A 72089-nucleotide genomic window follows, 5' to 3' on the forward strand; every position below is an offset into this window, starting at 1 on the left:
ACAAATACATGGCTTTCCATTTCAGTGCGGTGACGCTGAGCACTAAGAGCACTCTGGATTGATACTGAGGCCCTACAAATACATGGCTTTCCATTTCAGTGCGGTGACGCAGAGCACTAATAGCACTCTGGATTGATACTGAGGCCCTACAAATACATGGCTTTCCATTTCAGTGCGGTGACACTGAGCACTAAGAGCACTCTGGATTGATACTGAGGCCCTACAAATACATGGCTTTCCATTTCAGTGCGGTGACGCAGAGCACTAATAGCACTCTGGATTGATACTGAGGCCCTACAAATACATGGCTTTCCATTTCAGTGCGGTGATGCGGAGCACTAAGAGCACTCTGGATCGATACTGAGGCCCTACAAATACATGGCTTTCCATTTCAGTGCGGTGACGCAGAGCACTAAGAGCACTCTGGATTGATACTGAGGCCCTACAAATACATGGCTTTCCATTTCAGTGCGGTGACGCAGAGCACTAAGAGCACTCTGGATTGATACCGAGGCCCTACAAATACATGGCTTTCCATTTCAGTGCGGTGATGCAGAGCACTAAGAGCACTCTGGATTGATACTGAGGCCCTACAAATACATGGCTTTCCATTTCAGTGCGGTGACGCAGAGCACTAAGAGCACCCTGGATCGATACCGAGGCCCTACAAATACATGGCTTTCCATTTCAGTGCGGTGACGCAGAGCACTAAGAGCACTCTGGATCGATACTGAGGCCCTACAAATACATGGCTTTCCATTTCAGTGCGGTGACGCAGAGCACTAAGAGCACTCTGGATTGATACCGAGGCCCTACAAATACATGGCTTTCCATTTCAGTGCGGTGATGCGGAGCACTAATAGCACTCTGGATTGATACTGAGGCCCTACAAATACATGGCTTTCCATTTCAGTGCGGTGACGCTGAGCACTAAGAGCACTCTGGATTGATACTGAGGCCCTACAAATACATGGCTTTCCATTTCAGTGCGGTGACGCAGAGCACTAATAGCACTCTGGATCGATACTGAGGCCCTACAAATACATGGCTTTCCATTTCTGTGCGGTGATGCAGAGCACTAAGAGCACTCTGGATCGATACCGAGGCCCTACAAATACATGGCTTTCCATTTCAGTGCGGTGATGCAGAGCACTAAGAGCACTCTGGATTGATACTGAGGCGCTACAAATACATGGCTTTCCATTTCAGTGCGGAGACGCAGAGCACTAAGAGCACTCTGGATTGATACTGAGGCGCTACAAATACATGGCTTTCCATTTCAGTGCGGTGATGCAGAGCACTAAGAGCACTCTGGATTGATACCGAGGCCCTACAAATACATGGCTTTCCATTTCAGTGCGGTGACGCAGAGCACTAATAGCACTCTGGATTGATACTGAGGCCCTACAAATACATGGCTTTCCATTTCAGTGCGGTGACGCAGAGCACTAAGAGCACTCTGGATTGATACTGAGGCCCTACAAATACATGGCTTTCCATTTCAGTGCGGTGATGCGGAGCACTAAGAGCACTCTGGATTGATACTGAGGCCCTACAAATACATGGCTTTCCATTTCAGTGCGGAGACGCAGAGCACTAAGAGCACTCTGGATTGATACTGAGGCCCTACAAATACATGGCTTTCCATTTCAGTGCGGAGATGCGGAGCACTAAGAGCACTCTGGATTGATACTAAGGCCCTACAAATACATGGCTTTCCATTTCAGTGCGGAGATGCAGAGCACTAATAGCACTCTGGATTGATACTGAGGCCCTACAAATACATGGCTTTCCATTTCAGTGCGGTGATGCGGAGCACTAAGAGCACCCTGGATTGATACTGAGGCCCTACAAATACATGGCTTTCCATTTCAGTGCGGTGACGCAGAGCACTAAGAGCACCCTGGATTGATACTGAGGCCCTACAAATACATGGCTTTCCATTTCAGTGCGATGAGGCAGAGCACTAAGAGCACTCTGGATTGATACTGAGGCCCTACAAATACATGGCTTTCCATTTCAGTGCGGTGATGCAGAGCACTAAGAGCACCCTGGATCGATACTGAGGCCCTACAAATACATGGCTTTCCATTTCAGTGCGGTGATGCGGAGCACTAAGAGCACTCTGGATTGATACTGAGGCCCTACAAATACATGGCTTTCCATTTCAGTGCGGTGACGCAGAGCACTAAGAGCACCCTTGATCGATACTGAGGCCCTACAAATACATGGCTTTCCATTTCAGTGCGGTGACGCGGAGCACTAAGAGCACTCTGGATCGATACTGAGGCCCTACAAATACATGGCTTTCCATTTCAGTGCGGTGACGCAGAGCACTAAGAGCACTCTGGATTGATACCGAGGCCCTACAAATACATGGCTTTCCATTTCAGTGCGGTGACGCAGAGCACTAAGAGCACCCTGGATTGATACCGAGGCCCTACAAATACATGGCTTTCCATTTCAGTGCGGTGACGCAGAGCACTAAGAGCACCCTGGATTGATACTGAGGCCCTACAAATACATGGCTTTCCATTTCAGTGCGGTGATGCAGAGCACTAAGAGCACTCTGGATTGATACTGAGGCCCTACAAATACATGGCTTTCCATTTCAGTGCGGTGACGCAGAGCACTAAGAGCACCCTGGATTGATACTGAGGCCCTACAAATACATGGCTTTCCATTTCAGTGCGGTGACGCAGAGCACTAAGAGCACCCTGGATTGATACTGAGGCCCTACAAATACATGGCTTTCCATTTCAGTGCGGTGATGCGGAGCACTAAGAGCACTCTGGATTGATACTGAGGCCCTACAAATACATGGCTTTCCATTTCAGTGCGGTGACGCAGAGCACTAATAGCACTCTGGATTGATACCGAGGCCCTACAAATACATGGCTTTCCATTTCAGTGCGGTGATGCAGAGCACTAAGAGCACCCTGGATTGATACTGAGGCCCTACAAATACATGGCTTTCCATTTCAGTGCGGTGACGCAGAGCACTAAGAGCACTCTGGATTGATACCGAGGCCCTACAAATACATGGCTTTCCATTTCAGTGCGGTGATGCAGAGCACTAAGAGCACTCTGGATCGATACCGAGGCCCTACAAATACATGGCTTTCCATTTCAGTGCGGAGATGCAGAGCACTAAGAGCACTCTGGATTGATACTGAGGCCCTACAAATACATGGCTTTCCATTTCAGTGCGGTGATGCAGAGCACTAAGAGCACTCTGGATTGATACTGAGGCCCTACAAATACATGGCTTTCCATTTCAGTGCGGTGACGCAGAGCACTAAGAGCACTCTGGATTGATACTGAGGCCCTACAAATACATGGCTTTCCATTTCAGTGCGGTGACGCGGAGCACTAATAGCACTCTGGATCGATACCGAGGCCCTACAAATACATGGCTTTCCATTTCAGTGCGGTGACGCAGAGCACTAAGAGCACTCTGGATTGATACTGAGGCCCTAGAAATACATGGCTTTCCATTTCAGTGCGGTGACGCAGAGCACTAAGAGCACCCTGGATTGATACTGAGGCCCTACAAATACATGGCTTACCATTTCAGTGCGGTGACGCGGAGCACTAATAGCACTCTGGATCGATACCGAGGCCCTACAAATACATGGCTTTCCATTTCAGTGCGGTGACGCAGAGCACTAAGAGCACTCTGGATTGATACTGAGGCCCTACAAATACATGGCTTTCCATTTCAGTGCGGTGACGCAGAGCACTAAGAGCACCCTGGATTGATACTGAGGCCCTACAAATACATGGCTTTCCATTTCAGTGCGGTGACGCTGAGCACTAAGAGCACCCTGGATTGATACTGAGGCCCTACAAATACATGGCTTTCCATTTCAGTGCGGAGATGCAGAGCACTAAGAGCACTCTGGATCGATACTGAGGCCCTACAAATACATGGCTTTCCATTTCAGTGCGGTGATGCGGAGCACTAAGAGCACCCTGGATTGATACTGAGGCCCTACAAATACATGGCTTTCCATTTCAGTGCGGTGACGCAGAGCACTAAGAGCACTCTGGATCGATACTGAGGCCCTACAAATACATGGCTTTCCATTTCAGTGCGGTGATGCGGAGCACTAAGAGCACCCTGGATTGATACTGAGGCCCTACAAATACATGGCTTTCCATTTCAGTGCGGTGATGCGGAGCACTAAGAGCACTCTGGATTGATACCGAGGCCCTACAAATACATGGCTTTCCATTTCAGTGCGGTGACGCAGAGCACTAAGAGCACTCTGGATTGATACTGAGGCCCTACAAATACATGGCTTTCCATTTCAGTGCGGTGACGCAGAGCACTAAGAGCACTCTGGATTGATACTGAGGCCCTACAAATACATGGCTTTCCATTTCAGTGCGGTGATGCAGAGCACTAAGAGCACCCTGGATTGATACTGAGGCCCTACAAATACATGGCTTTCCATTTCAGTGCGGTGACGCAGAGCACTAAGAGCACTCTGGATTGATACTGAGGTCCTACAAATACATGGCTTTCCATTTCAGTGCGGTGACGCAGAGCACTAAGAGCACTCTGGATTGATACTGAGGCCCTACAAATACATGGCTTTCCATTTCAGTGCGGTGACGCAGAGCACTAAGAGCATCCTGGATTGATACTGAGGCCCTACAAATACATGGCTTTCCATTTCAGTGCGGTGACGCTGAGCACTAATAGCACTCTGGATTTATACTGAGGCCCTACAAATACATGGCTTTCCATTTTTAGTGCGGTGACGCAGAGCACTAAGAGCACTCTGGATTGATACTGAGGCCCTACAAATACATGGCTTTCCATTTCAGTGCGGTGACGCAGAGCACTAAGAGCACTCTGGATTGATACCGAGGCCCTACAAATACATGGCTTTCCATTTCAGTGCGGTGATGCGGAGCACTAATAGCACTCTGGATTGATACTGAGGCCCTACAAATACATGGCTTTCCATTTCAGTGCGGTGACGCTGAGCACTAAGAGCACTCTGGATTGATACTGAGGCCCTACAAATACATGGCTTTCCATTTCAGTGCGGTGACGCAGAGCACTAATAGCACTCTGGATTGATACTGAGGCCCTACAAATACATGGCTTTCCATTTCTGTGCGGTGATGCAGAGCACTAAGAGCACTCTGGATCGATACCGAGGCCCTACAAATACATGGCTTTCCATTTCAGTGCGGTGATGCAGAGCACTAAGAGCACTCTGGATTGATACTGAGGCGCTACAAATACATGGCTTTCCATTTCAGTGCGGAGACGCAGAGCACTAAGAGCACTCTGGATTGATACTGAGGCGCTACAAATACATGGCTTTCCATTTCAGTGCGGTGATGCAGAGCACTAAGAGCACCCTGGATTGATACTGAGGCCCTACAAATACATGGCTTTCCATTTCAGTGCGGAGATGCGGAGCACTAAGAGCACTCTGGATTGATACTGAGGCGCTACAAATACATGGCTTTCCATTTCAGTGCGGTGATGCAGAGCACTAAGAGCACCCTGGATTGATACTGAGGCCCTACAAATACATGGCTTTCCATTTCAGTGCGGTGACGCAGAGCACTAAGAGCACTCTGGATTGATACCGAGGCCCTACAAATACATGGCTTTCCATTTCAGTGCGGTGACGCAGAGCACTAATAGCACTCTGGATTGATACTGAGGCCCTACAAATACATGGCTTTCCATTTCAGTGCGGTGACGCAGAGCACTAAGAGCACTCTGGATTGATACTGAGGCCCTACAAATACATGGCTTTCCATTTCAGTGCGGTGACGCAGAGCACTAAGAGCACTCTGGATTGATACTGAGGCCCTACAAATACATGGCTTTCCATTTCAGTGCGGTGACGCAGAGCACTAAGAGCACTCTGGATTGATACTGAGGCCCTACAAATACATGGCTTTCCATTTCAGTGCGGTGACGCAGAGCACTAATAGCACTCTGGATTGATACTGAGGCCCTACAAATACATGGCTTTCCATTTCAGTGCGGTGACGCTGAGCACTAAGAGCACTCTGGATTGATACTGAGGCCCTACAAATACATGGCTTTCCATTTCAGTGCGGTGACGCAGAGCACTAATAGCACTCTGGATTGATACTGAGGCCCTACAAATACATGGCTTTCCATTTCAGTGCGGTGACACTGAGCACTAAGAGCACTCTGGATTGATACTGAGGCCCTACAAATACATGGCTTTCCATTTCAGTGCGGTGACGCAGAGCACTAATAGCACTCTGGATTGATACTGAGGCCCTACAAATACATGGCTTTCCATTTCAGTGCGGTGATGCAGAGCACTAAGAGCACTCTGGATTAATACTGAGGCCCTACAAATACATGGCTTTCCATTTCAGTGCGGTGATGCAGAGCACTAAGAGCACTCTGGATTGATACTGAGGCCCTACAAATACATGGCTTTCCATTTCAGTGCGGTGACGCAGAGCACTAAGAGCACCCTGGATCGATACTGAGGCCCTACAAATACATGGCTTTCCATTTCAGTGCGGTGACGCGGAGCACTAATAGCACTCTGGATTGATACTGAGGCCCTACAAATACATGGCTTTCCATTTCAGTGCGGTGACGCTGAGCACTAAGAGCACTCTGGATTGATACTGAGGCCCTACAAATACATGGCTTTCCATTTCAGTGCGGTGACGCAGAGCACTAATAGCACTCTGGATTGATACTGAGGCCCTACAAATACATGGCTTTCCATTTCAGTGCGGTGACACTGAGCACTAAGAGCACTCTGGATTGATACTGAGGCCCTACAAATACATAGCTTTCCATTTCAGTGCGGTGACGCAGAGCACTAATAGCACTCTGGATTGATACTGAGGCCCTACAAATACATGGCTTTCCATTTCAGTGCGGTGATGCGGAGCACTAAGAGCACTCTGGATCGATACTGAGGCCCTACAAATACATGGCTTTCCATTTCAGTGCGGTGATGCAGAGCACTAAGAGCACTCTGGATTGATACTGAGGCCCTACAAATACATGGCTTTCCATTTCAGTGCGGTGACGCAGAGCACTAAGAGCACTCTGGATTGATACCGAGGCCCTACAAATACATGGCTTTCCATTTCAGTGCGGTGATGCAGAGCACTAAGAGCACTCTGGATTGATACTGAGGCCCTACAAATACATGGCTTTCCATTTCAGTGCGGTGACGCAGAGCACTAAGAGCACCCTGGATCGATACCGAGGCCCTACAAATACATGGCTTTCCATTTCAGTGCGGTGACGCAGAGCACTAAGAGCACTCTGGATCGATACTGAGGCCCTACAAATACATGGCTTTCCATTTCAGTGCGGTGACGCAGAGCACTAAGAGCACTCTGGATTGATACCGAGGCCCTACAAATACATGGCTTTCCATTTCAGTGCGGAGACGCAGAGCACTAAGAGCACTCTGGATTGATACTGAGGCCCTACAAATACATGGCTTTCCATTTCTGTGCGGTGATGCAGAGCACTAAGAGCACTCTGGATTGATACTGAGGCCCTACAAATACATGGCTTTCCATTTCAGTGCGGTGACGCAGAGCACTAAGAGCACTCTGGATTGATACTGAGGCACTACAAATACATGGCTTTCCATTTCAGTGCGGAGATGCAGAGCACTAAGAGCACTCTGGATTGATACTGAGGCCCTACAAATACATGGCTTTCCATTTCAGTGCGGTGACGCAGAGCACTAATAGCACTCTGGATTGATACTGAGGCCCTACAAATACATGGCTTTCCATTTCTGTGCGGTGATGCAGAGCACTAAGAGCACTCTGGATCGATACCGAGGCCCTACAAATACATGGCTTTCCATTTCAGTGCGGTGATGCAGAGCACTAAGAGCACTCTGGATTGATACTGAGGCGCTACAAATACATGGCTTTCCATTTCAGTGCGGAGACGCAGAGCACTAAGAGCACTCTGGATTGATACTGAGGCGCTACAAATACATGGCTTTCCATTTCAGTGCGGTGATGCAGAGCACTAAGAGCACTCTGGATTGATACCGAGGCCCTACAAATACATGGCTTTCCATTTCAGTGCGGTGACGCAGAGCACTAATAGCACTCTGGATTGATACTGAGGCCCTACAAATACATGGCTTTCCATTTCAGTGCGGTGACGCAGAGCACTAAGAGCACTCTGGATTGATACTGAGGCCCTACAAATACATGGCTTTCCATTTCAGTGCGGTGATGCGGAGCACTAAGAGCACTCTGGATTGATACTGAGGCCCTACAAATACATGGCTTTCCATTTCAGTGCGGAGACGCAGAGCACTAAGAGCACTCTGGATTGATACTGAGGCCCTACAAATACATGGCTTTCCATTTCAGTGCGGAGATGCGGAGCACTAAGAGCACTCTGGATTGATACTAAGGCCCTACAAATACATGGCTTTCCATTTCAGTGCGGAGATGCAGAGCACTAATAGCACTCTGGATTGATACTGAGGCCCTACAAATACATGGCTTTCCATTTCAGTGCGGTGATGCGGAGCACTAAGAGCACCCTGGATTGATACTGAGGCCCTACAAATACATGGCTTTCCATTTCAGTGCGGTGACGCAGAGCACTAAGAGCACCCTGGATTGATACTGAGGCCCTACAAATACATGGCTTTCCATTTCAGTGCGGTGAGGCAGAGCACTAAGAGCACTCTGGATTGATACTGAGGCCCTACAAATACATGGCTTTCCATTTCAGTGCGGTGATGCAGAGCACTAAGAGCACCCTGGATCGATACTGAGGCCCTACAAATACATGGCTTTCCATTTCAGTGCGGTGATGCGGAGCACTAAGAGCACTCTGGATTGATACTGAGGCCCTACAAATACATGGCTTTCCATTTCAGTGCGGTGACGCAGAGCACTAAGAGCACCCTTGATCGATACTGAGGCCCTACAAATACATGGCTTTCCATTTCAGTGCGGTGACGCGGAGCACTAAGAGCACTCTGGATTGATACTGAGGCCCTACAAATACATGGCTTTCCATTTCAGTGCGGTGACGCAGAGCACTAAGAGCACTCTGGATTGATACCGAGGCCCTACAAATACATGGCTTTCCATTTCAGTGCGGTCGGTGACGCAGAGCACTAAGAGCACCCTGGATTGATACTGAGGCCCTACAAATACATGGCTTTCCATTTCAGTGCGGTGATGCAGAGCACTAAGAGCACTCTGGATTGATACTGAGGCCCTACAAATACATGGCTTTCCATTTCAGTGCGGTGACGCAGAGCACTAAGAGCACCCTGGATTGATACTGAGGCCCTACAAATACATGGCTTTCCATTTCAGTGCGGTGACGCAGAGCACTAAGAGCACCCTGGATTGATACTGAGGCCCTACAAATACATGGCTTTCCATTTCAGTGCGGTGATGCGGAGCACTAAGAGCACTCTGGATTGATACTGAGGCCCTACAAATACATGGCTTTCCATTTCAGTGCGGTGACGCAGAGCACTAATAGCACTCTGGATCGATACTGAGGCCCTACAAATACATGGCTTTCCATTTCAGTGCGGTGACGCAGAGCACTAAGAGCACTCTGGATTGATACTGAGGCCCTACAAATACATGGCTTTCCATTTCAGTGCGGTGATGCAGAGCACTAAGAGCACTCTGGATTGATACTGAGGCCCTACAAATACATGGCTTTCCATTTCAGTGCGGTGACGCAGAGCACTAAGAGCACTCTGGATTGATACTGAGGCCCTACAAATACATGGCTTTCCATTTCAGTGCGGTGATGCAGAGCACTAAGAGCACTCTGGATTGATACTGAGGCCCTACAAATACATGGCTTTCCATTTCAGTGCGGTGACGCAGAGCACTAAGAGCACTCTGGATTGATACTGAGGCCCTACAAATACATGGCTTTCCATTTCAGTGCGGTGACGCGGAGCACTAATAGCACTCTGGATCGATACCGAGACCCTACAAATACATGGCTTTCCATTTCAGTGCGGTGACGCAGAGCACTAAGAGCACTCTGGATTGATACTGAGGCCCTAGAAATACATGGCTTTCCATTTCAGTGCGGTGACGCAGAGCACTAAGAGCACCCTGGATTGATACTGAGGCCCTACAAATACATGGCTTACCATTTCAGTGCGGTGACGCGGAGCACTAATAGCACTCTGGATCGATACCGAGGCCCTACAAATACATGGCTTTCCATTTCAGTGCGGTGACGCAGAGCACTAAGAGCACTCTGGATTGATACTGAGGCCCTACAAATACATGGCTTTCCATTTCAGTGCGGTGACGCAGAGCACTAAGAGCACCCTGGATTGATACTGAGGCCCTACAAATACATGGCTTTCCATTTCAGTGCGGTGACGCTGAGCACTAAGAGCACCCTGGATTGATACTGAGGCCCTACAAATACATGGCTTTCCATTTCAGTGCGGAGATGCAGAGCACTAAGAGCACTCTGGATCGATACTGAGGCCCTACAAATACATGGCTTTCCATTTCAGTGCGGTGACGCAGAGCACTAAGAGCACTCTGGATCGATACTGAGGCCCTACAAATACATGGCTTTCCATTTCAGTGCGGTGATGCGGAGCACTAAGAGCACCCTGGATTGATACTGAGGCCCTACAAATACATGGCTTTCCATTTCAGTGCGGTGATGCGGAGCACTAAGAGCACTCTGGATTGATACCGAGGCCCTACAAATACATGGCTTTCCATTTCAGTGCGGTGACGCAGAGCACTAAGAGCACTCTGGATTGATACCGAGGCCCTACAAATACATGGCTTTCCATTTCAGTGCGGTGACGCAGAGCACTAAGAGCACTCTGGATTGATACTGAGGCCCTACAAATACATGGCTTTCCATTTCAGTGCGGTGATGCAGAGCACTAAGAGCACCCTGGATTGATACTGAGGCCCTACAAATACATGGCTTTCCATTTCAGTGCGGTGACGCAGAGCACTAAGAGCACTCTGGATTGATACTGAGGTCCTACAAATACATGGCTTTCCATTTCAGTGCGGTGACGCAGAGCACTAAGAGCACTCTGGATTGATACTGAGGCCCTACAAATACATGGCTTTCCATTTTTAGTGCGGTGACGCAGAGCACTAAGAGCACTCTGGATTGATACTGAGGCCCTACAAATACATGGCTTTCCATTTCAGTGTGGTGACGCGGAGCACTAAGAGCACTCTGGATTGATACCGAGGCCCTACAAATACATGGCTTTCCATTTCAGTGCGGTGACGCAGAGCACTAAGAGCACTCTGGATTGATACTGAGGCCCTAGAAATACATGGCTTTCCATTTCAGTGCGGTGACGCAGAGCACTAAGAGCACTCTGGATTGATACTGAGGCCCTACAAATACATGGCTTTACATTTCAGTGCGGTGATGCAGAGCACTAAGAGCACTCTGGATTGATACTGAGGCCCTACAAATACATGGCTTTCCATTTCAGTGCGGTGACGCAGAGCACTAAGAGCACCCTGGATCGATACTGAGGCCCTACAAATACATGGCTTTCCATTTCAGTGCGGTGATGCGGAGCACTAATAGCACTCTGGATTGATACTGAGGCCCTACAAATACATGGCTTTCCATTTCAGTGCGGTGACGCTGAGCACTAAGAGCACTCTGGATTGATACTGAGGCCCTACAAATACATGGCTTTCCATTTCAGTGCGGTGACGCAGAGCACTAATAGCACTCTGGATTGATACTGAGGCCCTACAAATACATGGCTTTCCATTTCTGTGCGGTGATGCAGAGCACTAAGAGCACTCTGGATCGATACCGAGGCCCTTCAAATACATGGCTTTCCATTTCAGTGCGGTGATGCAGAGCACTAAGAGCACTCTGGATTGATACTGAGGCGCTACAAATACATGGCTTTCCATTTCAGTGCGGAGACGCAGAGCACTAAGAGCACTCTGGATTGATACTGAGGCGCTACAAATACATGGCTTTCCATTTCAGTGCGGTGATGCAGAGCACTAAGAGCACTCTGGATTGATACCGAGGCCCTACAAATACATGGCTTTCCATTTCAGTGCGGTGACGCAGAGCACTAATAGCACTCTGGATTGATACTGAGGCCCTACAAATACATGGCTTTCCATTTCAGTGCGGTGACGCAGAGCACTAAGAGCACTCTGGATTGATACTGAGGCCCTACAAATACATGGCTTTCCATTTCAGTGCGGTGACGCAGAGCACTAAGAGCACTCTGGATTGATACTGAGGCCCTACAAATACATGGCTTTCCATTTCAGTGCGGTGACGCAGAGCACTAAGAGCACTCTGGATTGATACTGAGGCCCTACAAATACATGGCTTTCCATTTCAGTGCGGTGACGCAGAGGACTAATAGCACTCTGGATTGATACTGAGGCCCTACAAATACATGGCTTTCCATTTCAGTGCGGTGATGCGGAGCACTAAGAGCACTCTGGATTGATACTGAGGCCCTACAAATACATGGCTTTCCATTTCAGTGCGGAGACGCAGAGCACTAAGAGCACTCTGGATTGATACTGAGGCCCTACAAATACATGGCTTTCCATTTCAGTGCGGAGATGCGGAGCACTAAGAGCACTCTGGATTGATACTAAGGCCCTACAAATACATGGCTTTCCATTTCAGTGCGGAGATGCAGAGCACTAATAGCACTCTGGATTGATACTGAGGCCCTACAAATACATGGCTTTCCATTTCAGTGCGGTGATGCGGAGCACTAAGAGCACCCTGGATTGATACTGAGGCCCTACAAATACATGGCTTTCCATTTCAGTGCGGTGACGCAGAGCACTAAGAGCACCCTGGATTGATACTGAGGCCCTACAAATACATGGCTTTCCATTTCAGTGCGGTGAGGCAGAGCACTAAGAGCACTCTGGATTGATACTGAGGCCCTACAAATACATGGCTTTCCATTTCAGTGCGGTGATGCGGAGCACTAAGAGCACCCTGGATCGATACTGAGGCCCTACAAATACATGGCTTTCCATTTCAGTGCGGTGATGCGGAGCACTAAGAGCACTCTGGATTGATACTGAGGCCCTACAAATACATGGCTTTCCATTTCAGTGCGGTGACGCAGAGCACTAAGAGCACCCTTGATCGATACTGAGGCCCTACAAATACATGGCTTTCCATTTCAGTGCGGTGACGCGGAGCACTAAGAGCACTCTGGATTGATACTGAGGCCCTACAAATACATGGCTTTCCATTTCAGTGCGGTGATGCGGAGCACTAAGAGCACTCTGGATTGATACCGAGGCCCTACAAATACATGGCTTTCCATTTCAGTGCGGTGACGCAGAGCACTAAGAGCACTCTGGATTGATACTGAGGCCCTACAAATACATGGCTTTCCATTTCAGTGCGGTGACGCAGAGCACTAAGAGCACTCTGGATTGATACTGAGGCCCTACAAATACATGGCTTTCCATTTCAGTGCGGTGATGCAGAGCACTAAGAGCACCCTGGATTGATACTGAGGCCCTACAAATACATGGCTTTCCATTTCAGTGCGGTGACGCAGAGCACTAAGAGCACTCTGGATTGATACTGAGGTCCTACAAATACATGGCTTTCCATTTCAGTGCGGTGACGCAGAGCACTAAGAGCACTCTGGATTGATACTGAGGCCCTACAAATACATGGCTTTCCATTTTTAGTGCGGTGACGCAGAGCACTAAGAGCACTCTGGATTGATACTGAGGCCCTACAAATACATGGCTTTCCATTTCAGTGTGGTGACGCGGAGCACTAAGAGCACTCTGGATTGATACCGAGGCCCTACAAATACATGGCTTTCCATTTCAGTGCGGTGATGCGGAGCACTAATAGCACTCTGGATTGATACTGAGGCCCTACAAATACATGGCTTTCCATTTCAGTGCGGTGACGCTGAGCACTAAGAGCACTCTGGATTGATACTGAGGCCCTACAAATACATGGCTTTCCATTTCAGTGCGGTGACGCAGAGCACTAATAGCACTCTGGATTGATACTGAGGCCCTACAAATACATGGCTTTCCATTTCTGTGCGGTGATGCAGAGCACTAAGAGCACTCTGGATCGATACCGAGGCCCTTCAAATACATGGCTTTCCATTTCAGTGCGGTGATGCAGAGCACTAAGAGCACTCTGGATTGATACTGAGGCGCTACAAATACATGGCTTTCCATTTCAGTGCGGAGACGCAGAGCACTAAGAGCACTCTGGATTGATACTGAGGCGCTACAAATACATGGCTTTCCATTTCAGTGCGGTGATGCAGAGCACTAAGAGCACTCTGGATTGATACCGAGGCCCTACAAATACATGGCTTTCCATTTCAGTGCGGTGACGCAGAGCACTAATAGCACTCTGGATTGATACTGAGGCCCTACAAATACATGGCTTTCCATTTCAGTGCGGTGACGCAGAGCACTAAGAGCACTCTGGATTGATACTGAGGCCCTACAAATACATGGCTTTCCATTTCAGTGCGGTGACGCAGAGCACTAAGAGCACTCTGGATTGATACTGAGGCCCTACAAATACATGGCTTTCCATTTCAGTGCGGTGACGCAGAGCACTAAGAGCACTCTGGATTGATACTGAGGCCCTACAAATACATGGCTTTCCATTTCAGTGCGGTGACGCAGAGGACTAATAGCACTCTGGATTGATACTGAGGCCCTACAAATACATGGCTTTCCATTTCAGTGCGGTGATGCGGAGCACTAAGAGCACTCTGGATTGATACTGAGGCCCTACAAATACATGGCTTTCCATTTCAGTGCGGAGACGCAGAGCACTAAGAGCACTCTGGATTGATACTGAGGCCCTACAAATACATGGCTTTCCATTTCAGTGCGGAGATGCGGAGCACTAAGAGCACTCTGGATTGATACTAAGGCCCTACAAATACATGGCTTTCCATTTCAGTGCGGAGATGCAGAGCACTAATAGCACTCTGGATTGATACTGAGGCCCTACAAATACATGGCTTTCCATTTCAGTGCGGTGATGCGGAGCACTAAGAGCACCCTGGATTGATACTGAGGCCCTACAAATACATGGCTTTCCATTTCAGTGCGGTGACGCAGAGCACTAAGAGCACCCTGGATTGATACTGAGGCCCTACAAATACATGGCTTTCCATTTCAGTGCGGTGAGGCAGAGCACTAAGAGCACTCTGGATTGATACTGAGGCCCTACAAATACATGGCTTTCCATTTCAGTGCGGTGATGCGGAGCACTAAGAGCACCCTGGATCGATACTGAGGCCCTACAAATACATGGCTTTCCATTTCAGTGCGGTGATGCGGAGCACTAAGAGCACTCTGGATTGATACTGAGGCCCTACAAATACATGGCTTTCCATTTCAGTGCGGTGACGCAGAGCACTAAGAGCACCCTTGATTGATACTGAGGCGCTACAAATACATGGCTTTCCATTTCAGTGCGGAGACGCAGAGCACTAAGAGCACTCTGGATTGATACTGAGGCGCTACAAATACATGGCTTTCCATTTCAGTGCGGTGATGCAGAGCACTAAGAGCACTCTGGATTGATACCGAGGCCCTACAAATACATGGCTTTCCATTTCAGTGCGGTGACGCAGAGCACTAATAGCACTCTGGATTGATACTGAGGCCCTACAAATACATGGCTTTCCATTTCAGTGCGGTGACGCAGAGCACTAAGAGCACTCTGGATTGATACTGAGGCCCTACAAATACATGGCTTTCCATTTCAGTGCGGTGACGCAGAGCACTAAGAGCACTCTGGATTGATACTGAGGCCCTACAAATACATGGCTTTCCATTTCAGTGCGGTGACGCAGAGCACTAAGAGCACTCTGGATTGATACTGAGGCCCTACAAATACATGGCTTTCCATTTCAGTGCGGTGACGCAGAGGACTAATAGCACTCTGGATTGATACTGAGGCCCTACAAATACATGGCTTTCCATTTCAGTGCGGTGATGCGGAGCACTAAGAGCACTCTGGATTGATACTGAGGCCCTACAAATACATGGCTTTCCATTTCAGTGCGGAGACGCAGAGCACTAAGAGCACTCTGGATTGATACTGAGGCCCTACAAATACATGGCTTTCCATTTCAGTGCGGAGATGCGGAGCACTAAGAGCACTCTGGATTGATACTAAGGCCCTACAAATACATGGCTTTCCATTTCAGTGCGGAGATGCAGAGCACTAATAGCACTCTGGATTGATACTGAGGCCCTACAAATACATGGCTTTCCATTTCAGTGCGGTGATGCGGAGCACTAAGAGCACCCTGGATTGATACTGAGGCCCTACAAATACATGGCTTTCCATTTCAGTGCGGTGACGCAGAGCACTAAGAGCACCCTGGATTGATACTGAGGCCCTACAAATACATGGCTTTCCATTTCAGTGCGGTGAGGCAGAGCACTAAGAGCACTCTGGATTGATACTGAGGCCCTACAAATACATGGCTTTCCATTTCAGTGCGGTGATGCGGAGCACTAAGAGCACCCTGGATCGATACTGAGGCCCTACAAATACATGGCTTTCCATTTCAGTGCGGTGATGCGGAGCACTAAGAGCACTCTGGATTGATACTGAGGCCCTACAAATACATGGCTTTCCATTTCAGTGCGGTGACGCAGAGCACTAAGAGCACCCTTGATCGATACTGAGGCCCTACAAATACATGGCTTTCCATTTCAGTGCGGTGACGCGGAGCACTAAGAGCACTCTGGATTGATACTGAGGCCCTACAAATACATGGCTTTCCATTTCAGTGCGGAGATGCAGAGCACTAAGAGCACTCTGGATTGATACTGAGGCCCTACAAATACATGGCTTTCCATTTCAGTGCGGTGATGCAGAGCACTAAGAGCACTCTGGATTGATACTGAGGCCCTACAAATACATGGCTTTCCATTTCAGTGCGGTGACGCAGAGCACTAAGAGCACTCTGGATTGATACTGAGGCCCTACAAATACATGGCTTTCCATTTCAGTGCGGTGACGCAGAGCACTAAGAGCACTCTGGATTGATACTGAGGCCCTACAAATACATGGCTTTCCATTTCAGTGCGGTGACGCAGAGCACTAAGAGCACTCTGGATTGATACTGAGGCCCTAGAAATACATGGCTTTCCATTTCAGTGCGGTGACGCAGAGCACTAAGAGCACCCTGGATTGATACTGAGGCCCTACAAATACATGGCTTACCATTTCAGTGCGGTGACGCGGAGCACTAATAGCACTCTGGATCGATACCGAGGCCCTACAAATACATGCAGTGCGGTGACGCAGAGCACTAAGAGCACCCTGGATTGATACTGAGGCCCTACAAATACATGGCTTTCCATTTCAGTGCGGTGACGCTGAGCACTAAGAGCACCCTGGATTGATACTGAGGCCCTACAAATACATGGCTTTCCATTTCAGTGCGGAGATGCGGAGCACTAAGAGCACTCTGGATCGATACTGAGGCCCTACAAATACATGGCTTTCCATTTCAGAGCGGTGATGCGGAGCACTAAGAGCACCCTGGATTGATACTGAGGCCCTACAAATACATGGCTTTCCATTTCAGTGCGGTGACGCGGAGCACTAAGAGCACTCTGGATCGATACTGAGGCCCTACAAATACATGGCTTTCCATTTCAGTGCGGTGACGCAGAGCACTAAGAGCACCCTGGATTGATACTGAGGCCCTACAAATACATGGCTTTCCATTTCAGTGCGGTGACGCAGAGCACTAAGAGCACTCTGGATCGATACTGAGGCCCTACAAATACATGGCTTTCCATTTCAGTGCGGTGACGCAGAGCACTAAGAGCACTCTGGATTGATACTGAGGCCCTACAAATACATGGCTTTCCATTTCAGTGCGGTGACGCAGAGCACTAAGAGCACTCTGGATTGATACTGAGGCCCTACAAATACATGGCTTTCCATTTCAGTGCGGTGACGCAGAGCACTAAGAGCACTCTGGATTGATACTGAGGCCCTACAAATACATGGCTTTCCATTTCAGTGCGGTGACGCAGAGCACTAAGAGCACTCTGGATTGATACTGAGGCCCTACAAATACATGGCTTTCCATTTCAGTGCGGAGATGCGGAGCACTAAGAGCACTCTGGATTGATACTGAGGCCCTACAAATACATGGCTTTCCATTTCAGTGCGGAGATGCGGAGCACTAAGAGCACTCTGGATTGATACTGAGGCCCTACAAATACATGGCTTTCCATTTCAGTGCGGTGACGCAGAGCACTAATAGCACTCTGGATCGATACCGAGGCCCTACAAATACATGGCTTTCCATTTCAGTGCGGTGACGCAGAGCACTAAGAGCACCCTGGATTGATACTGAGGCCCTACAAATACATGGCTTTCCATTTCAGTGCGGTGACGCAGAGCACTAAGAGCACCCTGGATTGATACTGAGGCCCTACAAATATATGGCTTTCCATTTCAGTGCGGTGACGCAGAGCACTAAGAGCACTCTGGATCGATACTGAGGCCCTACAAATACATGGATTTCCATTTCAGTGCGGTGATGCAGAGCACTAAGAGCACTCTGGATTGATACTGAGGCCCTACAAATACATGGCTTTCCATTTCAGTGCGGTGATGCGGAGCACTAAGAGCACTCTGGATTGATACTGAGGCCCTACAAATACATGGCTTTCCATTTCAGTGCGGTGATGCGGAGCACTAAGAGCACCCTGGATTGATACTGAGGCCCTACAAATACATGGCTTTCCATTTCAGTGCGGTGATGCGGAGCACTAAGAGCACCCTGGATTGATACTGAGGCCCTACAAATACATGGCTTTCCATTTCAGTGCGGTGATGCAGAGCACTAATAGCACTCTGGATTGATACTGAGGCGCTACAAATACATGGCTTTCCATTTCAGTGCGGAGATGCGGAGCACTAAGAGCACTCTGGATTGATACTGAGGCCCTACAAATACATGGCTTTCCATTTCAGTGCGGTGACGCGGAGCACTAAGAGCACCCTGGATCGATACTGAGGCCCTACAAATACATGGCTTTCCATTTCAGTGCGGTGACGCGGAGCACTAAGAGCACTCTGGATCGATACCGAGGCCCTACAAATACATGGCTTTCCATTTCAGTGCGGTGACGCGGAGCACTAAGAGCACTCTGGATCGATACCGAGGCCCTACAAATACATGGCTTTCCATTTCAGTGCGGTGACACAGAGCACTAAGAGCACTCTGGATTGATACTGAGGCCCTACAAATACATGGCTTTCCATTTCAGTGCGGTGACGCAGAGCACTAAGAGCACTCTGGATTGATACCGAGGCCCTACAAATACATGGCTTTCCATTTCAGTGCGGTGACGCAGAGCACTAATAGCACTCTGGATCGATACTGAGGCCCTACAAATACATGGCTTTCCATTTCAGTGCGGTGACGCAGAGCACTAAGAGCACTCTGGATTGATACTGAGGCCCTACAAATACATGGCTTTCCGTTTCAGTGCGGAGATGCAGAGCACTAAGAGCACTCTGGATCGATACTGAGGCCCTACAAATACATGGCTTTCCATTTCAGTGCGGTGACGCAGAGCACTAAGAGCACTCTGGATTGATACTGAGGCCCTACAAATACATGGCTTTCCATTTCAGTGCGGTGATGCAGAGCACTAAGAGCACTCTGGATTGATACTGAGGCCCTACAAATACATGGCTTTCCATTTCAGTGCGGTGACGCAGAGCACTAAGAGCACCCTGGATTGATACTGAGGCCCTACAAATACATGGCTTTCCATTTCAGTGCGGTGACGCAGAGCACTAAGAGCACTCTGGATCGATACCGAGGCCCTACAAATACATGGCTTTCCATTTCAGTGCGGTGACGCAGAGCACTAAGAGCACTCTGGATTGATACTGAGGCCCTACAAATACATGGCTTTCCATTTCAGTGCGGTGACGCAGAGCACTAAGAGCACCCTGGATCGATACTGAGGCCCTACAAATACATGGCTTTCCATTTCAGTGCGGTGACGCAGAGCACTAATAGCACTCTGGATCGATACCGAGGCCCTACAAATACATGGCTTTCCATTTCAGTGCGGTGACGCAGAGCACTAAGAGCACCCTGGATTGATACCGAGGCCCTACAAATACATGGCTTTCCATTTCAGTGCGGTGATGCGGAGCACTAAGAGCACCCTGGATTGATACCGAGGCCCTACAAATACATGGCTTTCCATTTCAGTGCGGTGACGCAGAGAACTAAGAGCACCCTGGATCGATACTGAGGCCCTACAAATACATGGCTTTCCATTTCAGTGCGGTGATGCGGAGCACTAAGAGCACCCTGTATCGATACTGAGGCGCTACAAATACATGACTTTCCATTTCAGTGCGGTGATGCGGAGCACTAAGAGCACCCTGGATCGATACTGAGGCGCTACAAATACATGGCTTTTCCATTTCAGTGCGGTGATGCGGAGCACTAAGAGCACCCTGGATCGATACTGAGGCGCTACAAATACATGGCTTTCCATTTCAGTGCGGTGATGCAGAGCACTAAGAGCACCCTGGATCGATACTGAGGCCCTACAAATACATGGCTTTCCATTTCAGTGCGGTGACGCAGAGCACTAAGAGCACTCTGGATTGATACTGAGGCCCTACAAATACATGGCTTTCCATTTCAGTGCGGTGACGCAGAGCACTAAGAGCACCCTGGATTGATACTGAGGCCCTACAAATACATGGCTTTCCATTTCAGTGCGGTGACGCAGAGCACTAAGAGCACCCTGGATTGATACTGAGGCCCTACAAATACATGGCTTTCCATTTCAGTGCGGTGACGCGGAGCACTAATAGCACTCTGGATTGATACTGAGGCCCTACAAATACATGGCTTTCCATTTCAGTGCGGAGATGCGGAGCACTAAGAGCACTCTGGATTGATACTGAGGCCCTACAAATACATGGCTTTCCATTTCAGTGCGGTGACGCAGAGCACTAAGAGCACTCTGGATTGATACTGAGGCCCTACAAATACATGGCTTTCCATTTCAGTGCGGTGACGCGGAGCACTAATAGCACTCTGGATTGATACTGAGGCCCTACAAATACATGGCTTTCCATTTCAGTGCGGTGACGCGGAGCACTAAGAGCACTCTGGATTGATACTGAGGCCCTACAAATACATGGCTTTCCATTTCAGTGCGGTGGCGCAGAGCACTAATAGCACTCTGGATTGATACTGAGGCCCTACAAATACATGGCTTTCCATTTCAGTGCGGTGACGCAGAGCACTAAGAGCACTCTGGATCGATACTGAGGCCCTACAAATACATGGCTTTCCATTTCAGTGCGGTGACGCAGAGCACTAAGAGCACCCTGGATCGATACTGAGGCCCTACAAATACATGGCTTTCCATTTCAGTGCGGTGATGCAGAGCACTAAGAGCACTCTGGATTGATACTGAGGCCCTACAAATACATGGCTTTCCATTTCAGTGCGGTGACGCAGAGCACTAAGAGCACCCTGGATTGATACTGAGGCCCTACAAATACATGGCTTTCCATTTCAGTGCGGTGACGCAGAGCACTAAGAGCACCCTGGATCGATACTGAGGCCCTACAAATACATGGCTTTCCATTTCAGTGTGGTGACGCAGAGCACTAAGAGCACCCTGGATCGATACTGAGGCCCTACAAATACATGGCTTTCCATTTCAGTGCGGTGACGCAGAGCACTAAGAGCACTCTGGATTGATACTGAGGCCCTAGAAATATATGGCTTTCCATTTCAGTGCGGTGACGCAGAGCACTAAGAGCACCCTGGATCGATACTGAGGCCCTACAAATACATGGCTTTCCATTTCAGTGCGGTGACGCAGAGCACTAAGAGCACTCTGGATTGATACTGAGGCCCTACAAATACATGGCTTTCCATTTCAGTGCGGTGACGCAGAGCACTAAGAGCACTCTGGATTGATACTGAGGCCCTACAAATACATGGCTTTCCATTTCAGTGCGGTGACGCTGAGCACTAAGAGCACTCTGGATTGATACTGAGGCCCTACAAATACATGGCTTTCCATTTCAGTGCGGTGACGCGGAGCACTAAGAGCACTCTGGATTGATACTGAGGCCCTACAAATACATGGCTTTCCATTTCAGTGCGGTGATGCGGAGCACTAATAGCACTCTGGATCGATACTGAGGCCCTACAAATACATGGCTTTCCATTTCAGTGCGGTGATGCGGAGCACTAAGAGCACTCTGGATCGATACCGAGGCCCTACAAATACATGGCTTTCCATTTCAGTGCGGTGACGCAGAGCACTAAGAGCACTCTGGATCGATACCGAGGCCCTACAAATACATGGCTTTCCATTTCAGTGCGGTGACGCAGAGCACTAAGAGCACTCTGGATTGATACCGAGGCCCTACAAATACATGGCTTTCCATTTCAGTGCGGTGACGCAGAGCACTAAGAGCACTCTGGATTGATACTGAGGCCCTACAAATACATGGCTTTCCATTTCAGTGCGGTGACGCAGAGCACTAAGAGCACCCTGGATTGATACTGAGGCCCTACAAATACATGGCTTTCCATTTCAGTGCGGTGACGCAGAGCACTAAGAGCACCCTGGATCGATACCGAGGCCCTACAAATACATGGCTTTCCATTTCAGTGCGGTGACGCAGAGCACTAAGAGCACCCTGGATCGATACTGAGGCCCTACAAATACATGGCTTTCCATTTCAGTGCGGTGATGCGGAGCACTAAGAGCACTCTGGATCGATACCGAGGCCCTACAAATACATGGCTTTCCATTTCAGTGCGGTGACGCAGAGCACTATGAGCACCCTGGATCGATACCGAGGCCCTACAAGTACATGGCTTTCCATTTCAGTGCGGTGATGCGGAGCACTAAGAGCACTCTGGATTGATACTGAGGCCCTACAAATACATGGCTTTCCATTTCAGTGCGGAGATGCGGAGCACTAATAGCACTCTGGATCGATACCGAGGCCCTACAAATACATGGCTTTCCATTTCAGTGCGGTGATGCGGAGCACTAAGAGCACTCTGGATTGATACCGAGGCCCTACAAATACATGGCTTTCCATTTCAGTGCGGTGACGCAGAGCACTAAGAGCACCCTGGATTGATACTGAGGCCCTACAAATACATGGCTTTCCATTTCAGTGCGGTGATGCGGAGCACTAAGAGCACCCTGGATTGATACTGAGGCCCTACAAATACATGGCTTTCCATTTCAGTGCGGTGACGCAGAGCACTAAGAGCACTCTGGATTGATACTGAGGCCCTACAAATACATGGCTTTCCATTTCAGTGCGGTGACGCGGAGCACTAAGAGCACTCTGGATTGATACTGAGGCCCTACAAATACATGGCTTTCCATTTCAGTGCGGTGACGCAGAGCACTAAGAGCACTCTGGATTGATACTGAGGCCCTACAAATACATGGCTTTCCATTTCAGTGCGGTGACGCAGAGCACTAATAGCACTCTGGATTGATACTGAGGCCCTACAAATACATGGCTTTCCATTTCAGTGCGGTGATGCAGAGCACTAAGAGCACTAAGAGCACTCTGGATTGATACTGAGGCCCTACAAATACATGGCTTTCCATTTCAGTGCGGTGATGCAGAGCACTAAGAGCACTCTGGATTGATACTGAGGCCCTACAAATACATGGCTTTCCATTTCAGTGCGGTGACGCAGAGCACTAAGAGCACTCTGGATTGATACTGAGGCCCTACAAATACATGGCTTTCCATTTCAGTGCGGTGACGCAGAGCACTAAGAGCACTCTGGATTGATACTGAGGCCCTACAAATACATGGCTTTCCATTTCAGTGCGGTGACGCAGAGCACTAAGAGCACTCTGGATTGATACTGAGGCCCTACAAATACATGGCTTTCCATTTCAGTGCGGTGACGCAGAGCACTAAGAGCACTCTGGATTGATACTGAGGCCCTACAAATACATGGCTTTCCATTTCAGTGCGGTGACGCAGAGCACTAAGAGCACTCTGGATTGATACTGAGGCCCTACAAATACATGGCTTTCCATTTCAGTGCGGTGACGCGGAGCACTAATAGCACTCTGGATCGATACCGAGGCCCTACAAATACATGGCTTTCCATTTCAGTGCGGTGACGCGGAGCACTAAGAGCACTCTGGATCGATACCGAGGCCCTACAAATACATGGCTTTCCATTTCAGTGCGGAGATGCGGAGCACTAAGAGCACTCTGGATCGATACTGAGGCCCTACAAATACATGGCTTTCCATTTCAGTGCGGAGATGCAGAGCACTAATAGCACTCTGGATTGATACTGAGGCCCTACAAATACATGGCTTTCCATTTCAGTGCGGTGATGCGGAGCACTAAGAGCACCCTGGATTGATACTGAGGCCCTACAAATACATGGCTTTCCATTTCAGTGCGGTGACGCGGAGCACTAATAGCACTTTGGATCGATACTGAGGCCCTACAAATACATGGCTTTCCATTTCAGTGCGGTGACGCAGAGCACTAAGAGCACTCTGGATTGATACTGAGGCCCTACAAATACATGGCTTTCCATTTCAGTGCGGTGATGCGGAGCACTAAGAGCACCCTGGATTGATACTGAGGCCCTACAAATAAATGGCTTTCCATTTCAGTGCGGTGACGCAGAGCACTAAGAGCACTCTGGATTGATACTGAGGCCCTACAAATACATGGCTTTCCATTTCAGTGCGGTGACGCAGAGCACTAAGAGCACTCTGGATTGATACTGAGGCCCTACAAATACATGGCTTTCCATTTCAGTGCGGTGACGCTGAGCACTAAGAGCACTCTGGATTGATACCGAGGCCCTACAAATACATGGCTTTCCATTTCAGTGCGGTGATGCAGAGCACTAAGAGCACTCTGGATTGATACTGAGGCCCTACAAATACATGGCTTTCCATTTCAGTGCGGTGACGCAGAGCACTAAGAGCACCCTGGATTGATACTGAGGCCCTACAAATACATGGCTTTCCATTTCAGTGCGGTGACGCAGAGCACTAAGAGCACTCTGGATCGATACCGAGGCCCTACAAATACATGGCTTTCCATTTCAGTGCGGTGACGCAGAGCACTAAGAGCACCCTGGATCGATACTGAGGCCCTACAAATACATGGTTTTCCATTTCAGTGCGGTGACGCAGAGCACTAAGAGCACTCTGGATTGATACTGAGGCCCTACAAATACATGGCTTTCCATTTCAGTGCGGTGACGCAGAGCACTAATAGCACTCTGGATCGATACCGAGGCGCTACAAATACATGGCTTTCCATTTCAGTGCGGTGATGCAGAGCACTAAGAGCACCCTGGATTGATACTGAGGCCCTACAAATACATGGCTTTCCATTTCAGTGCGGTGACGCAGAGCACTAAGAGCACCCTGGATTGATACTGAGGCCCTACAAATACATGGCTTTCCATTTCAGTGCGGTGACGCAGAGCACTAAGAGCACTCTGGATTGATACCGAGGCCCTACAAATACATGGCTTTCCATTTCAGTGCGGTGACGCAGAGCACTAAGAGCACTCTGGATTGATACTGAGGCCCTACAAATACATGGCTTTCCATTTCAGTGCGGTGACGCAGAGCACTAAGAGCACTCTGGATTGATACTGAGGCCCTACAAATACATGGCTTTCCATTTCAGTGCGGTGACACAGAGCACTAAGAGCACTCTGGATTGATACTGAGGCCCTACAAATACATGGCTTTCCATTTCAGTGCGGTGATGCAGAGCACTAAGAGCACTCTGGATTGATACTGAGGCCCTACAAATACATGGCTTTCCATTTCAGTGCGGTGACGCGGAGCACTAAGAGCACTCTGGATTGATACTGAGGCCCTACAAATACATGGCTTTCCATTTCAGTGCCGTGACGCAGAGCACTAAGAGCACTCTGGATTGATACTGAGGCCTTACAAATACATGGCTTTCCATTTCAGTGCGGTGACGCAGAGCACTAAGAGCACTCTGGATTGATACTGAGGCCCGACAAATACATGGCTTTCCATTTCAGTGCGGTGACGCAGAGCACTAAGAGCACTCTGGATTGATACTGAGGCCCTACAAATACATGGCTTTCCATTTCAGTGCGGTGACGCAGAGCACTAAGAGCACTCTGGATTGATACTGAGGCCCTACAAATACATGGCTTTCCATTTCAGTGCGGTGACACAGAGCACTAATAGCACTCTGGATTGATACTGAGGCCCTACAAATACATGGCTTTCCATTTCAGTGCGGTGACGCAGAGCACTAAGAGCACTCTGGATTGATACTGAGGCCCTACAAATACATGGCTTTCCATTTCAGTGCGGTGACGCAGAGCACTAATAGCACTCTGGATTGATACTGAGGCCCTACAAATACATGGCTTTCCATTTCAGTGCGGTGACGCAGAGCACTAAGAGCACTCTGGATCGATACCGAGGCCCTACAAATACATGGCTTTCCATTTCAGTGCGGTGACGCAGAGCACTAAGAGCACTCTGGATCGATACTGAGGCCCTACAAATACATGGCTTTCCATTTCAGTGCGGAGATGCAGAGCACTAAGAGCACTCTGGATTGATACCGAGGCCCTACAAATACATGGCTTTCCATTTCAGTGCGGTGACGCAGAGCACTAAGAGCACTCTGGATTGATACTGAGGCCCTACAAATACATGGCTTTCCATTTCAGTGCGGTGATGCAGAGCACTAAGAGCACTCTGGATTGATACTGAGGCCCTACAAATACATGGCTTTCCATTTCAGTGCGGTGACGCAGAGCACTAAGAGCACCCTGGATTGATACTGAGGCCCTACAAATACATGGCTTTCCATTTCAGTGCGGTGACGCAGAGCACTAAGAGCACTCTGGATCGATACCGAGGCCCTACAAATACATGGCTTTCCATTTCAGTGCGGTGACGCAGAGCACTAAGAGCACCCTGGATCGATACTGAGGCCCTACAAATACATGGCTTTCCATTTCAGTGCGGTGACGCAGAGCACTAATAGCACTCTGGATTGATACTGAGGCCCTACAAATACATGGCTTTCCATTTCAGTGCGGTGATGCAGAGCACTAAGAGCACTCTGGATTGATACTGAGGCCCTACAAATACATGGCTTTCCATTTCAGTGCGGTGACGCAGAGCACTAAGAGCACTCTGGATTGATACCGAGGCCCTACAAATACATGGCTTTCCATTTCAGTGCGGTGACGCAGAGCACTAAGAGCACTCTGGATTGATACTGAGGCCCTACAAATACATGGCTTTCCATTTCAGTGCAGTGATGCAGAGCACTAAGAGCACTCTAGATCGATACCGAGGCCCTACAAATACATGGCTTTCCATTTCAGTGCGGTGACGCAGAGCACTAAGAGCACCTTGGATTGATACTGAGGCCCTACAAATACATGGCTTTCCATTTCAGTGCGGTGACGCAGAGCACTAAGAGCACCCTGGATTGATGCTGAGGCCCTACAAATACATGGCTTCCCATTTCAGTGCGGTGACGCAGAGCACTAAGAGCACCCTGGATCGATACTGAGGCCCTACAAATACATGGCTTTCCATTTCAGTGCGGTGACGCAGAGCACTAAGAGCACTCTGGATTGATACTGAGGCCCTACAAATACATGGCTTTCCATTTCAGTGCGGAGATGCAGAGCACTAAGAGCACTCTGGATTGATACTGAGGCCCTACAAATACATGGCTTTCCATTTCAGTGCGGTGACGCAGAGCACTAATAGCACTCTGGATTGATACCGAGGCCCTACAAATACATGGCTTTCCATTTCAGTGCGGTGATGCAGAGCACTAAGAGCACCCTGGATTGATACTGAGGCCCTACAAATACATGGCTTTCCATTTCAGTGCGGTGACGCTGAGCACTAAGAGCACTCTGGATTGATACTGAGGCCCTACAAATACATGGCTTTCCATTTCAGTGCGGTGATGCGGAGCACTAAGAGCACTCTGGATTGATACTGAGGCCCTACAAATACATGGCTTTCCATTTCAGTGCGGTGATGCGGAGCACTAAGAGCACTCTGGATCGATACTGAGGCCCTACAAATACATGGCTTTCCATTTCAGTGCGGTGATGCGGAGCACTAAGAGCACCCTGGATTGATACTGAGGCCCTACAAATACATGGCTTTCCATTTCAGTGCGGTGATGCGGAGCACTAAGAGCACCCTGGATTGATACTGAGGCCCTACAAATACATGGCTTTCCATTTCAGTGCGGTGATGCAGAGCACTAATAGCACTCTGGCTTGATACTGAGGCGCTACAAATACATGGCTTTCCATTTCAGTGCGGAGATGCGGAGCACTAAGAGCACTCTGGATTGATACTGAGGCCCTACAAATACATGGCTTTCCATTTCAGTGCGGTGACGCAGAGCACTAAGAGCACCCTGGATCGATACTGAGGCCCTACAAATACATGGCTTTCCATTTCAGTGCGGTGACGCGGAGCACTAAGAGCACTCTGGATCGATACCGAGGCCCTACAAATACATGGCTTTCCATTTCAGTGCGGTGACGCGGAGCACTAAGAGCACTCTGGATCGATACCGAGGCCCTACAAATACATGGCTTTCCATTTCAGTGCGGTGACACAGAGCACTAATAGCACTCTGGATTGATACTGAGGCCCTACAAATACATGGCTTTCCATTTCAGTGCGGTGACGCAGAGCACTAAGAGCACTCTGGATTGATACCGAGGCCCTACAAATACATGGCTTTCCATTTCAGTGCGGTGACGCAGAGCACTAATAGCACTCTGGATCGATACTGAGGCCCTACAAATACATGGCTTTCCATTTCAGTGCGGTGACGCAGAGCACTAAGAGCACTCTGGATTGATACTGAGGCCCTACAAATACATGGCTTTCCATTTCAGTGCGGAGATGCAGAGCACTAAGAGCACTCTGGATCGATACTGAGGCCCTACAAATACATGGCTTTCCATTTCAGTGCGGTGACGCAGAGCACTAAGAGCACTCTGGATTGATACTGAGGCCCTACAAATACATGGCTTTCCATTTCAGTGCGGTGACGCAGAGCACTAAGAGCACTCTGGATCGATACCGAGGCCCTACAAATACATGGCTTTCCATTTCAGTGCGGTGACGCAGAGCACTAAGAGCACTCTGGATCGATACCGAGGCCCTACAAATACATGGCTTTCCATTTCAGTGCGGTGACGCAGAGCACTAAGAGCACCCTGGATCGATACTGAGGCCCTACAAATACATGGCTTTCCATTTCAGTGCGGTGACGCAGAGCACTAAGAGCACCCTGGATCGATACTGAGGCCCTACAAATACATGGCTTTCCATTTCAGTGCGGTGACGCAGAGCACTAAGAGCACTCTGGATTGATACTGAGGCCCTACAAATACATGGCTTTCCATTTCAGTGCGGTGACGCAGAGCACTAATAGCACTCTGGATCGATACCGAGGCCCTACAAATACATGGCTTTCCATTTCAGTGCGGTGACGCAGAGCACTAAGAGCACCCTGGATTGATACCGAGGCCCTACAAATACATGGCTTTCCATTTCAGTGCGGTGATGCGGAGCACTAAGAGCACCCTGGATTGATACTGAGGCCCTACAAATACATGGCTTTCCATTTCAGTGCGGTGACGCAGAGAACTAAGAGCACCCTGGATCGATACTGAGGCCCTACAAATACATGGCTTTCCATTTCAGTGCGGTGACGCGGAGCACTATGAGCACTCTGGATTGATACTGAGGCCCTACAAATACATGGCTTTCCATTTCAGTGCGGTGACGCGGAGCACTAAGAGCACCCTGGATCGATACTGAGGCGCTACAAATACATGACTTTCCATTTCAGTGCGGTGATGCGGAGCACTAAGAGCACCCTGGATCGATACTGAGGCGCTACAAATACATGGCTTTCCATTTCAGTGCGGTGATGCGGAGCACTAAGAGCACCCTGGATCGATACTGAGGCGCTACAAATACATGGCTTTCCATTTCAGTGCGGTGATGCGGAGCACTAAGAGCACCCTGGATTGATACTGAGGCCCTACAAATACATGGCTTTCCATTTCAGTGCGGTGATGCGGAGCACTAAGAGCACCCTGGATTGATACTGAGGCCCTACAAATACATGGCTTTCCATTTCAGTGCGGTGACGCGGAGCACTAATAGCACTCTGGATCGATACCGAGGCCCTACAAATACATGGCTTTCCATTTCAGTGCGGTGACGCAGAGCACTAAGAGCACTCTGGATTGATACTGAGGCCCTACAAATACATGGCTTTCCATTTCAGTGCGGTGACGCAGAGCACTAAGAGCACCCTGGATTGATACTGAGGCCCTACAAATACATGGCTTTCCATTTCAGTGCGGTGACGCGGAGCACTAAGAGCACCCTGGATTGATACTGAGGCCCTACAAATACATGGCTTTCCATTTCAGTGCGGTGATGCGGAGCACTAATAGCACTCTGGATTGATACTGAGGCCCTACAAATACATGGCTTTCCATTTCAGTGCGGAGATGCGGAGCACTAAGAGCACTCTGGATTGATACTGAGGCCCTACAAATACATGGCTTTCCATTTCAGTGCGGTGACGCAGAGCACTAAGAGCACTCTGGATTGATACTGAGGCCCTACAAATACATGGCTTTCCATTTCAGTGCGGTGACGCGGAGCACTAATAGCACTCTGGATTGATACTGAGGCCCTACAAATACATGGCTTTCCATTTCAGTGCGGTGACGCGGAGCACTAAGAGCACTCTGGATTGATACTGAGGCCCTACAAATACATGGCTTTCCATTTCAGTGCGGTGGCGCAGAGCACTAATAGCACTCTGGATTGATACTGAGGCCCTACAAATACATGGCTTTCCATTTCAGTGCGGTGACGCAGAGCACTAAGAGCACTCTGGATCGATACTGAGGCCCTACAAATACATGGCTTTCCATTTCAGTGCGGTGACGCAGAGCACTAAGAGCACCCTGGATTGATACTGAGGCCCTACAAATACATGGCTTTCCATTTCAGTGCGGTGATGCAGAGCACTAAGAGCACTCTGGATTGATACTGAGGCCCTACAAATACATGGCTTTCCATTTCAGTGCGGTGACGCAGAGCACTAAGAGCACCCTGGATTGATACTGAGGCCCTACAAATACATGGCTTTCCATTTCAGTGCGGTGACGCAGAGCACTAAGAGCACCCTGGATCGATACTGAGGCCCTACAAATACATGGCTTTCCATTTCAGTGTGGTGACGCAGAGCACTAAGAGCACCCTGGATTGATACTGAGGCCCTACAAATACATGGCTTTCCATTTCAGTGCGGTGATGCAGAGCACTAAGAGCACTCTGGATTGATACTGAGGCCCTAGAAATACATGGCTTTCCATTTCAGTGCGGTGACGCAGAGCACTAAGAGCACCCTGGATCGATACTGAGGCCCTACAAATACATGGCTTTCCATTTCAGTGCGGTGACGCAGAGCACTAATAGCACTCTGGATTGATACTGAGGCCCTACAAATACATGGCTTTCCATTTCAGTGCGGTGATGCAGAGCACTAAGAGCACTCTGGATTGATACTGAGGCCCTACAAATACATGGCTTTCCATTTCAGTGCGGTGATGCAGAGCACTAAGAGCACTCTGGATTGATACTGAGGCCCTACAAATACATGGCTTTCCATTTCAGTGCGGTGACGCTGAGCACTAAGAGCACTCTGGATTGATACTGAGGCCCTACAAATACATGGCTTTCCATTTCAGTGCGGTGATGCAGAGCACTAAGAGCACTCTGGATTGATACTGAGGCCCTACAAATACATGGCTTTCCATTTCAGTGCGGTGATGCGGAGCACTAATAGCACTCTGGATTGATACTGAGGCCCTACAAATACATGGCTTTCCATTTCAGTGCGGTGATGCGGAGCACTAATAGCACTCTGGATCGATACTGAGGCCCTACAAATACATGGCTTTCCATTTCAGTGCGGTGATGCGGAGCACTAAGAGCACTCTGGATTGATACCGAGGCCCTACAAATACATGGCTTTCCATTTCAGTGCGGTGACGCAGAGCACTAAGAGCACTCTGGATTGATACTGAGGCCCTACAAATACATGGCTTTCCATTTCAGTGCGGTGACGCAGAGCACTAAGAGCACTCTGGATTGATACTGAGGCCCTACAAATACATGGCTTTCCATTTCAGTGCGGTGACGCAGAGCACTAATAGCACCCTGGATTGATACTGAGGCCCTACAAATACATGGCTTTCCATTTCAGTGCAGTGACGCAGAGCACTAAGAGCACCCTGGATCGATACCGAGGCCCTACAAATACATGGCTTTCCATTTCAGTGCGGTGACGCAGAGCACTAATAGCACCCTGGATTGATACTGAGGCCCTACAAATACATGGCTTTCCATTTCAGTGCGGTGACGCTGAGCACTAAGAGCACCCTGGATCGATACTGAGGCCCTACAAATACATGGCTTTCCATTTCAGTGCGGTGATGCAGAGCACTAAGAGCACTCTGGATTGATACTGAGGCCCTACAAATACATGGCTTTCCATTTCAGTGCGGTGATGCAGAGCACTAAGAGCACTCTGGATTGATACTGAGGCCCTACAAATACATGGCTTTCCATTTCAGTGCGGTGACGCTGAGCACTAAGAGCACTCTGGATTGATACTGAGGCCCTACAAATACATGGCTTTCCATTTCAGTGCGGTGATGCAGAGCACTAAGAGCACTCTGGATTGATACTGAGGCCCTACAAATACATGGCTTTCCATTTCAGTGCGGTGATGCGGAGCACTAATAGCACTCTGGATTGATACTGAGGCCCTACAAATACATGGCTTTCCATTTCAGTGCGGTGATGCGGAGCACTAATAGCACTCTGGATCGATACTGAGGCCCTACAAATACATGGCTTTCCATTTCAGTGCGGTGATGCGGAGCACTAAGAGCACTCTGGATTGATACCGAGGCCCTACAAATACATGGCTTTCCATTTCAGTGCGGTGACGCAGAGCACTAAGAGCACTCTGGATTGATACTGAGGCCCTACAAATACATGGCTTTCCATTTCAGTGCGGTGACGCAGAGCACTAAGAGCACTCTGGATTGATACTGAGGCCCTACAAATACATGGCTTTCCATTTCAGTGCGGTGACGCAGAGCACTAATAGCACCCTGGATTGATACTGAGGCCCTACAAATACATGGCTTTCCATTTCAGTGCAGTGACGCAGAGCACTAAGAGCACCCTGGATCGATACCGAGGCCCTACAAATACATGGCTTTCCATTTCAGTGCGGTGACGCAGAGCACTAAGAGCACCCTGGATCGATACTGAGGCCCTACAAATACATGGCTTTCCATTTCAGTGCGGTGATGCAGAGCACTAAGAGCACTCTGGATTGATACTGAGGCCCTACAAATACATGGCTTTCCATTTCAGTGCGGAGATGCGGAGCACTAATAGCACTCTGGATCGATACTGAGGCCCTACAAATACATGGCTTTCCATTTCAGTGCGGTGATGCAGAGCACTAAGAGCACTCTGGATCGATACCGAGGCCCTACAAATACATGGCTTTCCATTTCAGTGCGGTGATGCGGAGCACTAAGAGCACTCTGGATTGATACTGAGGCCCTACAAATACATGGCTTTCCATTTCAGTGCGGTGACGCAGAGCACTAAGAGCACCCTGGATTGATACTGAGGCCCTACAAATACATGGCTTTCCATTTCAGTGCGGTGATGCGGAGCACTAAGAGCACCCTGGATTGATACTGAGGCCCTACAAATACATGGCTTTCCATTTCAGTGCGGTGACGCAGAGCACTAAGAGCACTCTGGATTGATACTGAGGCCCTACAAATACATGGCTTTCCATTTCAGTGCGGTGACGCGGAGCACTAAGAGCACTCTGGATTGATACTGAGGCCCTACAAATACATGGCTTTCCATTTCAGTGCGGTGACGCAGAGCACTAAGAGCACTCTGGATTGATACTGAGGCCCTACAAATACATGGCTTTCCATTTCAGTGCGGTGACGCAGAGCACTAATAGCACTCTGGATTGATACTGAGGCCCTACAAATACATGGCTTTCCATTTCAGTGCGGTGATGCAGAGCACTAAGAGCACTAAGAGCACTCTGGATTGATACTGAGGCCCTACAAATACATGGCTTTCCATTTCAGTGCGGTGATGCAGAGCACTAAGAGCACTCTGGATTGATACTGAGGCCCTACAAATACATGGCTTTCCATTTCAGTGCGGTGACGCAGAGCACTAAGAGCACTCTGGATTGATACTGAGGCCCTACAAATACATGGCTTTCCATTTCAGTGCGGTGACGCAGAGCACTAAGAGCACTCTGGATTGATACTGAGGCCCTACAAATACATGGCTTTCCATTTCAGTGCGGTGACGCAGAGCACTAAGAGCACTCTGGATTGATACTGAGGCCCTACAAATACATGGCTTTCCATTTCAGTGCGGTGACGCAGAGCACTAAGAGCAATCTGGATTGATACTGAGGCCCTACAAATACATGGCTTTCCATTTCAGTGCGGTGACGCGGAGCACTAATAGCACTCTGGATCGATACCGAGGCCCTACAAATACATGGCTTTCCATTTCAGTGCGGTGACGCGGAGCACTAAGAGCACTCTGGATCGATACCGAGGCCCTACAAATACATGGCTTTCCATTTCAGTGCGGAGATGCGGAGCACTAAGAGCACTCTGGATCGATACTGAGGCCCTACAAATACATGGCTTTCCATTTCAGTGCGGAGATGCAGAGCACTAATAGCACTCTGGATTGATACTGAGGCCCTACAAATACATGGCTTTCCATTTCAGTGCGGTGATGCGGAGCACTAAGAGCACCCTGGATTGATACTGAGGCCCTACAAATACATGGCTTTCCATTTCAGTGCGGTGACGCGGAGCACTAATAGCACTTTGGATCGATACTGAGGCCCTACAAATACATGGCTTTCCATTTCAGTGCGGTGACGCAGAGCACTAAGAGCACTCTGGATTGATACTGAGGCCCTACAAATACATGGCTTTCCATTTCAGTGCGGTGATGCGGAGCACTAAGAGCACCCTGGATTGATACTGAGGCCCTACAAATACATGGCTTTCCATTTCAGTGCGGTGACGCAGAGCACTAAGAGCACTCTGGATTGATACTGAGGCCCTACAAATACATGGCTTTCCATTTCAGTGCGGTGACGCAGAGCACTAAGAGCACTCTGGATTGATACTGAGGCCCTACAAATACATGGCTTTCCATTTCAGTGCGGTGACGCTGAGCACTAAGAGCACTCTGGATTGATACCGAGGCCCTACAAATACATGGCTTTCCATTTCAGTGCGGTGATGCAGAGCACTAAGAGCACTCTGGATTGATACTGAGGCCCTACAAATACATGGCTTTCCATTTCAGTGCGGTGACGCAGAGCACTAAGAGCACCCTGGATTGATACTGAGGCCCTACAAATACATGGCTTTCCATTTCAGTGCGGTGACGCAGAGCACTAAGAGCACTCTGGATCGATACCGAGGCCCTACAAATACATGGCTTTCCATTTCAGTGCGGTGACGCAGAGCACTAAGAGCACCCTGGATCGATACTGAGGCCCTACAAATACATGGCTTTCCATTTCAGTGCGGTGACGCAGAGCACTAAGAGCACCCTGGATCGATACTGAGGCCCTACAAATACATGGCTTTCCATTTCAGTGTGGTGACGCAGAGCACTAAGAGCACCCTGGATTGATACTGAGGCCCTACAAATACATGGCTTTCCATTTCAGTGCGGTGATGCAGAGCACTAAGAGCACTCTGGATTGATACTGAGGCCCTAGAAATACATGGCTTTCCATTTCAGTGCGGTGACGCAGAGCACTAAGAGCACCCTGGATCGATACTGAGGCCCTACAAATACATGGCTTTCCATTTCAGTGCGGTGACGCAGAGCACTAATAGCACTCTGGATTGATACTGAGGCCCTACAAATACATGGCTTTCCATTTCAGTGCGGTGATGCAGAGCACTAAGAGCACTCTGGATTGATACTGAGGCCCTACAAATACATGGCTTTCCATTTCAGTGCGGTGACGCAGAGCACTAAGAGCACTCTGGATTGATACTGAGGCCCTACAAATACATGGCTTTCCATTTCAGTGCGGTGACGCAGAGCACTAAGAGCACTCTGGATTGATACTGAGGCCCTACAAATACATGGCTTTCCATTTCAGTGCGGTGACGCAGAGCACTAAGAGCACTCTGGATTGATACTGAGGCCCTACAAATACATGGCTTTCCATTTCAGTGCGGTGACGCGGAGCACTAATAGCACTCTGGATCGATACCGAGGCCCTACAAATACATGGCTTTCCATTTCAGTGCGGTGACGCGGAGCACTAAGAGCACTCTGGATCGATACCGAGGCCCTACAAATACATGGCTTTCCATTTCAGTGCGGAGATGCGGAGCACTAAGAGCACTCTGGATCGATACTGAGGCCCTACAAATACATGGCTTTCCATTTCAGTGCGGAGATGCAGAGCACTAATAGCACTCTGGATTGATACTGAGGCCCTACAAATACATGGCTTTCCATTTCAGTGCGGTGATGCGGAGCACTAAGAGCACCCTGGATTGATACTGAGGCCCTACAAATACATGGCTTTCCATTTCAGTGCGGTGACGCGGAGCACTAATAGCACTTTGGATCGATACTGAGGCCCTACAAATACATGGCTTTCCATTTCAGTGCGGTGACGCAGAGCACTAAGAGCACTCTGGATTGATACTGAGGCCCTACAAATACATGGCTTTCCATTTCAGTGCGGTGATGCGGAGCACTAAGAGCACCCTGGATTGATACTGAGGCCCTACAAATACATGGCTTTCCATTTCAGTGCGGTGACGCAGAGCACTAAGAGCACTCTGGATTGATACTGAGGCCCTACAAATACATGGCTTTCCATTTCAGTGCGGTGACGCAGAGCACTAAGAGCACTCTGGATTGATACTGAGGCCCTACAAATACATGGCTTTCCATTTCAGTGCGGTGACGCTGAGCACTAAGAGCACTCTGGATTGATACCGAGGCCCTACAAATACATGGCTTTCCATTTCAGTGCGGTGATGCAGAGCACTAAGAGCACTCTGGATTGATACTGAGGCCCTACAAATACATGGCTTTCCATTTCAGTGCGGTGACGCAGAGCACTAAGAGCACCCTGGATTGATACTGAGGCCCTACAAATACATGGCTTTCCATTTCAGTGCGGTGACGCAGAGCACTAAGAGCACTCTGGATCGATACCGAGGCCCTACAAATACATGGCTTTCCATTTCAGTGCGGTGACGCAGAGCACTAAGAGCACCCTGGATCGATACTGAGGCCCTACAAATACATGGCTTTCCATTTCAGTGCGGTGACGCAGAGCACTAAGAGCACCCTGGATCGATACTGAGGCCCTACAAATACATGGCTTTCCATTTCAGTGTGGTGACGCAGAGCACTAAGAGCACCCTGGATTGATACTGAGGCCCTACAAATACATGGCTTTCCATTTCAGTGCGGTGATGCAGAGCACTAAGAGCACTCTGGATTGATACTGAGGCCCTAGAAATACATGGCTTTCCATTTCAGTGCGGTGACGCAGAGCACTAAGAGCACCCTGGATCGATACTGAGGCCCTACAAATACATGGCTTTCCATTTCAGTGCGGTGACGCAGAGCACTAATAGCACTCTGGATTGATACTGAGGCCCTACAAATACATGGCTTTCCATTTCAGTGCGGTGATGCAGAGCACTAAGAGCACTCTGGATTGATACTGAGGCCCTACAAATACATGGCTTTCCATTTCAGTGCGGTGATGCAGAGCACTAAGAGCACTCTGGATTGATACTGAGGCCCTACAAATACATGGCTTTCCATTTCAGTGCGGTGACGCTGAGCACTAAGAGCACTCTGGATTGATACTGAGGCCCTACAAATACATGGCTTTCCATTTCAGTGCGGTGATGCAGAGCACTAAGAGCACTCTGGATTGATACTGAGGCCCTACAAATACATGGCTTTCCATTTCAGTGCGGTGATGCGGAGCACTAATAGCACTCTGGATTGATACTGAGGCCCTACAAATACATGGCTTTCCATTTCAGTGCGGTGATGCGGAGCACTAATAGCACTCTGGATCGATACTGAGGCCCTACAAATACATGGCTTTCCATTTCAGTGCGGTGATGCGGAGCACTAAGAGCACTCTGGATTGATACCGAGGCCCTACAAATACATGGCTTTCCATTTCAGTGCGGTGACGCAGAGCACTAAGAGCACTCTGGATTGATACTGAGGCCCTACAAATACATGGCTTTCCATTTCAGTGCGGTGACGCAGAGCACTAAGAGCACTCTGGATTGATACTGAGGCCCTACAAATACATGGCTTTCCATTTCAGTGCGGTGACGCAGAGCACTAATAGCACCCTGGATTGATACTGAGGCCCTACAAATACATGGCTTTCCATTTCAGTGCGGTGACGCAGAGCACTAAGAGCACCCTGGATCGATACCGAGGCCCTACAAATACATGGCTTTCCATTTCAGTGCGGTGACGCAGAGCACTAAGAGCACCCTGGATCGATACTGAGGCCCTACAAATACATGGCTTTCCATTTCAGTGCGGTGATGCAGAGCACTAAGAGCACTCTGGATTGATACTGAGGCCCTACAAATACATGGCTTTCCATTTCAGTGCGGAGATGCGGAGCACTAAGAGCACTCTGGATCGATACTGAGGCCCTACAAATACATGGCTTTCCATTTCAGTGCGGTGATGCAGAGCACTAAGAGCACTCTGGATCGATACCGAGGCCCTACAAATACATGGCTTTCCATTTCAGTGCGGTGATGCAGGGCACTAAGAGCACTCTGGATTGATACTGAGGCCCTACAAATACATGGCTTTCCATTTCAGTGCGGTGATGCGGAGCACTAAGAGCACCCTGGATTGATACTGAGGCCCTACAAATACATGGCTTTCCATTTCAGTGCGGTGACGCAGAGCACTAAGAGCACTCTGGATTGATACTGAGGCCCTACAAATACATGGCTTTCCATTTCAGTGCGGTGACGCGGAGCACTAAGAGCACTCTGGATTGATACTGAGGCCCTACAAATACATGGCTTTCCATTTCAGTGCCGTGACGCAGAGCACTAAGAGCACTCTGGATTGATACTAAGGCCCTAGAAATACATGGCTTTCCATTTCAGTGCGGTGACGCTGAGCACTAAGAGCACCCTGGATCGATACTGAGGCCCTACAAATACATGGCTTTCCATTTCAGTGCGGTGACGCAGAGCACTAATAGCACTCTGGATTGATACTGAGGCCCTACAAATACATGGCTTTCCATTTCAGTGCGGTGATGCAGAGCACTAAGAGCACTCTGGATTGATACTGAGGCCCTACAAATACATGGCTTTCTTTTTCAGTGCGGTGATGCAGAGCACTAAGAGCACTCTGGATTGATACTGAGGCCCTACAAATACATGGCTTTCCATTTCAGTGCGGTGACGCTGAGCACTAAGAGCACTCTGGATTGATACTGAGGCCCTACAAATACATGGCTTTCCATTTCAGTGCGGTGATGCAGAGCACTAAGAGCACTCTGGATTGATACTGAGGCCCTACAAATACATGGCTTTCCATTTCAGTGCGGTGATGCGGAGCACTAATAGCACTCTGGATTGATACTGAGGCCCTACAAATACATGGCTTTCCATTTCAGTGCGGTGATGCGGAGCACTAATAGCACTCTGGATCGATACTGAGGCCCTACAAATACATGGCTTTCCATTTCAGTGCGGTGATGCGGAGCACTAAGAGCACTCTGGATTGATACCGAGGCCCTACAAATACATGGCTTTCCATTTCAGTGCGGTGACGCAGAGCACTAAGAGCACTCTGGATTGATACTGAGGCCCTACAAATACATGGCTTTCCATTTCAGTGCGGTGACGCAGAGCACTAAGAGCACTCTGGATTGATACTGAGGCCCTACAAATACATGGCTTTCCATTTCAGTGCGGTGACGCAGAGCACTAATAGCACCCTGGATTGATACTGAGGCCCTACAAATACATGGCTTTCCATTTCAGTGCAGTGACGCAGAGCACTAAGAGCACCCTGGATCGATACCGAGGCCCTACAAATACATGGCTTTCCATTTCAGTGCGGTGACGCAGAGCACTAAGAGCACCCTGGATCGATACTGAGGCCCTACAAATACATGGCTTTACATTTCAGTGCGGTGATGCAGAGCACTAAGAGCACTCTGGATTGATACTGAGGCCCTACAAATACATGGCTTTCCATTTCAGTGCGGAGATGCGGAGCACTAATAGCACTCTGGATCGATACTGAGGCCCTACAAATACATGGCTTTCCATTTCAGTGCGGTGATGCAGAGCACTAAGAGCACTCTGGATCGATACCGAGGCCCTACAAATACATGGCTTTCCATTTCAGTGCGGTGATGCGGAGCACTAAGAGCACTCTGGATTGATACTGAGGCCCTACAAATACATGGCTTTCCATTTCAGTGCGGTGACGCAGAGCACTAAGAGCACCCTGGATTGATACTGAGGCCCTACAAATACATGGCTTTCCATTTCAGTGCGGTGATGCGGAGCACTAAGAGCACCCTGGATTGATACTGAGGCCCTACAAATACATGGCTTTCCATTTCAGTGCGGTGACGCAGAGCACTAAGAGCACTCTGGATTGATACTGAGGCCCTACAAATACATGGCTTTCCATTTCAGTGCGGTGACGCGGAGCACTAAGAGCACTCTGGATTGATACTGAGGCCCTACAAATACATGGCTTTCCATTTCAGTGCGGTGACGCAGAGCACTAAGAGCACTCTGGATTGATACTGAGGCCCTACAAATACATGGCTTTCCATTTCAGTGCGGTGACGCAGAGCACTAATAGCACTCTGGATTGATACTGAGGCCCTACAAATACATGGCTTTCCATTTCAGTGCGGTGATGCAGAGCACTAAGAGCACTAAGAGCACTCTGGATTGATACTGAGGCCCTACAAATACATGGCTTTCCATTTCAGTGCGGTGATGCAGAGCACTAAGAGCACTCTGGATTGATACTGAGGCCCTACAAATACATGGCTTTCCATTTCAGTGCGGTGACGCAGAGCACTAAGAGCACTCTGGATTGATACTGAGGCCCTACAAATACATGGCTTTCCATTTCAGTGCGGTGACGCAGAGCACTAAGAGCACTCTGGATTGATACTGAGGCCCTACAAATACATGGCTTTCCATTTCAGTGCGGTGACGCAGAGCACTAAGAGCACTCTGGATTGATACTGAGGCCCTACAAATACATGGCTTTCCATTTCAGTGCGGTGACGCAGAGCACTAAGAGCACTCTGGATTGATACTGAGGCCCTACAAATACATGGCTTTCCATTTCAGTGCGGTGACGCGGAGCACTAATAGCACTCTGGATCGATACCGAGGCCCTACAAATACATGGCTTTCCATTTCAGTGCGGTGACGCGGAGCACTAAGAGCACTCTGGATCGATACCGAGGCCCTACAAATACATGGCTTTCCATTTCAGTGCGGAGATGCGGAGCACTAAGAGCACTCTGGATCGATACTGAGGCCCTACAAATACATGGCTTTCCATTTCAGTGCGGAGATGCAGAGCACTAATAGCACTCTGGATTGATACTGAGGCCCTACAAATACATGGCTTTCCATTTCAGTGCGGTGATGCGGAGCACTAAGAGCACCCTGGATTGATACTGAGGCCCTACAAATACATGGCTTTCCATTTCAGTGCGGTGACGCGGAGCACTAATAGCACTTTGGATCGATACTGAGGCCCTACAAATACATGGCTTTCCATTTCAGTGCGGTGACGCAGAGCACTAAGAGCACTCTGGATTGATACTGAGGCCCTACAAATACATGGCTTTCCATTTCAGTGCGGTGATGCGGAGCACTAAGAGCACCCTGGATTGATACTGAGGCCCTACAAATACATGGCTTTCCATTTCAGTGCGGTGACGCAGAGCACTAAGAGCACTCTGGATTGATACTGAGGCCCTACAAATACATGGCTTTCCATTTCAGTGCGGTGACGCAGAGCACTAAGAGCACTCTGGATTGATACTGAGGCCCTACAAATACATGGCTTTCCATTTCAGTGCGGTGACGCTGAGCACTAAGAGCACTCTGGATTGATACCGAGGCCCTACAAATACATGGCTTTCCATTTCAGTGCGGTGATGCAGAGCACTAAGAGCACTCTGGATTGATACTGAGGCCCTACAAATACATGGCTTTCCATTTCAGTGCGGTGACGCAGAGCACTAAGAGCACTCTGGATTGATACTGAGGCCCTACAAATACATGGCTTTCCATTTCAGTGCGGTGACGCAGAGCACTAAGAGCACTCTGGATTGATACTGAGGCCCTACAAATACATGGCTTTCCATTTCAGTGCGGTGACGCAGAGCACTAAGAGCACTCTGGATTGATACTGAGGCCCTACAAATACATGGCTTTCCATTTCAGTGCGGTGACGCAGAGCACTAAGAGCACTCTGGATTGATACTGAGGCCCTACAAATACATGGCTTTCCATTTCAGTGCGGTGACGCAGAGCACTAATAGCACTCTGGATTGATACTGAGGCCCTACAAATACATGGCTTTCCATTTCAGTGCGGTGACGCAGAGCACTAAGAGCACTCTGGATTGATACTGAGGCCCTACAAATACATGGCTTTCCATTTCAGTGCGGTGACGCAGAGCACTAAGAGCACTCTGGATTGATACTGAGGCCCTACAAATACATGGCTTTCCATTTCAGTGCGGTGACGCAGAGCACTAAGAGCACTCTGGATCGATACCGAGGCCCTACAAATACATGGCTTTCCATTTCAGTGCGGTGACGCAGAGCACTAAGAGCACTCTGGATCGATACTGAGGCCCTACAAATACATGGCTTTCCATTTCAGTGCGGAGATGCAGAGCACTAAGAGCACTCTGGATTGATACCGAGGCCCTACAAATACATGGCTTTCCATTTCAGTGCGGTGACGCAGAGCACTAAGAGCACTCTGGATTGATACTGAGGCCCTACAAATACATGGCTTTCCATTTCAGTGCGGTGATGCAGAGCACTAAGAGCACTCTGGATTGATACTGAGGCCCTACAAATACATGGCTTTCCATTTCAGTGCGGTGACGCAGAGCACTAAGAGCACCCTGGATTGATACTGAGGTCCTACAAATACATGGCTTTCCATTTCAGTGCGGTGACGCAGAGCACTAAGAGCACTCTGGATCGATACCGAGGCCCTACAAATACATGGCTTTCCATTTCAGTGCGGTGACGCAGAGCACTAAGAGCACCCTGGATCGATACTGAGGCCCTACAAATACATGGCTTTCCATTTCAGTGCGGTGATGCAGAGCACTAAGAGCACTCTAGATCGATACCGAGGCCCTACAAATACATGGCTTTCCATTTCAGTGCGGTGACGCAGAGCACTAAGAGCACCTTGGATTGATACTGAGGCCCTACAAATACATGGCTTTCCATTTCAGTGCGGTGACGCAGAGCACTAAGAGCACCCTGGATTGATGCTGAGGCCCTACAAATACATGGCTTCCCATTTCAGTGCGGTGACGCAGAGCACTAAGAGCACCCTGGATCGATACTGAGGCCCTACAAATACATGGCTTTCCATTTCAGTGCGGTGACGCAGAGCACTAAGAGCACTCTGGATTGATACTGAGGCCCTACAAATACATGGCTTTCCATTTCAGTGCGGAGATGCAGAGCACTAAGAGCACTCTGGATTGATACTGAGGCCCTACAAATACATGGCTTTCCATTTCAGTGCGGTGATGCAGAGCACTAAGAGCACCCTGGATTGATACTGAGGCCCTACAAATACATGGCTTTCCATTTCAGTGCGGTGACGCTGAGCACTAAGAGCACTCTGGATTGATACTGAGGCCCTACAAATACATGGCTTTCCATTTCAGTGCGGTGATGCAGAGCACTAAGAGCACTCTGGATTGATACTGAGGCCCTACAAATACATGGCTTTCCATTTCAGTGCGGTGATGCGGAGCACTAAGAGCACTCTGGATCGATACTGAGGCCCTACAAATACATGGCTTTCCATTTCAGTGCGGTGATGCGGAGCACTAAGAGCACCCTGGATTGATACTGAGGCCCTACAAATACATGGCTTTCCATTTCAGTGCGGTGATGCGGAGCACTAAGAGCACCCTGGATTGATACTGAGGCCCTACAAATACATGGCTTTCCATTTCAGTGCGGTGATGCAGAGCACTAATAGCACTCTGGATTGATACTGAGGCGCTACAAATACATGGCTTTCCATTTCAGTGCGGAGATGCGGAGCACTAAGAGCACTCTGGATTGATACTGAGGCCCTACAAATACATGGCTTTCCATTTCAGTGCGGTGACGCAGAGCACTAAGAGCACCCTGGATCGAAACTGAGGCCCTACAAATACATGGCTTTCCATTTCAGTGCGGTGACGCGGAGCACTAAGAGCACTCTGGATCGATACCGAGGCCCTACAAATACATGGCTTTCCATTTCAGTGCGGTGACGCGGAGCACTAAGAGCACTCTGGATCGATACCGAGGCCCTACAAATACATGGCTTTCCATTTCAGTGCGGTGACACAGAGCACTAATAGCACTCTGGATTGATACTGAGGCCCTAAAAATACATGGCTTTCCATTTCAGTGCGGTGACGCAGAGCACTAAGAGCACTCTGGATTGATACCGAGGCCCTACAAATACATGGCTTTCCATTTCAGTGCGGTGACGCAGAGCACTAATAGCACTCTGGATCGATACTGAGGCCCTACAAATACATGGCTTTCCATTTCAGTGCGGTGACGCAGAGCACTAAGAGCACTCTGGATTGATACTGAGGCCCTACAAATACATGGCTTTCCATTTCAGTGCGGAGATGCAGAGCACTAAGAGCACCCTGGATCGATACTGAGGCCCTACAAATACATGGCTTTCCATTTCAGTGCGGTGACGCAGAGCACTAAGAGCACCCTGGATCGATACTGAGGCCCTACAAATACATGGCTTTCCATTTCAGTGTGGTGACGCAGAGCACTAAGAGCACCCTGGATTGATACTGAGGCCCTACAAATACATGGCTTTCCATTTCAGTGCGGTGATGCAGAGCACTAAGAGCACTCTGGATTGATACTGAGGCCCTAGAAATACATGGCTTTCCATTTCAGTGCGGTGACGCAGAGCACTAAGAGCACCCTGGATCGATACTGAGGCCCTACAAATACATGGCTTTCCATTTCAGTGCGGTGACGCAGAGCACTAATAGCACTCTGGATTGATACTGAGGCCCTACAAATACATGGCTTTCCATTTCAGTGCGGTGATGCAGAGCACTAAGAGCACTCTGGATTGATACTGAGGCCCTACAAATACATGGCTTTCCATTTCAGTGCGGTGACGCAGAGCACTAAGAGCACTCTGGATTGATACTGAGGCCCTACAAATACATGGCTTTCCATTTCAGTGCGGTGACGCAGAGCACTAAGAGCACTCTGGATTGATACTGAGGCCCTACAAATACATGGCTTTCCATTTCAGTGCGGTGACGCAGAGCACTAAGAGCACTCTGGATTGATACTGAGGCCCTACAAATACATGGCTTTCCATTTCAGTGCGGTGACGCGGAGCACTAATAGCACTCTGGATCGATACCGAGGCCCTACAAATACATAGCTTTCCATTTCAGTGCGGTGACGCGGAGCACTAAGAGCACTCTGGATCGATACCGAGGCCCTACAAATACATGGCTTTCCATTTCAGTGCGGAGATGCGGAGCACTAAGAGCACTCTGGATCGATACTGAGGCCCTACAAATACATGGCTTTCCATTTCAGTGCGGAGATGCAGAGCACTAATAGCACTCTGGATTGATACTGAGGCCCTACAAATACATGGCTTTCCATTTCAGTGCGGTGATGCGGAGCACTAAGAGCACCCTGGATTGATACTGAGGCCCTACAAATACATGGCTTTCCATTTCAGTGCGGTGACGCGGAGCACTAATAGCACTTTGGATCGATACTGAGGCCCTACAAATACATGGCTTTCCATTTCAGTGCGGTGACGCAGAGCACTAAGAGCACTCTGGATTGATACTGAGGCCCTACAAATACATGGCTTTCCATTTCAGTGCGGTGATGCGGAGCACTAAGAGCACCCTGGATTGATACTGAGGCCCTACAAATACATGGCTTTCCATTTCAGTGCGGTGACGCAGAGCACTAAGAGCACTCTGGATTGATACTGAGGCCCTACAAATACATGGCTTTCCATTTCAGTGCGGTGACGCAGAGCACTAAGAGCACTCTGGATTGATACTGAGGCCCTACAAATACATGGCTTTCCATTTCAGTGCGGTGACGCTGAGCACTAAGAGCACTCTGGATTGATACCGAGGCCCTACAAATACATGGCTTTCCATTTCAGTGCGGTGATGCAGAGCACTAAGAGCACTCTGGATTGATACTGAGGCCCTACAAATACATGGCTTTCCATTTCAGTGCGGTGACGCAGAGCACTAAGAGCACCCTGGATTGATACTGAGGCCCTACAAATACATGGCTTTCCATTTCAGTGCGGTGACGCAGAGCACTAAGAGCACTCTGGATCGATACCGAGGCCCTACAAATACATGGCTTTCCATTTCAGTGCGGTGACGCAGAGCACTAAGAGCACCCTGGATCGATACTGAGGCCCTACAAATACATGGCTTTCCATTTCAGTGCGGTGACGCAGAGCACTAAGAGCACCCTGGATCGATACTGAGGCCCTACAAATACATGGCTTTCCATTTCAGTGTGGTGACGCAGAGCACTAAGAGCACCCTGGATTGATACTGAGGCCCTACAAATACATGGCTTTCCATTTCAGTGCGGTGATGCAGAGCACTAAGAGCACTCTGGATTGATACTGAGGCCCTAGAAATACATGGCTTTCCATTTCAGTGCGGTGACGCAGAGCACTAAGAGCACCCTGGATCGATACTGAGGCCCTACAAATACATGGCTTTCCATTTCAGTGCGGTGACGCAGAGCACTAATAGCACTCTGGATTGATACTGAGGCCCTACAAATACATGGCTTTCCATTTCAGTGCGGTGATGCAGAGCACTAAGAGCACTCTGGATTGATACTGAGGCCCTACAAATACATGGCTTTCCATTTCAGTGCGGTGATGCAGAGCACTAAGAGCACTCTGGATTGATACTGAGGCCCTACAAATACATGGCTTTCCATTTCAGTGCGGTGACGCTGAGCACTAAGAGCACTCTGGATTGATACTGAGGCCCTACAAATACATGGCTTTCCATTTCAGTGCGGTGATGCAGAGCACTAAGAGCACTCTGGATTGATACTGAGGCCCTACAAATACATGGCTTTCCATTTCAGTGCGGTGATGCGGAGCACTAATAGCACTCTGGATTGATACTGAGGCCCTACAAATACATGGCTTTCCATTTCAGTGCGGTGATGCGGAGCACTAATAGCACTCTGGATCGATACTGAGGCCCTACAAATACATGGCTTTCCATTTCAGTGCGGTGATGCGGAGCACTAAGAGCACTCTGGATTGATACCGAGGCCCTACAAATACATGGCTTTCCATTTCAGTGCGGTGACGCAGAGCACTAAGAGCACTCTGGATTGATACTGAGGCCCTACAAATACATGGCTTTCCATTTCAGTGCGGTGACGCAGAGCACTAAGAGCACTCTGGATTGATACTGAGGCCCTACAAATACATGGCTTTCCATTTCAGTGCGGTGACGCAGAGCACTAATAGCACCCTGGATTGATACTGAGGCCCTACAAATACATGGCTTTCCATTTCAGTGCGGTGACGCAGAGCACTAAGAGCACCCTGGATCGATACCGAGGCCCTACAAATACATGGCTTTCCATTTCAGTGCGGTGACGCAGAGCACTAAGAGCACCCTGGATCGATACTGAGGCCCTACAAATACATGGCTTTCCATTTCAGTGCGGTGATGCAGAGCACTAAGAGCACTCTGGATTGATACTGAGGCCCTACAAATACATGGCTTTCCATTTCAGTGCGGAGATGCGGAGCACTAAGAGCACTCTGGATCGATACTGAGGCCCTACAAATACATGGCTTTCCATTTCAGTGCGGTGATGCAGAGCACTAAGAGCACTCTGGATCGATACCGAGGCCCTACAAATACATGGCTTTCCATTTCAGTGCGGTGATGCAGGGCACTAAGAGCACTCTGGATTGATACTGAGGCCCTACAAATACATGGCTTTCCATTTCAGTGCGGTGATGCGGAGCACTAAGAGCACCCTGGATTGATACTGAGGCCCTACAAATACATGGCTTTCCATTTCAGTGCGGTGACGCAGAGCACTAAGAGCACTCTGGATTGATACTGAGGCCCTACAAATACATGGCTTTCCATTTCAGTACGGTGACGCGGAGCACTAAGAGCACTCTGGATTGATACTGAGGCCCTACAAATACATGGCTTTCCATTTCAGTGCCGTGACGCAGAGCACTAAGAGCACCCTGGATCGATACTGAGGCCCTACAAATACATGGCTTTCCATTTCAGTGCGGTGACGCAGAGCACTAATAGCACTCTGGATTGATACTGAGGCCCTACAAATACATGGCTTTCCATTTCAGTGCGGTGATGCAGAGCACTAAGAGCACTCTGGATTGATACTGAGGCCCTACAAATACATGGCTTTCTTTTTCAGTGCGGTGATGCAGAGCACTAAGAGCACTCTGGATTGATACTGAGGCCCTACAAATACATGGCTTTCCATTTCAGTGCGGTGACGCTGAGCACTAAGAGCACTCTGGATTGATACTGAGGCCCTACAAATACATGGCTTTCCATTTCAGTGCGGTGATGCAGAGCACTAAGAGCACTCTGGATTGATACTGAGGCCCTACAAATACATGGCTTTCCATTTCAGTGCGGTGATGCGGAGCACTAATAGCACTCTGGATTGATACTGAGGCCCTACAAATACATGGCTTTCCATTTCAGTGCGGTGATGCGGAGCACTAATAGCACTCTGGATCGATACTGAGGCCCTACAAATACATGGCTTTCCATTTCAGTGCGGTGATGCGGAGCACTAAGAGCACTCTGGATTGATACCGAGGCCCTACAAATACATGGCTTTCCATTTCAGTGCGGTGACGCAGAGCACTAAGAGCACTCTGGATTGATACTGAGGCCCTACAAATACATGGCTTTCCATTTCAGTGCGGTGACGCAGAGCACTAAGAGCACTCTGGATTGATACTGAGGCCCTACAAATACATGGCTTTCCATTTCAGTGCGGTGACGCAGAGCACTAATAGCACCCTGGATTGATACTGAGGCCCTACAAATACATGGCTTTCCATTTCAGTGCAGTGACGCAGAGCACTAAGAGCACCCTGGATCGATACCGAGGCCCTACAAATACATGGCTTTCCATTTCAGTGCGGTGACGCAGAGCACTAAGAGCACCCTGGATCGATACTGAGGCCCTACAAATACATGGCTTTACATTTCAGTGCGGTGATGCAGAGCACTAAGAGCACTCTGGATTGATACTGAGGCCCTACAAATACATGGCTTTCCATTTCAGTGCGGAGATGCGGAGCACTAATAGCACTCTGGATCGATACTGAGGCCCTACAAATACATGGCTTTCCATTTCAGTGCGGTGATGCAGAGCACTAAGAGCACTCTGGATCGATACCGAGGCCCTACAAATACATGGCTTTCCATTTCAGTGCGGTGATGCGGAGCACTAAGAGCACTCTGGATTGATACTGAGGCCCTACAAATACATGGCTTTCCATTTCAGTGCGGTGACGCAGAGCACTAAGAGCACCCTGGATTGATACTGAGGCCCTACAAATACATGGCTTTCCATTTCAGTGCGGTGATGCGGAGCACTAAGAGCACCCTGGATTGATACTGAGGCCCTACAAATACATGGCTTTCCATTTCAGTGCGGTGACGCAGAGCACTAAGAGCACTCTGGATTGATACTGAGGCCCTACAAATACATGGCTTTCCATTTCAGTGCGGTGACGCGGAGCACTAAGAGCACTCTGGATTGATACTGAGGCCCTACAAATACATGGCTTTCCATTTCAGTGCGGTGACGCAGAGCACTAAGAGCACTCTGGATTGATACTGAGGCCCTACAAATACATGGCTTTCCATTTCAGTGCGGTGACGCAGAGCACTAATAGCACTCTGGATTGATACTGAGGCCCTACAAATACATGGCTTTCCATTTCAGTGCGGTGATGCAGAGCACTAAGAGCACTAAGAGCACTCTGGATTGATACTGAGGCCCTACAAATACATGGCTTTCCATTTCAGTGCGGTGATGCAGAGCACTAAGAGCACTCTGGATTGATACTGAGGCCCTACAAATACATGGCTTTCCATTTCAGTGCGGTGACGCAGAGCACTAAGAGCACTCTGGATTGATACTGAGGCCCTACAAATACATGGCTTTCCATTTCAGTGCGGTGACGCAGAGCACTAAGAGCACTCTGGATTGATACTGAGGCCCTACAAATACATGGCTTTCCATTTCAGTGCGGAGACGCAGAGCACTAAGAGCACTCTGGATTGATACTGAGGCCCTACAAATACATGGCTTTCCATTTCAGTGCGGTGACGCAGAGCACTAAGAGCACTCTGGATTGATACTGAGGCCCTACAAATACATGGCTTTCCATTTCAGTGCGGTGACGCGGAGCACTAATAGCACTCTGGATCGATACCGAGGCCCTACAAATACATGGCTTTCCATTTCAGTGCGGTGACGCGGAGCACTAAGAGCACTCTGGATCGATACCGAGGCCCTACAAATACATGGCTTTCCATTTCAGTGCGGTGACACAGAGCACTAATAGCACTCTGGATTGATACTGAGGCCCTACAAATACATGGCTTTCCATTTCAGTGCGGTGACGCAGAGCACTAAGAGCACTCTGGATTGATACCGAGGCCCTACAAATACATGGCTTTCCATTTCAGTGCGGTGACGCAGAGCACTAATAGCACTCTGGATCGATACTGAGGCCCTACAAATACATGGCTTTCCATTTCAGTGCGGTGACGCAGAGCACTAAGAGCACTCTGGATTGATACTGAGGCCCTACAAATACATGGCTTTCCATTTCAGTGCGGAGATGCAGAGCACTAAGAGCACCCTGGATCGATACTGAGGCCCTACAAATACATGGCTTTCCATTTCAGTGCGGTGACGCAGAGCACTAAGAGCACCCTGGATCGATACTGAGGCCCTACAAATACATGGCTTTCCATTTCAGTGTGGTGACGCAGAGCACTAAGAGCACCCTGGATTGATACTGAGGCCCTACAAATACATGGCTTTCCATTTCAGTGCGGTGATGCAGAGCACTAAGAGCACTCTGGATTGATACTGAGGCCCTAGAAATACATGGCTTTCCATTTCAGTGCGGTGACGCAGAGCACTAAGAGCACCCTGGATCGATACTGAGGCCCTACAAATACATGGCTTTCCATTTCAGTGCGGTGACGCAGAGCACTAATAGCACTCTGGATTGATACTGAGGCCCTACAAATACATGGCTTTCCATTTCAGTGCGGTGATGCAGAGCACTAAGAGCACTCTGGATTGATACTGAGGCCCTACAAATACATGGCTTTCCATTTCAGTGCGGTGACGCAGAGCACTAAGAGCACTCTGGATTGATACTGAGGCCCTACAAATACATGGCTTTCCATTTCAGTGCGGTGACGCAGAGCACTAAGAGCACTCTGGATTGATACTGAGGCCCTACAAATACATGGCTTTCCATTTCAGTGCGGTGACGCAGAGCACTAAGAGCACTCTGGATTGATACTGAGGCCCTACAAATACATGGCTTTCCATTTCAGTGCGGTGACGCGGAGCACTAATAGCACTCTGGATCGATACCGAGGCCCTACAAATACATGGCTTTCCATTTCAGTGCGGTGACGCGGAGCACTAAGAGCACTCTGGATCGATACCGAGGCCCTACAAATACATGGCTTTCCATTTCAGTGCGGAGATGCGGAGCACTAAGAGCACTCTGGATCGATACTGAGGCCCTACAAATACATGGCTTTCCATTTCAGTGCGGAGATGCAGAGCACTAATAGCACTCTGGATTGATACTGAGGCCCTACAAATACATGGCTTTCCATTTCAGTGCGGTGATGCGGAGCACTAAGAGCACCCTGGATTGATACTGAGGCCCTACAAATACATGGCTTTCCATTTCAGTGCGGTGACGCGGAGCACTAATAGCACTTTGGATCGATACTGAGGCCCTACAAATACATGGCTTTCCATTTCAGTGCGGTGACGCAGAGCACTAAGAGCACTCTGGATTGATACTGAGGCCCTACAAATACATGGCTTTCCATTTCAGTGCGGTGATGCGGAGCACTAAGAGCACCCTGGATTGATACTGAGGCCCTACAAATACATGGCTTTCCATTTCAGTGCGGTGACGCAGAGCACTAAGAGCACTCTGGATTGATACTGAGGCCCTACAAATACATGGCTTTCCATTTCAGTGCGGTGACGCAGAGCACTAAGAGCACTCTGGATTGATACTGAGGCCCTACAAATACATGGCTTTCCATTTCAGTGCGGTGACGCTGAGCACTAAGAGCACTCTGGATTGATACCGAGGCCCTACAAATACATGGCTTTCCATTTCAGTGCGGTGATGCAGAGCACTAAGAGCACTCTGGATTGATACTGAGGCCCTACAAATACATGGCTTTCCATTTCAGTGCGGTGACGCAGAGCACTAAGAGCACCCTGGATTGATACTGAGGCCCTACAAATACATGGCTTTCCATTTCAGTGCGGTGACGCAGAGCACTAAGAGCACTCTGGATCGATACCGAGGCCCTACAAATACATGGCTTTCCATTTCAGTGCGGTGACGCAGAGCACTAAGAGCACCCTGGATCGATACTGAGGCCCTACAAATACATGGCTTTCCATTTCAGTGCGGTGACGCAGAGCACTAAGAGCACCCTGGATCGATACTGAGGCCCTACAAATACATGGCTTTCCATTTCAGTGTGGTGACGCAGAGCACTAAGAGCACCCTGGATTGATACTGAGGCCCTACAAATACATGGCTTTCCATTTCAGTGCGGTGATGCAGAGCACTAAGAGCACTCTGGATTGATACTGAGGCCCTAGAAATACATGGCTTTCCATTTCAGTGCGGTGACGCAGAGCACTAAGAGCACCCTGGATCGATACTGAGGCCCTACAAATACATGGCTTTCCATTTCAGTGCGGTGACGCAGAGCACTAATAGCACTCTGGATTGATACTGAGGCCCTACAAATACATGGCTTTCCATTTCAGTGCGGTGATGCAGAGCACTAAGAGCACTCTGGATTGATACTGAGGCCCTACAAATACATGGCTTTCCATTTCAGTGCGGTGATGCAGAGCACTAAGAGCACTCTGGATTGATACTGAGGCCCTACAAATACATGGCTTTCCATTTCAGTGCGGTGACGCTGAGCACTAAGAGCACTCTGGATTGATACTGAGGCCCTACAAATACATGGCTTTCCATTTCAGTGCGGTGATGCAGAGCACTAAGAGCACTCTGGATTGATACTGAGGCCCTACAAATACATGGCTTTCCATTTCAGTGCGGTGATGCGGAGCACTAATAGCACTCTGGATTGATACTGAGGCCCTACAAATACATGGCTTTCCATTTCAGTGCGGTGATGCGGAGCACTAATAGCACTCTGGATCGATACTGAGGCCCTACAAATACATGGCTTTCCATTTCAGTGCGGTGATGCGGAGCACTAAGAGCACTCTGGATTGATACCGAGGCCCTACAAATACATGGCTTTCCATTTCAGTGCGGTGACGCAGAGCACTAAGAGCACTCTGGATTGATACTGAGGCCCTACAAATACATGGCTTTCCATTTCAGTGCGGTGACGCAGAGCACTAAGAGCACTCTGGATTGATACTGAGGCCCTACAAATACATGGCTTTCCATTTCAGTGCGGTGACGCAGAGCACTAATAGCACCCTGGATTGATACTGAGGCCCTACAAATACATGGCTTTCCATTTCAGTGCGGTGACGCAGAGCACTAAGAGCACCCTGGATCGATACCGAGGCCCTACAAATACATGGCTTTCCATTTCAGTGCGGTGACGCAGAGCACTAAGAGCACCCTGGATCGATACTGAGGCCCTACAAATACATGGCTTTCCATTTCAGTGCGGTGATGCAGAGCACTAAGAGCACTCTGGATTGATACTGAGGCCCTACAAATACATGGCTTTCCATTTCAGTGCGGAGATGCGGAGCACTAAGAGCACTCTGGATCGATACTGAGGCCCTACAAATACATGGCTTTCCATTTCAGTGCGGTGATGCAGAGCACTAAGAGCACTCTGGATCGATACCGAGGCCCTACAAATACATGGCTTTCCATTTCAGTGCGGTGATGCAGGGCACTAAGAGCACTCTGGATTGATACTGAGGCCCTACAAATACATGGCTTTCCATTTCAGTGCGGTGATGCGGAGCACTAAGAGCACCCTGGATTGATACTGAGGCCCTACAAATACATGGCTTTCCATTTCAGTGCGGTGACGCAGAGCACTAAGAGCACTCTGGATTGATACTGAGGCCCTACAAATACATGGCTTTCCATTTCAGTGCGGTGACGCGGAGCACTAAGAGCACTCTGGATTGATACTGAGGCCCTACAAATACATGGCTTTCCATTTCAGTGCCGTGACGCAGAGCACTAAGAGCACTCTGGATTGATACTGAGGCCCTAGAAATACATGGCTTTCCATTTCAGTGCGGTGACGCTGAGCACTAAGAGCACCCTGGATCGATACTGAGGCCCTACAAATACATGGCTTTCCATTTCAGTGCGGTGACGCAGAGCACTAATAGCACTCTGGATTGATACTGAGGCCCTACAAATACATGGCTTTCCATTTCAGTGCGGTGATGCAGAGCACTAAGAGCACTCTGGATTGATACTGAGGCCCTACAAATACATGGCTTTCTTTTTCAGTGCGGTGATGCAGAGCACTAAGAGCACTCTGGATTGATACTGAGGCCCTACAAATACATGGCTTTCCATTTCAGTGCGGTGACGCTGAGCACTAAGAGCACTCTGGATTGATACTGAGGCCCTACAAATACATGGCTTTCCATTTCAGTGCGGTGATGCAGAGCACTAAGAGCACTCTGGATTGATACTGAGGCCCTACAAATACATGGCTTTCCATTTCAGTGCGGTGATGCGGAGCACTAATAGCACTCTGGATTGATACTGAGGCCCTACAAATACATGGCTTTCCATTTCAGTGCGGTGATGCGGAGCACTAATAGCACTCTGGATCGATACTGAGGCCCTACAAATACATGGCTTTCCATTTCAGTGCGGTGATGCGGAGCACTAAGAGCACTCTGGATTGATACCGAGGCCCTACAAATACATGGCTTTCCATTTCAGTGCGGTGACGCAGAGCACTAAGAGCACTCTGGATTGATACTGAGGCCCTACAAATACATGGCTTTCCATTTCAGTGCGGTGACGCAGAGCACTAAGAGCACTCTGGATTGATACTGAGGCCCACCAAATACATGGCTTTCCATTTCAGTGCGGTGACGCAGAGCACTAATAGCACCCTGGATTGATACTGAGGCCCTACAAATACATGGCTTTCCATTTCAGTGCAGTGACGCAGAGCACTAAGAGCACCCTGGATCGATACCGAGGCCCTACAAATACATGGCTTTCCATTTCAGTGCGGTGACGCAGAGCACTAAGAGCACCCTGGATCGATACTGAGGCCCTACAAATACATGGCTTTACATTTCAGTGCGGTGATGCAGAGCACTAAGAGCACTCTGGATTGATACTGAGGCCCTACAAATACATGGCTTTCCATTTCAGTGCGGAGATGCGGAGCACTAATAGCACTCTGGATCGATACTGAGGCCCTACAAATACATGGCTTTCCATTTCAGTGCGGTGATGCAGAGCACTAAGAGCACTCTGGATCGATACCGAGGCCCTACAAATACATGGCTTTCCATTTCAGTGCGGTGATGCGGAGCACTAAAAGCACTCTGGATTGATACTGAGGCCCTACAAATACATGGCTTTCCATTTCAGTGCGGTGACGCAGAGCACTAAGAGCACCCTGGATTGATACTGAGGCCCTACAAATACATGGCTTTCCATTTCAGTGCGGTGATGCGGAGCACTAAGAGCACCCTGGATTGATACTGAGGCCCTACAAATACATGGCTTTCCATTTCAGTGCGGTGACGCAGAGCACTAAGAGCACTCTGGATTGATACTGAGGCCCTACAAATACATGGCTTTCCATTTCAGTGCGGTGACGCGGAGCACTAAGAGCACTCTGGATTGATACTGAGGCCCTACAAATACATGGCTTTCCATTTCAGTGCGGTGACGCAGAGCACTAAGAGCACTCTGGATTGATACTGAGGCCCTACAAATACATGGCTTTCCATTTCAGTGCGGTGACGCAGAGCACTAATAGCACTCTGGATTGATACTGAGGCCCTACAAATACATGGCTTTCCATTTCAGTGCGGTGATGCAGAGCACTAAGAGCACTAAGAGCACTCTGGATTGATACTGAGGCCCTACAAATACATGGCTTTCCATTTCAGTGCGGTGATGCAGAGCACTAAGAGCACTCTGGATTGATACTGAGGCCCTACAAATACATGGCTTTCCATTTCAGTGCGGTGACGCAGAGCACTAAGAGCACTCTGGATTGATACTGAGGCCCTACAAATACATGGCTTTCCATTTCAGTGCGGTGACGCAGAGCACTAAGAGCACTCTGGATTGATACTGAGGCCCTACAAATACATGGCTTTCCATTTCAGTGCGGTGACGCAGAGCACTAAGAGCACTCTGGATTGATACTGAGGCCCTACAAATACATGGCTTTCCATTTCAGTGCGGTGACGCAGAGCACTAAGAGCACTCTGGATTGATACTGAGGCCCTACAAATACATGGCTTTCCATTTCAGTGCGGTGACGCGGAGCACTAATAGCACTCTGGATCGATACCGAGGCCCTACAAATACATGGCTTTCCATTTCAGTGCGGTGACGCGGAGCACTAAGAGCACTCTGGATCGATACCGAGGCCCTACAAATACATGGCTTTCCATTTCAGTGCGGAGATGCGGAGCACTAAGAGCACTCTGGATCGATACTGAGGCCCTACAAATACATGGCTTTCCATTTCAGTGCGGAGATGCAGAGCACTAATAGCACTCTGGATTGATACTGAGGCCCTACAAATACATGGCTTTCCATTTCAGTGCGGTGATGCGGAGCACTAAGAGCACCCTGGATTGATACTGAGGCCCTACAAATACATGGCTTTCCATTTCAGTGCGGTGACGCGGAGCACTAATAGCACTTTGGATCGATACTGAGGCCCTACAAATACATGGCTTTCCATTTCAGTGCGGTGACGCAGAGCACTAAGAGCACTCTGGATTGATACTGAGGCCCTACAAATACATGGCTTTCCATTTCAGTGCGGTGATGCGGAGCACTAAGAGCACCCTGGATTGATACTGAGGCCCTACAAATACATGGCTTTCCATTTCAGTGCGGTGACGCAGAGCACTAAGAGCACTCTGGATTGATACTGAGGCCCTACAAATACATGGCTTTCCATTTCAGTGCGGTGACGCAGAGCACTAAGAGCACTCTGGATTGATACTGAGGCCCTACAAATACATGGCTTTCCATTTCAGTGCGGTGACGCTGAGCACTAAGAGCACTCTGGATTGATACCGAGGCCCTACAAATACATGGCTTTCCATTTCAGTGCGGTGATGCAGAGCACTAAGAGCACTCTGGATTGATACTGAGGCCCTACAAATACATGGCTTTCCATTTCAGTGCGGTGACGCAGAGCACTAAGAGCACTCTGGATTGATACTGAGGCCCTACAAATACATGGCTTTCCATTTCAGTGCGGTGACGCAGAGCACTAAGAGCACTCTGGATTGATACTGAGGCCCTACAAATACATGGCTTTCCATTTCAGTGCGGTGACGCAGAGCACTAAGAGCACTCTGGATTGATACTGAGGCCCTACAAATACATGGCTTTCCATTTCAGTGCGGTGACGCAGAGCACTAAGAGCACTCTGGATTGATACTGAGGCCCTACAAATACATGGCTTTCCATTTCAGTGCGGTGACGCAGAGCACTAATAGCACTCTGGATTGATACTGAGGCCCTACAAATACATGGCTTTCCATTTCAGTGCGGTGACGCAGAGCACTAAGAGCACTCTGGATTGATACTGAGGCCCTACAAATACATGGCTTTCCATTTCAGTGCGGTGACGCAGAGCACTAAGAGCACTCTGGATTGATACTGAGGCCCTACAAATACATGGCTTTCCATTTCAGTGCGGTGACGCAGAGCACTAAGAGCACTCTGGATCGATACCGAGGCCCTACAAATACATGGCTTTCCATTTCAGTGCGGTGACGCAGAGCACTAAGAGCACTCTGGATCGATACTGAGGCCCTACAAATACATGGCTTTCCATTTCAGTGCGGAGATGCAGAGCACTAAGAGCACTCTGGATTGATACTGAGGCCCTACAAATACATGGCTTTCCATTTCAGTGCGGTGATGCGGAGCACTAAGAGCACTCTGGATCGATACTGAGGCCCTACAAATACATGGCTTTCCATTTCAGTGCGGTGATGCGGAGCACTAAGAGCACCCTGGATCGATACTGAGGCCCTACAAATACATGGCTTTCCATTTCAGTGCGGTGATGCGGAGCACTAAGAGCACCCTGGATTGATACTGAGGCCCTACAAATACATGGCTTTCCATTTCAGTGCGGTGATGCAGAGCACTAATAGCACTCTGGATTGATACTGAGGCGCTACAAATACATGGCTTTCCATTTCAGTGCGGAGATGCGGAGCACTAAGAGCACTCTGGATTGATACTGAGGCCCTACAAATACATGGCTTTCCATTTCAGTGCGGTGACGCGGAGCACTAAGAGCACCCTGGATCGATACTGAGGCCCTACAAATACATGGCTTTCCATTTCAGTGCGGTGACGCGGAGCACTAAGAGCACTCTGGATCGATACCGAGGCCCTACAAATACATGGCTTTCCATTTCAGTGCGGTGACGCGGAGCACTAAGAGCACTCTGGATCGATACCGAGGCCCTACAAATACATGGCTTTCCATTTCAGTGCGGTGACACAGAGCACTAATAGCACTCTGGATTGATACTGAGGCCCTACAAATACATGGCTTTCCATTTCAGTGCGGTGACGCAGAGCACTAAGAGCACTCTGGATTGATACCGAGGCCCTACAAATACATGGCTTTCCATTTCAGTGCGGTGACGCAGAGCACTAATAGCACTCTGGATCGATACTGAGGCCCTACAAATACATGGCTTTCCATTTCAGTGCGGTGACGCAGAGCACTAAGAGCACTCTGGATTGATACTGAGGCCCTACAAATACATGGCTTTCCATTTCAGTGCGGAGATGCAGAGCACTAAGAGCACTCTGGATCGATACTGAGGCCCTACAAATACATGGCTTTCCATTTCAGTGCGGTGACGCAGAGCACTAAGAGCACTCTGGATTGATACTGAGGCCCTACAAATACATGGCTTTCCATTTCAGTGCGGTGATGCAGAGCACTAAGAGCACTCTGGATTGATACTGAGGCCCTACAAATACATGGCTTTCCATTTCAGTGCGGTGACGCAGAGCACTAAGAGCACCCTGGATTGATACTGAGGCCCTACAAATACATGGCTTTCCATTTCAGTGCGGTGACGCAGAGCACTAAGAGCACTCTGGATCGATACCGAGGCCCTACAAATACATGGCTTTCCATTTCAGTGCGGTGACGCAGAGCACTAAGAGCACTCTGGATTGATACTGAGGCCCTACAAATACATGGCTTTCCATTTCAGTGCGGTGACGCAGAGCACTAAGAGCACCCTGGATCGATACTGAGGCCCTACAAATACTTGGCTTTCCATTTCAGTGCGGTGACGCAGAGCACTAAGAGCACCCTGGATCGATACTGAGGCCCTACAAATACATGGCTTTCCATTTCAGTGCGGTGACGCAGAGCACTAAGAGCACTCTGGATTGATACTGAGGCCCTACAAATACATGGCTTTCCATTTCAGTGCGGTGACGCAGAGCACTAATAGCACTCTGGATCGATACCGAGGCCCTACAAATACATGGCTTTCCATTTCAGTGCGGTGACGCAGAGCACTAAGAGCACCCTGGATTGATACTGAGGCCCTACAAATACATGGCTTTCCATTTCAGTGCGGTGATGCGGAGCACTAAGAGCACCCTGGATTGATACTGAGGCCCTACAAATACATGGCTTTCCATTTCAGTGCGGTGACGCAGAGAACTAAGAGCACCCTGGATCGATACTGAGGCCCTACAAATACATGGCTTTCCATTTCAGTGCGGTGACGCGGAGCACTATGAGCACTCTGGATTGATACTGAGGCCCTACAAATACATGGCTTTCCATTTCAGTGCGGTGATGCGGAGCACTAAGAGCACCCTGGATCGATACTGAGGCGCTACAAATACATGACTTTCCATTTCAGTGCGGTGATGCGGAGCACTAAGAGCACCCTGGATCGATACTGAGGCGCTACAAATACATGGCTTTCCATTTCAGTGCGGTGATGCGGAGCACTAAGAGCACCCTGGATCGATACTGAGGCGCTACAAATACATGGCTTTCCATTTCAGTGCGGTGATGCAGAGCACTAAGAGCACCCTGGATTGATACTGAGGCCCTACAAATACATGGCTTTCCATTTCAGTGCGGTGACGCAGAGCACTAAGAGCACTCTGGATTGATACTGAGGCCCTACAAATACATGGCTTTCCATTTCAGTGCGGTGACGCAGAGCACTAAGAGCACCCTGGATTGATACTGAGGCCCTACAAATACATGGCTTTCCATTTCAGTGCGGTGACGCAGAGCACTAAGAGCACCCTGGATTGATACTGAGGCCCTACAAATACATGGCTTTCCATTTCAGTGCGGTGATGCGGAGCACTAATAGCACTCTGGATTGATACTGAGGCCCTACAAATACATGGCTTTCCATTTCAGTGCGGAGATGCGGAGCACTAAGAGCACTCTGGATTGATACTGAGGCCCTACAAATACATGGCTTTCCATTTCAGTGCGGTGACGCAGAGCACTAAGAGCACTCTGGATTGATACTGAGGCCCTACAAATACATGGCTTTCCATTTCAGTGCGGTGACGCAGAGCACTAATAGCACTCTGGATTGATACTGAGGCCCTACAAATACATGGCTTTCCATTTCAGTGCGGTGACGCAGAGCACTAAGAGCACTCTGGATTGATACTGAGGCCCTACAAATACATGGCTTTCCATTTCAGTGCGGTGACGCAGAGCACTAAGAGCACCCTGGATTGATACTGAGGCCCTACAAATACATGGCTTTCCATTTCAGTGCGGTGACGCAGAGCACTAAGAGCACCCTGGATTGATACTGAGGCCCTACAAATACATGGCTTTCCATTTCAGTGCGGTGATGCGGAGCACTAATAGCACTCTGGATTGATACTGAGGCCCTACAAATACATGGCTTTCCATTTCAGTGCGGAGATGCGGAGCACTAAGAGCACTCTGGATTGATACTGAGGCCCTACAAATACATGGCTTTCCATTTCAGTGCGGTGACGCAGAGCACTAAGAGCACTCTGGATTGATACTGAGGCCCTACAAATACATGGCTTTCCATTTCAGTGCGGTGACGCAGAGCACTAATAGCACTCTGGATTGATACTGAGGCCCTACAAATACATGGCTTTCCATTTCAGTGCGGTGACGCGGAGCACTAAGAGCACTCTGGATTGATACTGAGGCCCTACAAATACATGGCTTTCCATTTCAGTGCGGTGGCGCAGAGCACTAATAGCACTCTGGATTGATACTGAGGCCCTACAAATACATGGCTTTCCATTTCAGTGCGGTGACGCAGAGCACTAAGAGCACTCTGGATCGATACTGAGGCCCTACAAATACATGGCTTTCCATTTGAGTGCGGTGACGCAGAGCACTAAGAGCACCCTGGATTGATACTGAGGCCCTACAAATACATGGCTTTCCATTTCAGTGCGGTGATGCAGAGCACTAAGAGCACTCTGGATTGATACTGAGGCCCTACAAATACATGGCTTTCCATTTCAGTGCGGTGACGCAGAGCACTAAGAGCACCCTGGATTGATACTGAGGCCCTACAAATACATGGCTTTCCATTTCAGTGCGGTGACGCAGAGCACTAAGAGCACCCTGGATCGATACTGAGGCCCTACAAATACATGGCTTTCCATTTCAGTGTGGTGACGCAGAGCACTAAGAGCACCCTGGATTGATACTGAGGCCCTACAAATACATGGCTTTCCATTTCAGTGCGGTGATGCAGAGCACTAAGAGCACTCTGGATTGATACTGAGGCCCTAGAAATACATGGCTTTCCATTTCAGTGCGGTGACGCAGAGCACTAAGAGCACCCTGGATCGATACTGAGGCCCTACAAATACATGGCTTTCCATTTCAGTGCGGTGACGCAGAGCACTAATAGCACTCTGGATTGATACTGAGGCCCTACAAATACATGGCTTTCCATTTCAGTGCGGTGATGCAGAGCACTAAGAGCACTCTGGATTGATACTGAGGCCCTACAAATACATGGCTTTCCATTTCAGTGCGGTGATGCAGAGCACTAAGAGCACTCTGGATTGATACTGAGGCCCTACAAATACATGGCTTTCCATTTCAGTGCGGTGACGCTGAGCACTAAGAGCACTCTGGATTGATACTGAGGCCCTACAAATACATGGCTTTCCATTTCAGTGCGGTGATGCGGAGCACTAAGAGCACTCTGGATTGATACTGAGGCCCTACAAATACATGGCTTTCCATTTCAGTGCGGTGATGCGGAGCACTAATAGCACTCTGGATTGATACTGAGGCCCTACAAATACATGGCTTTCCATTTCAGTGCGGTGATGCGGAGCACTAATAGCACTCTGGATCGATACTGAGGCCCTACAAATACATGGCTTTCCATTTCAGTGCGGTGATGCGGAGCACTAAGAGCACTCTGGATTGATACCGAGGCCCTACAAATACATGGCTTTCCATTTCAGTGCGGTGACGCAGAGCACTAAGAGCACTCTGGATTGATACTGAGGCCCTACAAATACATGGCTTTCCATTTCAGTGCGGTGACGCAGAGCACTAAGAGCACTCTGGATTGATACTGAGGCCCTACAAATACATGGCTTTCCATTTCAGTGCGGTGACGCAGAGCACTAATAGCACCCTGGATTGATACTGAGGCCCTACAAATACATGGCTTTCCATTTCAGTGCGGTGACGCAGAGCACTAAGAGCACCCTGGATCGATACCGAGGCCCTACAAATACATGGCTTTCCATTTCAGTGCGGTGACGCAGAGCACTAAGAGCACCCTGGATCGATACTGAGGCCCTACAAATACATGGCTTTCCATTTCAGTGTGGTGATGCAGAGCACTAAGAGCACTCTGGATTGATACTGAGGCCCTACAAATACATGGCTTTCCATTTCAGTGCGGAGATGCGGAGCACTAAGAGCACTCTGGATCGATACTGAGGCCCTACAAATACATGGCTTTCCATTTCAGTGCGGTGATGCGGAGCACTAAGAGCACTCTGGATCGATACCGAGGCCCTACAAATACATGGCTTTCCATTTCAGTGCGGTGATGCGGAGCACTAAGAGCACTCTGGATTGATACTGAGGCCCTACAAATACATGGCTTTCCATTTCAGTGCGGTGATGCGGAGCACTAAGAGCACCCTGGATTGATACTGAGGCCCTACAAATACATGGCTTTCCATTTCAGTGCGGTGACGCGGAGCACTAAGAGCACTCTGGATTGATACTGAGGCCCTACAAATACATGGCTTTCCATTTCAGTGCGGTGACGCGGAGCACTAAGAGCACTCTGGATTGATACTGAGGCCCTACAAATACATGGCTTTCCATTTCAGTGCCGTGACGCAGAGCACTAAGAGCACTCTGGATTGATACTGAGGCCCTAGAAATACATGGCTTTCCATTTCAGTGCGGTGACGCTGAGCACTAAGAGCACCCTGGATCGATACTGAGGCCCTACAAATACATGGCTTTCCATTTCAGTGCGGTGACGCAGAGCACTAATAGCACTCTGGATTGATACTGAGGCCCTACAAATACATGGCTTTCCATTTCAGTGCGGTGATGCAGAGCACTAAGAGCACTCTGGATTGATACTGAGGCCCTACAAATACATGGCTTTCCATTTCAGTGCGGTGATGAAGAGCACTAAGAGCACTCTGGATTGATACTGAGGCCCTACAAATACATGGCTTTCCATTTCAGTGCGGTGACGCTGAGCACTAAGAGCACTCTGGATTGATACTGAGGCCCTACAAATACATGGCTTTCCATTTCAGTGCGGTGATGCAGAGCACTAAGAGCACTCTGGATTGATACTGAGGCCCTACAAATACATGGCTTTCCATTTCAGTGCGGTGATGCGGAGCACTAATAGCACTCTGGATTGATACTGAGGCCCTACAAATACATGGCTTTCCATTTCAGTGCGGTGATGCGGAGCACTAATAGCACTCTGGATCGATACTGAGGCCCTACAAATACATGGCTTTCCATTTCAGTGCGGTGATGCGGAGCACTAAGAGCACTCTGGATTGATACCGAGGCCCTACAAATACATGGCTTTCCATTTCAGTGCGGTGACGCAGAGCACTAAGAGCACTCTGGATTGATACTGAGGCCCTACAAATACATGGCTTTCCATTTCAGTGCGGTGACGCAGAGCACTAATAGCACCCTGGATTGATACTGAGGCCCTACAAATACATGGCTTTCCATTTCAGTGCAGTGACGCAGAGCACTAAGAGCACCCTGGATCGATACCGAGGCCCTACAAATACATGGCTTTCCATTTCAGTGCGGTGACGCAGAGCACTAAGAGCACCCTGGATCGATACCGAGGCCCTACAAATACATGGCTTTCCATTTCAGTGCGGTGATGCAGAGCACTAAGAGCACTCTGGATTGATACTGAGGCCCTACAAATACATGGCTTTCCATTTCAGTGCGGAGATGCGGAGCACTAATAGCACTCTGGATCGATACTGAGGCCCTACAAATACATGGCTTTCCATTTCAGTGCGGTGATGCAGAGCACTAAGAGCACTCTGGATCGATACCGAGGCCCTACAAATACATGGCTTTCCATTTCAGTGCGGTGATGCGGAGCACTAAGAGCACTCTGGATCGATACTGAGGCCCTACAAATACATGGCTTTCCATTTCAGTGCGGTGACGCAGAGCACTAAGAGCACCCTGGATTGATACTGAGGCCCTACAAATACATGGCTTTCCATTTCAGTGCGGTGATGCGGAGCACTAAGAGCACCCTGGATTGATACTGAGGCCCTACAAATACATGGCTTTCCATTTCAGTGCGGTGACGCAGAGCACTAAGAGCACTCTGGATTGATACTGAGGCCCTACAAATACATGGCTTTCCATTTCAGTGCGGTGACGCGGAGCACTAAGAGCACTCTGGATTGATACTGAGGCCCTACAAATACATGGCTTTCCATTTCAGTGCGGTGACGCAGAGCACTAAGAGCACTCTGGATTGATACTGAGGCCCTACAAATACATGGCTTTCCATTTCAGTGCGGTGACGCAGAGCACTAATAGCACTCTGGATTGATACTGAGGCCCTACAAATACATGGCTTTCCATTTCAGTGCGGTGATGCAGAGCACTAAGAGCACTAAGAGCACTCTGGATTGATACTGAGGCCCTACAAATACATAGCTTTCCATTTCAGTGCGGTGATGCAGAGCACTAAGAGCACTCTGGATTGATACTGAGGCCCTACAAATACATGGCTTTCCATTTCAGTGCGGTGACGCAGAGCACTAAGAGCACTCTGGATTGATACTGAGGCCCTACAAATACATGGCTTTCCATTTCAGTGCGGTGACGCAGAGCACTAAGAGCACTCTGGATTGATACTGAGGCCCTACAAATACATGGCTTTCCATTTCAGTGCGGTGACGCAGAGCACTAAGAGCACTCTGGATTGATACTGAGGCCCTACAAATACATGGCTTTCCATTTCAGTGCGGTGACGCAGAGCACTAAGAGCACTCTGGATTGATACTGAGGCCCTACAAATACATGGCTTTCCATTTCAGTGCGGTGACGCGGAGCACTAATAGCACTCTGGATCGATACCGAGGCCCTACAAATACATGGCTTTCCATTTCAGTGCGGTGACGCGGAGCACTAAGAGCACTCTGGATCGATACCGAGGCCCTACAAATACATGGCTTTCCATTTCAGTGCGGAGATGCGGAGCACTAAGAGCACTCTGGATCGATACTGAGGCCCTACAAATACATGGCTTTCCATTTCAGTGCGGAGATGCAGAGCACTAATAGCACTCTGGATTGATACTGAGGCCCTACAAATACATGGCTTTCCATTTCAGTGCGGTGATGCGGAGCACTAAGAGCACCCTGGATTGATACTGAGGCCCTACAAATACATGGCTTTCCATTTCAGTGCGGTGACGCGGAGCACTAATAGCACTTTGGATCGATACTGAGGCCCTACAAATACATGGCTTTCCATTTCAGTGCGGTGACGCAGAGCACTAAGAGCACTCTGGATTGATACTGAGGCCCTACAAATACATGGCTTTCCATTTCAGTGCGGTGACGCGGAGCACTAAGAGCACCCTGGATTGATACTGAGGCCCTACAAATACATGGCTTTCCATTTCAGTGCGGTGACGCAGAGCACTAAGAGCACCCTGGATTGATACTGAGGCCCTACAAATACATGGCTTTCCATTTCAGTGCGGTGACGCAGAGCACTAAGAGCACTCTGGATTGATACTGAGGCCCTACAAATACATGGCTTTCCATTTCAGTGCGGTGACGCTGAGCACTAAGAGCACTCTGGATTGATACCGAGGCCCTACAAATACATGGCTTTCCATTTCAGTGCGGTGATGCAGAGCACTAAGAGCACTCTGGATTGATACTGAGGCCCTACAAATACATGGCTTTCCATTTCAGTGCGGTGACGCAGAGCACTAAGAGCACCCTGGATTGATACTGAGGCCCTACAAATACATGGCTTTCCATTTCAGTGCGGTGACGCAGAGCACTAAGAGCACTCTGGATCGATACCGAGGCCCTACAAATACATGGCTTTCCATTTCAGTGCGGTGACGCAGAGCACTAAGAGCACCCTGGATCGATACTGAGGCCCTACAAATACATGGCTTTCCATTTCAGTGCGGTGACGCAGAGCACTAAGAGCACTCTGGATTGATACTGAGGCCCTACAAATACATGGCTTTCCATTTCAGTGCGGTGACGCAGAGCACTAATAGCACTCTGGATCGATACCGAGGCGCTACAAATACATGGCTTTCCATTTCAGTGCGGTGATGCAGAGCACTAAGAGCACCCTGGATTGATACTGAGGCCCTACAAATACATGGCTTTCCATTTCAGTGCGGTGACGCAGAGCACTAAGAGCACCCTGGATTGATACTGAGGCCCTACAAATACATGGCTTTCCATTTCAGTGCGGTGACGCAGAGCACTAAGAGCACTCTGGATTGATACTGAGGCCTTACAAATACATGGCTTTCCATTTCAGTGCGGTGACGCAGAGCACTAAGAGCACTCTGGATTGATACTGAGGCCCTACAAATACATGGCTTTCCATTTCAGTGCGGTGACGCAGAGCACTAAGAGCACTCTGGATTGATACTGAGGCCCTACAAATACATGGCTTTCGATTTCAGTGCGGTGACGCAGAGCACTAAGAGCACTCTGGATTGATACTGAGGCCCTACAAATACATGGCTTTCCATTTCAGTGCGGTGACACAGAGCACTAATAGCACTCTGGATTGATACTGAGGCCCTACAAATACATGGCTTTCCATTTCAGTGCGGTGACGCAGAGCACTAAGAGCACTCTGGATTGATACTGAGGCCCTACAAATACATGGCTTTCCATTTCAGTGCGGTGACGCAGAGCACTAATAGCACTCTGGATTGATACTGAGGCCCTACAAATACATGGCTTTCCATTTCAGTGCGGTGACGCAGAGCACTAAGAGCACTCTGGATCGATACCGAGGCCCTACAAATACATGGCTTTCCATTTCAGTGCGGTGACGCAGAGCACTAAGAGCACTCTGGATCGATACTGAGGCCCTACAAATACATGGCTTTCCATTTCAGTGCGGAGATGCAGAGCACTAAGAGCACTCTGGATTGATACCGAGGCCCTACAAATACATGGCTTTCCATTTCAGTGCGGTGACGCAGAGCACTAAGAGCACTCTGGATTGATACTGAGGCCCTACAAATACATGGCTTTCCATTTCAGTGCGGTGATGCAGAGCACTAAGAGCACTCTGGATTGATACTGAGGCCCTACAAATACATGGCTTTCCATTTCAGTGCGGTGACGCAGAGCACTAAGAGCACCCTGGATTGATACTGAGGCCCTACAAATACATGGCTTTCCATTTCAGTGCGGTGACGCAGAGCACTAAGAGCACTCTGGATCGATACCGAGGCCCTACAAATACATGGCTTTCCATTTCAGTGCGGTGACGCAGAGCACTAAGAGCACCCTGGATCGATACTGAGGCCCTACAAATACATGGCTTTCCATTTCAGTGCGGTGATGCAGAGCACTAAGAGCACTCTAGATCGATACCGAGGCCCTACAAATACATGGCTTTCCATTTCAGTGCGGTGACGCAGAGCACTAAGAGCACCTTGGATTGATACTGAGGCCCTACAAATACATGGCTTTCCATTTCAGTGCGGTGACGCAGAGCACTAAGAGCACCCTGGATTGATGCTGAGGCCCTACAAATACATGGCTTCCCATTTCAGTGCGGTGACGCAGAGCACTAAGAGCACCCTGGATCGATACTGAGGCCCTACAAATACATGGCTTTCCATTTCAGTGCGGAGATGCAGAGCACTAAGAGCACTCTGGATTGATACTGAGGCCCTACAAATACATGGCTTTCCATTTCAGTGCGGTGATGCAGAGCACTAAGAGCACTCTGGATTGATACTGAGGCCCTACAAATACATGGCTTTCCATTTCAGTGCGGTGACGCAGAGCACTAAGAGCACTCTGGATTGATACTGAGGCACTACAAATACATGGCTTTCCATTTCAGTGCGGTGACGCAGAGCACTAAGAGCACTCTGGATTGATACTGAGGCCCTACAAATACATGGCTTTCCATTTCAGTGCGGTGATGCAGAGCACTAAGAGCACTCTGGATTGATACTGAGGCCCTACAATTTTTTTTTTTTTTTTTATAGATTTTTTCTGTCTTTTCTGTTTTTTTTGCCCTGCCGTGCCCTGTTCCTCCTTGTTATTGAAAGCAAATACAGAGATAAGAGAAAAAGACAAAGTAGGTACAGACATAGGAAAGTATGAGATAAGTGGTGCTATGTTGCAAAGAAATAAGAAGCATAAGAACAAAAAGATACAAAGTGTCAAAGTTTGAGTATGAATATAAGTGTAACTGGGTATATAACAGAACCATAGAGAATCATTGATGGGTACGAAATACGTTACATGGAATGTATGTGGGCTAAATGAAGCTCAAAAAAGACTTAAGGTATCAATATTACTAAGGCAAATGAATGTGGACTTTATTTTCATACAGGAAACACATGTCTTGAGCTCACAAGAGTTTCTTTTAAACCAATTGGGATTTCTGGTCCTGGTGGCTTCGCATCAAAATGTCAAAAGAAGGGGTGTGGCTATATTAACTAGAGATAAAAATATTTGTGTTAGGAAAAAGGCACAAGACCAATGGGGGAGGTGGGCGATGGTGGAATGTAAGATTGATGGGGAGTGGACAACGTTAATAAGTGTATATGGATCGACTGAGGATGACCCGGAAATCTTCCAGTATCTGGATGTGGAACTGGCTACTTGGGCTCCAAAAATTATAATGGCTGGGGATTTGAATATCAATGGGGCTGACGGTCTGGGTTTAGACTCATTAGGTAGTTATTGTGGCAGGAAAAAGCGGATGTGTCGAGCTCTTCAAGAACTAGTTAAAAACAATGCTTTATATGATGTATGGGGGAAAAAAATGATAGGAAATAAGGGCTATACATATTATTCTGCGCCACACAAAATATGTGTGAGATTGGATTATTTTTTTGCTACAAATGAGATCTTAGCAGTATCTAGGATGGATAGGCTTCCCCGAGTTTTAAGTGACCATAACCCGCTAATTCTCTCGGTGAGAAAGCAAAAAATTACTATGCAGACTACTCAATGGACCTTTGAAAGAGCACTGCTATCAGAAGAAAAATATGTGGAACATATGAAGGCATGGATAAAAGAATTCTTTGAGAATAATAGGGGTAGCACCAGTGTGGGGGTAGTTTGGGACGCATTCAAGTCGGGGGTACGGGGAGAGACTTTAAGCTTCAGTTTATATAGGAGAAAGCAGGAGCAGAGGAAGAATGCAGAGATAGCGGAATTAGTGTTGAAGGCTGAGGAGGCTCTAGAGCAATGCATTTTGAGTGGAACCCCTGTAGAAAATGAATATCTGAAACTGTTAAAAGTGAAAAGTGAAGCCGAAGGAGAGATTGCTAGAAAAGCTGCAAAAATTTATATTAGCAAAAGGGAAAAATGCCATGAGTTTAGTGAAACGGTAGGAAGAACTTTAGCAGTTCGCACAAGACAGCAAGAAGCATTAGGTAGGGTGAGGGAGATTAAGGACCCCTCTGGTGTGACGCACGTAGAAACGGGAAAAATTAGGGAAGTCTTTAGATCTTTCTATGGGGAGCTATATGAGGAGCCGATAAAAACTGACCTTGGGAAAATTAGGGATTATTTACATGACATTCCCATGGATAGATTTACGGATGAGGACGCAGATGGGCTAGATGAGTCCTTTGTGGAGGAAGAAATAAGAAATGCTATAGCAAACCTACCATCTGGAAAAGCAGCTGGCCCGGACATGATTCCAATAGAGTTTTATAAAGTGTTCTGGGAGGTTTTAAAAATAGACATGCTTATGACAATGCTAAAAGCACAAAGCGGGGACTCAATACCTAAGACATGGGGTGGTGCCGAGATAGTTATAATATTAAAAAAAGGGAAACCACCAGAAGAACCAGGCTCATACAGGCCCATTACGCTAATGAATACGGACACAAAAATTTTTTCTAAAGCATTAGCAACAAGATATGCCATGATTATAGATAGAGTGGTGAGTAAAAATCAGCATGGCTTCATACCCGGGAGAGGTACCACCCATCACACGCGCAAAGTGATTACATTGTTTGATGCTGCAGCAGTCTCAGGGGACCCGATTGCAATTATGTTACTAGATGCGGAAAAAGCATTTGATCGGGTCTCCTGGGACTATCTGTGGTT

This window comes from Lissotriton vulgaris, chromosome 1_1 (assembly GCF_964263255.1).
Source record: "Lissotriton vulgaris chromosome 1_1, aLisVul1.2, whole genome shotgun sequence".
NCBI lineage: Eukaryota > Metazoa > Chordata > Amphibia > Caudata > Salamandridae > Lissotriton > Lissotriton vulgaris.